The 60948-nt window shown below is 41.1% G+C and overlaps 1 protein-coding gene across 3 annotated transcripts; it reads left to right on the plus strand.

Annotated features, from left to right (window-relative positions):
• The first annotated feature begins 26142 nt into the window (after positions 1-26142).
• On the plus strand, positions 26143-53581 carry ZNF85 (zinc finger protein 85). 3 transcript variants are annotated; one of them, XM_008955514.5, is made up of 5 exons: positions 26143-26339; positions 36920-37046; positions 37846-37944; positions 49215-49304; positions 51632-53581. In XM_008955514.5, the coding sequence occupies exons 1-5, from the start codon at positions 26337-26339 to the stop codon at positions 53182-53184; spliced, it is 1872 nt and encodes a 623-aa protein (XP_008953762.4). In that variant the 5' UTR covers positions 26143-26336; the 3' UTR covers positions 53185-53581. The 3 variants fall into 3 exon arrangements, with proteins under 3 accessions (XP_008953762.4, XP_054960059.1, XP_054960058.1); XM_055104084.3 differs by lacking the exons at positions 49215-49304; positions 51632-53581 and adding an exon at positions 45730-46901 and having other exon boundaries at positions 26164-26339; XM_055104083.2 differs by lacking the exons at positions 26143-26339; positions 36920-37046; positions 37846-37944; positions 49215-49304 and adding an exon at positions 39201-39551.
• The last annotated feature ends 7367 nt before the right edge of the window (positions 53582-60948 follow it).

Here is a 60948-nt window from a genome sequence, read left to right on the forward strand (position 1 = left end):
ACTCCCACCCACTCAGTCGTCATGGTGGAACTTGTTCACTGTCACCCACACATTCATCATAGTGGGAACTTGTTCACTCTCACCAACCCACTCATCACAATGGCTACCCCTTCACTGTCAGCCACTCATTTACCACAGTGGGAACCTGTGAACTCTCACCTACTCCCTCATCACAGTGGAACCTGATCACTGTCACAGACTAACTCACAACAGGTGGAACCTGTTCTCTCTCACCCACTTATTTACCACATTGGGAACCTGTTCACTGTCAGCCAGTCATTCATCACAGTGGGAACATGTTCACTGTCACCCACTCACTCATCACAGTGGGAACCTATTCATTGTCACTCACTCATTTATCACAGGGGGAACCAGTTCACTGTCACTCACTGACTCATTACAGTGGGAAACTGTTCACTGTCACCCACTCACTTATCACAGTGGAAACCTGCTCACCATCAGCCACTCTTTCATAACATTGGGTACCTGTTCACTGTCACCCACTCATTCACCACAGTGGGAAGCATTTCAATGCCACCCAGTCGTTCACCGCAGTAGTAATCTGTTCACTGTCAGCCACTCAGTCATGAGAACCTGTTTACCGTCAGACACTCATTCTCAACAGTGGGTACAAGTTGACTGTCACCCTCTCATTCATCACAGTGAGAACCTATTTCCTGTCACCCATTCACCACAGTGGGAACCTGTTCACTGTCACCCACTCATTCACCACAGTGGGAACCTGTTCACTGTCAACCACTCACTCTTCAGAGTGGGAACCGGTTCACTGTCATTAACTCACTCATCACATTGAGAATCTGTCTACTGTGAGCCACTAATTCACTATGGTGAGAACCTGTTCACTCTCACCAACCCATTCAGCACTGTGAGAACCTGTTCACTGTCAGCAACTCATTCACAACAGTGGGAACCCGTTCAATGTCACCCAATCCATCATCACAGTAAGAACATGTTCATTATGAGACACTCATTCACTACTGTAGGTACAAGTTCACTGTCACCTTCTCATTCATCACAGTGAGAACCTATTCACTGTCACCCACTCATTCACCACAGTGGGAACCTGTTCACTGTGAGCCACTCACTCTTCACAGTGGCAATGGGTTCACTGTCATTAACTCACTCATCACATTGGGAACCTGCTACTGTGAGCCACCTATTCACTATGGTGGGAACCTGTTCACTCTCACCAACCCATTCATCACAGTGAAAACCTGTTCACTGTCAACAATTCATTCACAACAGTGGGAACTTATTCCTTGTCACCCAATCCATCATCACAGTAAGAACACGTTTATTCTGAGACACTTATTCACTACTGTGGGAACCTGTTCACTCTCACTCACTTGTTCACTGCAGTAGAAACCTATTCATGCTCACCCACTCACTCAACACTGTGGGAACCAGTTCACTCACCCACTCTTTCACCCCAGTGGGAACCTGTTCACTTTCACCCACTCATTCATCACAGTGAGTACTTATTCACTGTCACCCACCCTTATTACACGAGGAACATGTTCACTGTCACCCACACATTCAGCACAGTGGGAATCTGTTCACTGCCAGCCACTCATTCACCACAGTGGGAACATGTTCATTGTCAAACTTTTATTTACCACAGTAGAAACCTGTTCACTGTCATCAACCCATTCATCACAATGGGAACCTGTTCACTGTCACCCACTCATTCACCACAGTGAGAACCTCTTCTCTGTCATCCACACATTCATCACGCTGGGAACCTGTTCACTGTCACCCACTCATTCATTACAAAAGGAGCCTCTTCAGTTTCACCCACTCATTCTTCACAATGGGAACCTGTTCACCTTCACTGGCTTATTCACCATAGTGGGAACCTCTTCTCTGTCATTCACACATTCATCACAGTGGAAACCTGTTTATTGTCACCCACCCATTCATTACAAAAGAAACTTCTTCACTTTCACACACTCATTTTTCCCAATGGGAACCTGCTCACTGTCACTCACTCATTCACTACAGTGGGAACCTGTTCACTGTCAGCCACTCATTCATCACAGTGGTAACATATTCACTGTCAGTGAGTCATTCACCAAATTGGGAACCTGTTCACTGTCACCCACTCGTTCACTGCATTAGAAACCTGTTCACTGTCAGCCACTCATTTACCAACGTGTGAAACTGTTCACTGTCACCCACTCACTCACCACAGTGGGAATCAGTTTACTGTCACCCACTCATTCACCACAGTGGGAACCTGTTCATTGTCAGTCTCTCACTCATCTCAGTAGGAACCTGTTCACTGTCACCCACTCACTCATCACAGTGCGAACCTGTTTACTGTCAGCCACTCATGCACTACAGTGGGAACCTGTTCACTGTCACCCACTCAGTCATCACAGTGGGAACCTGTTCACTGTCTTTAACTCATTCATTACAGTGGGAAGCTGTTCACTGTCACTTACTCATTCACCACAGTAAGATTCTGTTCACTGTAACTCAGTCATCACAGTTGGAACCTGTTCACTGTCACAAACTCATTCATTCCTTTGGGAACCTGTTCACTGTCACCCACTCATTCACCAGAGTGGGAACCTATTCACTGTCACCGATACATTCATTACATGAGGAACCTGTTTACTGTCACCCACTCATTCATCATAGTGGGAAACTGTTCACTGTCAATCACTCACTCACCACAGTGGGAACCTGTTCACTATCACCCACTCATTAATCACAGTGGAAACCTGTTCACTGTCAGCCACTCATTCGTTACAGTGGTAACCTCTTCATTGTCAACCACTGGTTCACCGCAGTAGAAATCTGTTCACTGCCACACACTCATTCATCACAGTGGGAACCTGTTCACAGTCAGCCATTCTTTCTTCACACTCAGTACCTGATCCTTGTCACCCATGCATTCAATACAGGAGGAACCTGATTTCTATCACACATTCATTCAAGACAGTAGAAACCTGTTCACTTTCCACATTCATTCACTGCAGTAGAAAACGGTTCACTGTCAGCCACTCATTCATCACAGTGAGAATGTCTTCTCTGCCATCCACACATTCATCATAGTGGGAACCTGTTCACTGTAAGGCACTAATGTACTAAAAAAAGGAACCTCTTCACTTTTACCCACTCATTCTTCACAGTGGGAACCTGTTCACCTTCACCCGCTTATTCACCACAGTGGGAACCTGTTCACTGTCACCCACACATTCACCACAGTGGAAACCTCTTCTCTGTCATCCACACATACATCACAGTTGGAACCTGTTCACTATCACCCACTCATTCATTAAAAAAGGAACATCTTCACTTTCACCCACTCATTCTTCACAGTGGGAACCTGTTGACCTTCACCCGCTTAATCATCACAGTGGGAAACTCTTCACTGTCAGCCACTCATTCATCACAGTGGTAACTTATTCACTGTCAGCCAGTCATTCACCAAAGTGGGAATCTTTTCACTGTCACCCACTCGTTCACCAGAGTAAACACTTGTTCACTGACAGCCACTCGTTTGCCACAGTGTGAAACTGTTCACTGTCACCCACTCACTCACCAGAGCGGGAATCAGTTTACTGTCACTCAGTCATTCACCACAGTGGGAACCTCTTCGTTGTCAGCCTCTCACTCATCACAGTGGGAACCTGTTCACTGTCACCCACTCACTCATCACAGTGTGAACCTGTTTACTGTCAGCCACTCATTCACCACAGTGGGAACATGTTCACTGTCACCCACTCATTCATTAAAGTGAAAAGTTTTCACTATCTCTCACTCATTCACCACAGTGGGATCCTTTTCACTGTAACCCACTCAGTCATCACAGTTGTAACCTGTTCACTGTCACAGACTCATTCATTCCTTTGGGAATCTGTTCACTGTCACCCACTCAGTTATGACAGTGGGGACCTCTTCACTGTCACCCACACATTCATTAAAGGAGGAACCTGTTCACTGTCACCCACTCATTTATGACAGTTGGAACCTGTTCACTCTCACCCACACATTCATTACAGGAGGAACCTCTTTACTCTCATCCACTTATTCATCATAGTGGAGAACTGTTCACTGTCAGTCATTCACTCACCACAGTGGGAACCTGTTAACTGTCAACCACTCATTCACCACTGTAGAAACGTGTTCACTGTCACCAAACCACACATCACAGTGGGAATCTTTTAACTGTCAGCCACTCATTCATCACTGCAGGTACCTGATCACTGTCATCCACTCATTTATTACAGGAGAAACATGATCACTGTCTCCCTTTTGTTCACCACAGTAGAAACCTGTTCACTGTCACCCACTCATTCGCCACAGTAAGAACCTGTTCACTGTCAGCCACCCATTCATCACAGTGGGAACCTGTTCCCTCTCAGCCACTCATTAACCACAGTGGAAAGCAGTTAACTGTCTCACACTCGCTGACAGCAGTAGAAACCTGTAACCTGTCCTCCACACAGTCCCCACAGAGGGAACATGTTTAATGTCAGCATCTCACTCATCACAGTTGGAACCTGTTCACTGTCACGCACTCACATAACACAGTGGGAACCTGTTCACACTCACCCACTCATTCACCATAGTGGGAATCTGTTCACTGTCACCCACTCAATCATTACAGTGGGAACTTGTTCACTGTCACCCACTCACTCATCTGTGTGGGAACCTGTTCACTGTGTCCCACATTTATCACAGTGTTAACCTGTTCACAATCAGCCACTCATTCACCACACTGGGAAAAAGTTCACTGTCACCCACTCTTTCAGCACAGTAGAAATTTGTTCACTGTCATCCGCTCATTCATTACTGGAGAAACCTGATCACTGTCACCCTTTTTTTCACCACAGTAGAAACCCGCTCACTGTCACCCACTCATTCTCCACAGTAAGAACCTGTTCACTGTCAGCCACCCATTCATCACAGTGGGAACCTGTTCCTTCTCAGCCACTCATTAACCACAGTGGAAACCAGTTAGCTGTCTCACACTCATTGACAGCGGTAGAAACCTGTAACCTGTCCCCCATACAGTCCCCACAGAGGGAACATGTTTACTGTCAGCATCTCCCTCATCGCAGTGGGAACCTGTTCACTGTCATGCACTCACTCATCACAGTGGGAACCTGTTCACGCTTACCTACTCATTCACCACAGTGGGAATCTGTTCACTGTCACCCATTCAATCATTACAGAAGGAAGTTTTTCACTGTCACCCACTCACTCATCTGTGTGGGAACCTGTTTACTGTGTCCCACATTCATCACAATGGAACCTGTATACTGTCACCCACTCACTAATCACAGTGGGAAGTTTCACTGTCTCCCACTCACTCCATGCAGTAAGAACCTTTTCACTGTAACCCACTCATTCATCACACTGATAACCTGTTCACTGTCACCCACGCTTTCTTCATGGTGGGAAATTGTTCACGGTCACCCATTTACTCATCACAGTGGGAACCTCTTCTTTGTTACCCACTTATTCATCACAGTGGGAGCCAGTTCACTCTAACCCACTCACTCATCACAGTAAGAACCCCTTCACTGTCACACACATATTCAACACAGTGGGAATCTGCTCACTCTCACCAACTCACTTATCACAGTGGGTACCTGTTCACTGTCACCAAATCACTCACCACATTAGGAACCTGTTCTCTCTCACCCACTCATACAACACAGTGAAAACCTGTTCACTGTCATCCGCTCATTCATCACTATAGTGACCTGACTACTGTGATCTACTCACTCGTCACAGTGGGAACCTGTTCACTGTAACCCACTCATTCATCACAGTGGGAACCTGTTCACTGTCACCCACTCACACATCACAGTGGGAACCTGTTCACTGTCACCAATACATTCATCACACTGGGAACCTATTAATTGTCACATACTCATTCATCACAGCAAGAAACTTCCTTGTAATCCACTCACTCACCATAGTAAGAACATGTTAACTGTCAGTCACGCATTCACCACAGTGGGAACCTGTTCACTCTCACGCACTCGTTTACCACAGTGACAACCTGTTCACTGTCACCCATCCATTCATCACAGAGGAAACCTGTTCACTGTCACCCCTTCATTCATCACAATTGGAGCTTGTTAACTGTCACCACCCACTCATCAAAGTGGGAACCTGTTAACTATCAGCCACACATTCACCACATTGAGAACCTGTTCACTCTCACTCACACATTTGCCACAATGCTAACCTGTTCACTGTCAGCCACTCATTCATCACAGTAGGAAACCATTCACTCTCACCAACTCATTCACCACAGCAGAAATCTGTTCACTGTCACCCACTCATTCATCACAGTGGGTACCTGTTCACTATCACCAACTCACACAGCACAGTGGGAACCTGTTCTGTATCACCCACTTACTCATCACAGTGGGACCCTGTTTACTCTCACCAACTCATTCACCACAATGGGAACTGATCACTGTCACCCACTCATTTATCACAGTCGGAACCGGTTCACTGTCACCCACTCATTCATTACAGGAGAAACCTCTTCACTGTCATTCACTCATTCATCACAGTGGGTACCTTTTCACTCATTCACCACAATGGGAACTTTTTGACTGTCACACACTCATTCACCACTGTAGAAACCTGTTTACTGCCAACCATTTATTCAACACAGTAGGAAGCTGTTCCCTGTTAGCCACTCATTTATCACAATGGGAACCTGTTCACTGTAACCCTCTCAGTCACCACACTGGGAAGCTGTTCAATGTCACCCACTTGTTCACCGCAGTAGAAACGTGTTCACTGTCACCCAATCACCACAATGGGAACCTGTTTCCTGTCAGCCACTCATTCAACAGAGTTGGAACCAGCTCGCTGTCACCCTCTCATTCATCACACTGAGAACCTGTTCACTGTTACACACTCACCACAGTGGGAAGCAGTTCACTGTCACCCACTCATTCTCCCCAGTGGGAACATGTTTACTGTCAGCAACTCACTCATCACATTGGGAACCTGTTCACTGTCACCAACTACTCATCACAGTGGAAACCTTTTCACTGTGAGCACTCATTCACTACTGTGGGAATCTGTTCACTCTCATCCACCCATTCAGCATAGTGAGAACCTGTTCACTATCAGAGTCCCATTTGCAACAGTGGGAACACTTTTCACTGTCGACCACTTCGTAATCACTGTGGGAACATTTTCACTATGAGCCACTCATTCACTACTGTGGGAACCTGTTCGCTCTCACCCAAACATTCACCACAGTAGGAATCTGTTCATGCTCACCCACTCACTCATCACTGTAGGAACCTGTTCACTCTAACCCATTTATTCACCACAGTGGGAATCTGTTCACTGTCACCCACTCATTCATCACAGTAGAAACCTGTTGACTGTCGCCCACTCATTCATTACAAGAGGAACCAGTTCACTGTCACCCACTCTTTCAGTGCAGTATAAATTTGTTCACTGTCAGCCACCCAGTCACCACAGTGGGAACCTGTTTACTGTCAGCCTCTCCCTCATCACAGTGGGAACCTGTTCACTGTCACCAACACATTCATCACAGTGGGAACCTGTTCTCTGTCATCTACTCATTCACCACAGTGGGAACCTGTTCTCTGTCATCCACACATTCATCACAGTGTTAACCTGTTCATTGTCATGCACTCATTCATTTCAAAAGGAAATTCTTCAACTTCACCTTATTTTTCACAGTGGGAATTATTGATTGTCACCCGCTCATTCATCACAGTGGAAACCTGTTCAATGTTAGCCACTCATTCATCACAGTGGTAACCTCTTCACTGTTAGCCACTCATTCACCAGAGTGGGAACCTGTTAACTGTCACCCACATGTTCACCGAAAAAAACTCTCTTCACTGTCAGCCACTCATTCACCACAGTGGGAATCTGTTCACTGCCAACCACTCACTCACCACAGTGGGAATCAGTTCACTGTCACCCACTCATTCACCACAGTGGAAGCCTGTTCATTGTCAGCCACTCCTCCAACACAGTGAAAACCTGTTCACTGTCACCCACTCACTCATCACAGTGGGAACATGTTTACTCTCAGCCACTCATCCACCACGGTGAAAATCTGTTCACTGTCAGCCACTCATCCAACACAGTGGGAACCTGTTCACTGTCAACCTGTCAGTCATCACAGTGAGAACCTGTTCATTGTCACCCACTTATTCATTACAGTGGGAACCTGTTCACTGTCACCCACTGACTCAACACAGTGAGAACTTGTTCTCTCTCACCCACTCATTTACCACAGTGGGAACCTCATCACTGTCAACCACTCTTTTATCACAGTGGGAACCTATTCACTGTCATGCACACATTCATCATAGTGGGAACCTGTTCTCTGTCAATCATTCAACACAGTGGGAACCTGTTCACTGTCACCCACTCATTCACTGCAGTAGAAACCTGTTCACTGTCACCCACTCACTCATCACAGTGGGAACCTCTTAACTGTCAGCCACTCATTCATCACTGTGGATACCTGTTCACTATCACCCACTCATTAACTACAAAAGGAACCTGATCACTGTCACACACTTCTTCACCACAGGAGAAACCTGTTCACTGTCACTCACTGATTCACCACAGTGGTAACTTTTAACTGTCAGCCACTCACTCATCACAGTGGGAACCTGTTCCCTGTCAGCCACTCATTCACCATAGTGGATACCAGTTCACTTTCACCCACTCATTAACTGCAGTAAAAACCTGTAACCTGTAAGCCACACAATCACCACAGAGGGAACCTGTTTACTGTCAGCCACTGACTCACCACAATGGAACCTGTTCACTGTCAGCCACTCGCTCATCACAGTGTTAACCTGTTCACTGTCACCTACACACACCCCACAGTGGGAAACCCTTCACTGTCACCCACTCACTCATCACAGTGGGAAACTGTTTCATCTCACCAACTCATTCACCAAAGTGGGATTCTGTTCACTGTCCCCCACTCATTCATTACAGTTGGAACCTGTTCTTTACCACCCACACATTCATTACACGGGGTACCTGTTCACTGTCAGCCACTCATTTATCACAGTGGGAATATGTTCACTGTTGTCAACTCACTCATCACATTGGGAACCTGTTCACTGTGAGCCACTCATTCACTATGGTCGCAACCTGTTCACTCTCACCCACCCATTCAGCACAGTGAGAACCTGTTCACTGTCAGCAACTGACTCACAATAGTGGGAACCTCTCCACTGTCACCCAATCCGTCATCACACTAAGAACATGTTCACTGTCAGCCACTCATTCACTACCGTGGAAACCTGTTCACTCTCACCCACCCATTCACCACGGTAGGAACGTGTTCACACTCACCCACTCACTCATCACTGCAGGAACCTGTTCACTCTCACCCAATAATCCACCACAGTGGGAACCTGTTCATTCCTTCACCACAGTAGAAACCTGTTCATTGCCACCTACTAACTCATTACAGTGGTATCCTGTTCACAGTCAGCCACTCATTCGTCACAGTCAGTACTTGTTAACTGTTACCCACTCATTCATTGAAGGAGGACCCTGATTACTGCCACCCATTCATCCAACACAGTAGAAACCTAGTCACCGTCCCCACACATTCACCACAGTAGGAAACGGTTCACTGTCAGCAACTCATTCATCACAGTGTAAACCTGTTCACTGCCAGCCACTCACTCACCACAGTGAGAACCTGTTCACTGTCACCAACTCACTCATCACAGTGGGAACCTGTTCAATGTCACCCAATCACTCATCACAGTGGGAACTTGTTCACTGTTGCCCACTCACTCATCCCTATGGGAATCTGTTCACTGTCACCCACTCATTCACCACAGTGGGAATCTGTTCACTCTCACCAACTCACTCATCACAGTGGGTACCTATTCACTTTCAGCAAACTCACTCATCAAAGTGGAAACCTGTTCTCTCTCACCAACTCATTCACCACAGTGGCAACCTGTTCACTGTCACCCACTCATTCATCATAGTGGGAACCCGTTCACTGTCACGCTCTCGCTCATCACTGTGGGAACATGTTTACTGTCACCCACTCATTCATCAATATGATAAACTCTTCACTGTCACCAACTCACTCATGACAGTAAGAACCAGTTCACTGTCACCCACTCTCTAATCACAGTAGAAATCTGTTCACTGTCACCCACTCACTCATCACAGTGGGAAACTGTTCACTGTTTTCCACTCGTTCATCACAATGGAAACCTGTTCACTGTCACCCACTCACTCATCACAGTGGAAACCGGTTCATTGTCACCCACTTACTCATCACAGTAAGAACCTGTTCACTGTCACCCACTCATTCATCACAGTGAGAACCTGTTCACTGTCACCCACTCACTAATCACAGTGGGAACCTGTTCACCCTTACCCACTAATTCACCACATTGGGAACTTCTTCACTCTAACCCACACAGTCATCACAGTGGGAACCTGTTCACTGTCACCCACACGTTCAGCACAGCGGGAATATGATCACTCTCACCCACTCACTCATCACAGTGGGTACGCCTTCACTGTCAGCCACTCATTAATCTCAGTGGGAACCTGTGAACTCTCACCGACTCACTCATCACAGAGGGAACCTGATCACTTTCACAAACTAACTTACCACAGGGGAACCTGTCCTTTCTCACCCACTCATTCACCACATTGGGTACCTGTTCACAGTCAGCCACTCATTCATCACAATGGGAACATGTTCACTGTCACCCACTCACTCATCACAGTGGAAACCAGTTCACTGTCACCCACTGATTCATCACAGTGGGAACCTGTTCACTGTCACCCATTTTTCATCACACTGGGAACCTATACATTGTCTCCCAAACTCTCACCACAGTGGGAAACTTATCACTGTCATCCACTCACTCATCACAATGGGAACCTGTTCACTATCAGCCACTCCTTCATCACAGTGGGAACCTGTTCACTATCACCCACTTATTCATCACAGTTGGAAGCTGTACATTGTCAGCCACTCATTCACCACTGTGGGAACCTGTTCAACCTCAACCATTCATTCACCACATTGGAAACCTGTTCACTGTCAGCCACTCATTCATCACAGCGGGAACCTCCTCACTTTCACACACTCATTCATCACAGTTGGAACCTGTACACTGTCACCCACTCATTCACTACAGTGGGAGCCCCTTCACTGTCAATCACTCATTCATCACAGTGGGAACCTGTTCACTTTCACACACTCTAATCACAGCGAAACTATCACCCACTTATCCAACACATTGGGAACTTGTTCACTGTCACCCACTTACTCATCACAGTGGTAACTGGTTGACTGTCATGCACTCACTTATTACAGTGGGAACCTGTTCACTGTCGCCCACTCACTCATCCTTATGGGAACCTGTTCACTGTCAATCACTCATTCGTCACTGTGGGAAACTGTTCTCTCTCACCCACTCAGTCACCTCAGTGAGAACCTGTACACTCTCAGCCACTCATTCACCACAGTGGGAACATCTTCACTGTCACCCACTCATTCATTACAATGGGAACCTGTTCAACGTCACACACTCATTCATTGCCAGAGAAACATTTTCACTGTAACCCACTCATTTATCACAGAGGAAACCTGTTCACTTTCACTCACTCACTCACCACAATGAGAACCTGTTCACTTTCACCCACTCACTCATCACAGTGGGAACCTGCTCATTGTTACCCAGTCATTTATCACAATGGAAACCTGTTCACTCTCACCCAATCACTCATCACAGTGGGAACCTGTTCACTGTCACCAACTTATTCATCACAGTGGGAACTTGTTCACTCTCACCAACTCACTCATCAAAGTGGTTAGCCTTTCAATGTTAGCCACTTATTCACCACAGTGGGAATCTGTTCACCCTCACGAACTCACTCATCACTGTGGGAACGTGTTCACTGTCACCCAGTCACTCACCACAGTGGGAAGCTGTTCTCTCCCACCCACTCATTCACCACAGTGAGAACATGGTCACTGTCACCCACGCATTCATCACAGTTGGAACCTGTTCACTGTCACCCACTCAGTCACCACCGTGGGAACCCGTTCACTGTCACTTAGTCATTTACCACATTGGAAAACTGTTCAGTGTCACCCACTCATTCTTCACAGTGGGAACAAGTTGACTGTCGCCCACTCATTCATTAGAGTGAAAACTTGTTCACTGTCACCCACTCACTCACCACAGTGGGAACCTGTTCACTTTCATCCACTCATCACAGTGAAAGCCTGTTCTCTTTCACCCACTCATTCACCACATTGGATAACTGTTCACTGTCACCCACTCATGCATTACAGGAGGAACCTGTTTACTGTTACCCACTAATTCACCAGAGGGGGAAGCTGTTCACTCTCACCCATTCTCTCTTCACAGTGGGAACCTGTTCACTGTCACCCACATATTCATCACAGTGGGAACCTGTTCACTCTCACGAACTCGCTCATCACAGTGGGTACCCATTCACTGTCAGCCACTTATTCACCATAGTGGGAATCTGTTCACCCTCACCACCACACTCTTTACAGTGGGAACATGTTCACCGTCACCCACTCACTAACGAAACTGGAAACTTGTTCTTTCACACCTACTCATTCACGACAGTGAGAACCTGTTCACTGTCACCCATTCATTCATCACAGTGGGAACCTGTTCACTGTCACTCACTCAGTCACCACAGTAAGAACTTGTTCACTGTCACCCACTCATCATAACAGGAGTAACCTGTACACTGTCACACATTCATTCATTAGAGTGAGAATGTGCTCAATGTCACCCGCTTAATCACCACAGTGGGAACCTGTTCTCTGTCACCCACTCACCCATTACAATGAAATACTGTTCACTCTCACCCACTCATTCGCCACAGTGAAAAACTGTGCACTGTCACCCACGCATTCTTCACAGTGGAAGACTGTTGACTGTCACCCACTCATTCATTACAGGAGGAACTGTTTCACTGTCACCCACACACTCATCACAATGGGACCCTGTTCACTGTCAGCCACTCTTTCACCACAGTGGGAACCTGTTCACTGTCACACAATCGTTCAACACAGTAAACATGTATTCACTGTCACTCACTCATTTATCATACAAGGAACGTGTTCACTGTCACCCAATCATTCATCAAAGTGGGAAACTGTTCACTGTCAGGAACTCATTCACCACAATGGGAACCTGTTCACTGTCAGCCACTCACTCACCACAGTTGGAACCTGTTCACTTTCACTGACTCACTCATCAGAGAGAGAACCTGTTCACTGTCAACCACTCATTCGCCACTGTGAGAACCTGTTCACTCTCACCCACTCATTCATTACAATGAGAACCTGTTCACTGCCACCCACTTATTCACCACAGTGGGAGCCTGTTCACTGTCATATACACATTCGTCACAGTGTAAACCTATTCACCATAACCAACTCATTCATCACAGTGGAAACCTGTTCACTGTCAACCACTCACTCATTACTGTGGGTACCTGTTCTCTGTCATTCACTTTTTCACCATAGTGGGAACCAGTTCACCCTCACCCACTCATTAAACACAGTGGGAACCTGTTCACTGTCACCCACTCATTGATCACAATGGGAACCTGTTGATTGTCAACCTCTCATTCATTACAAGGGGAACCTGTTCACTGTCACCACTCATTCATCAAACTGCGAAACTGTTCACTGTCAGACACCCATTCATTACAGTGGGAAACTGTTCACTGTCACCCACTCGTTCACTGCAGTAGAAATCTGTTCATTGTCTGCAGCTTACTAAGCACAGTTGGAACTTGTTCACTCTCACTTATACATCACAGTGGGAACCTGTTCACTGTCACCAACTCTTTAATCACAGTGGGAACCTGTTCTTTGTCAGCCACTCATTCATCACAGTGGGAGCCTATTCACTGTCACCCCTCACTCACCAAAGTTGAAACCTGTTCACTGTCACCCACTCACTCATCAAAGTGGGAGCCTGTTCACTGTAAACCACTCATTCATCAAAGTGGGAACTTGTTCATTGTCAGCCACTTATTCACCACTGTGGGAACCTGTTCGCTCTCAACCACTCATTCACCATAGTGAGAACCTGTTCACTGTCAGCCTCTCACTCATCACAGCGGGAACCTCTTCACTGTCACACACTCACGAATCGCAGTGAAAACCTGTTCACTGTTACCCGCTCACCCATCACAGTGGGAACTTGTTCACTGTCACCCACTCCCTCATCAAAATGGGAACCAATTTACTGTCACCCGCTCAGTCAACACAGTGGGAACCTGTTCACTGTTACCCACTCCCTCATCACAGTGAGAACCTGTTGACTGTCACCCACACTTCCATTACATTGGGAACCTGTTCATGGTCAACACGCACTCATCACGGTGGGAAACTGTTCACTTTCACCCACTCATTCATTACAAGGGGAACCTGATTATTGTCAGCCACTTTTTCATCACAGTGGGAACCCGTTCCCTTTCACCCACTCATTCATTACAGGAGGAACCTGTTTACTGTCACACACTCATTCATCAAAATGGGAACCTGTTCACTTTCAACCACTCACTCATTATAGGCAGAACCTGTTTACTGTTACCCACTCGTTCATTGCAGTGTGAACCTGTTCACTGTCAGCAACTCATTCATTACAGTGGGAACCTGTTTACTGTCACCCACTCATTCATCACTATGAGAACCTGTTCACTGTAACCTACTCATTTACCGAAGTAAAAACCTGTTCACTTTCACCCACACATTCATCACTGTGAGAACCTGTTCACTGTCAACCACATATGAACCACAATGAGAACCTGTTCACTGTCACCCACTCCATCACCACAATGAGAACTTTTTTTACCGTCACTCACTCACTAATCAGAGTGGCAGCCTGTTAATTGTCACCCACTTTTTCATCACAGTGGGAACCTGTTCACTGCCACCCATTCATTCATCACAGTGGCAATCTCTTCCCTGTCACCCATTCATTCATCACAGTGGGAACCTGTTCACTGCCACCCATTCATTCATCACAGTGGCAATCTCTTCCCTGTCACCCATTCATTCATCACAGTGGGAACCTGTTCACTGTTACCCATTCATTCTCAACAATGGGAACTAGTTCACTGTCACCGACTCATTCATCACAGTGGGAACGTGTTCACTGTCAGCCACTCATTCATCACAGTGGGAACTTGTTCACTCTCACCCATTCATTCATCTCAGTGGGAACCTGTTCACTGTCACCCACTCATTCATTACAGGACTAACATTTTCAGTGTCGCTGACTCATTCATCACAGTGGGAACCTCTTCACCGTCAGCCACTCATTTACCACAGTGGGATGCTCTTCACTTTCACCCACTCATTCACCATACTAGAAACCAGTTCACAGTCACCTACTCACTCATCACAGTGGAATTCTGTTTACTGTCAGTTACTCATTTATCACAGTGGGTACTTATTCACTGTCCCCAACTCATTCATTACAGGAGGAACCTGATCACTGTCACCCACTCATTCACCACAGTAGATTCCTGTTCACTGTCACCCACTTATTCATCACAGTGGGAAGCTTTCCCTGTCAGCCACTCATTCAACACAGAGGGAAATATTTCTTTGTCTCTGACTCGTTCACCACAGTAGAAACCTGTTCAGTCAGCCACTCTGTCACCACAGTAGGAACCTATTTACTGTCAGCCACTCACTCACCACAGTGGGAACCTGTTCACTGTCACCCATCCATTCATCACAGTGGGAACCTGTTCATTGCCTCCTACTCACTTATCACAGGAGGAACCTGTTCACTGTCACCCACTCATTCATCGCAGTGGGAAACTGTTGACTGTCTCCCACTCATTCACCAAGGTGGGAATCTGTTCACTGTCAGATACTCATTCATTGCACTGGAAACCTGTTCACTGTCAGCCACTCACTCACCAAAGTGGAACCTATTCACTGTCACCCACTTATTTATCACAGTGGGAAAGTGATCACTGTCAGCCACATTCACCACAGTGGGATATTGTTGACTGTCAGCCCCTCACTCACCACAGTGGGAAACTTTTCACTTTCCCCCACTCACTCACCACAGTGGGAACCTGTTCACTGTCACCCACTCACTCATCACAGTGGGAACCTGTTCACTGTAACCTACTCATTCATCACAGTGGAACCCTGTTCACTGTCACCCACTCATTCATCACAGGAGAAACCTGTTCACTGTCACCCTCTCATTCATCACAGTGGGAAGTTGTTCCTCTCAGCCACTCATTCACCACAGTGGGAACCAATTCACTGTCACCCACTTGTTCACTGCAGCATAAAATTGCTCACTGTCAGCCACTCAGTCACCAGAATGGGAACCTGTTAACTGTCACTCACTCATTCATCACACTGGAAATCTATTCACTGTCACCCACTCAGTCATCACAGTGGGAACCTCTTCACTGTCACCCACTCATTCAACACAGTGGCAACCTTTTCACCGTCAGCCCCTCATTCATCACATTGGTAACCTGTTCACTGTCAGCCACTCATTAATCACAGTGGTAACTTGTTCACTGTCACCCACTCATTCATCACAGTGTGAAACTGTTCACTGTCTCCCACTCTTTCATCACAGTGGGAACCTGTTCACTGTCACCCACTCACTCACCACAGTGGGAACTTGTTCACTGTCACCCACTCCCTCATCGTAGTGGGAACCTGTTCACTGTCATCCTCTCATTTATCTCAGTGAGAAACTGATCACACTCAGCCACTCATTCACCACAGTGGGAACCTGTTGATTGTCACCCACCTACTCTCCACAATGGGAACCTGTTCACTGTCGCCCACTCATTTATCACAGTGGGAACCTGTTCACTCTCAGCCACTTATACACCACTTTGGAAACCTGTTCACTCTCACCCACTCATTTACCACAGCGGGAACCTGTTCACTGTCACCCACTCACTCATCACGGTGCTAAACTGTTGACTCTCACCCGCTCATTTACCCAGTGGGAACCTGTTCACTGTCACCCCCTCATTCATCACAGTGGGACCCTGTTCACTGTCACCCACTCATTAATCATAGTGGGAACCTGTTTACTCTCAGCCACTCATTCACCACAGTAAGAACGTGTTCATTGTCCCCCACTCGTTCACCACAGTAGAAACCTTTTCCCTTTCACCCAATCACTAATCACAGTGGCAACCTCTTCACTGTCACCTACTCATCCATTACCAGAGGAATATGATCACTGTCACCCCCTCGTTCAAAACAGTAGAATCTTGTTGACAGTCACACACTCATTCACCACAGTAGGAACGTGTTCACTGTCAGCACTCATTCATCACAATGGAAACCTTTTCCCTGTCAGCCACTCATTCACCACAGTGGGAACCAGTTCACTGTCACCCACTCGATCACTGCAGTAGAAACCTGTGCACTGTCAGTCACTCAGTCACCAGAGTGGGAATTTTTTCACTGTCGCTTACCCTTTCACCACAGTGGGAACCTGTTCTCTGTCAGCCACTAATTTATCACAGTGGGAACCTGTTCACTGTCACCAACACATTCATCACTGTGAGAATGTGTTCACTGTCACCCACTTATTCATTACAGTAGAACCCTGTTCAGTGTCACTCATCACAGTGCAAACCTGTTTACTGTCAGCCACTCATTCATTACAGGAGAAACCTGATGACTGTCATCCACAGGTTCACCATCTTAGAATTTTTTTCACTGTCACCCACTCATTCACCACAGTGGGAACTTTTTCACTTTGGCCGCTCATGCATCACAGTGGGAACCAGTTCACTGTCACCCACTCGTTCACCGCTATAGAAACCTGTTCACTGTCAGCCACCATCACCACAGTGGGAACCTGTTTACTGTCAGCCCCTCACTCATCACAGTGGGAAACTGTTCATTTTCACCCACTCATACACCACAGTCAGAACCTGTTCACTCGCACCCACTCACTCATCACAGAGGGAACCTTTTCACAATCAGCCACTCATTCATCACAGTGGGAACCTATTCACTGTCAGGCATTCATTCACCACAGTAGGAACCTGTTCAATTTTAGCCACTCATTCACTACAGTGGGAACCTGTTCACTGTCACCCACACAATCATCATATTGGGAACCTGTTCATTGCCTCCCACTCATTTATTACAGGATTAACCTGTTCACTGTCACACACTCATTCATCACAGTGGAATCTGTTCACTGTCTCCCACTCATTAATCACAGGGGGAACATGTTCACTGTCTGACACCCCTTCACCATAGTGGGAACCTGTTCACTGTCAGCCACTCACTCACCTCAGTGGAACCTGTTCACTCTCACCCACTCATTCACCACAGTGGGAACCTGTTCATTCTCACCCACTCATTCACCACAGTGAGAACCTGTTCACTGTCTGACACCCATTCACCACAGTGGGAACCTGTTCACTGTCAGTCACTCACTCATCACAGTGGGAACCTGTTCACTCTCACCCACTCACTCAACACAGTGGGAACCTGTTCACTCTCACCCACTCATTCACCACAGTGGGAACCTGTTCACTGTCACTCACACAGACATCACAGTGGGAACCTGTTCACTGTCACCCACTCATTCATTACAGAAGGAACCTATTCACTGTAACCCACTCCTTCATCACAGTGTGAACCTGTTCACTCTCACCCACTCATTCACCACAGTGGGAACCTGTTCACTGTCACTCACACAGACATCACAGTGGGAACCTGTTCACTGTCACCCACTCATTCATTACAGAAGGAACCTATTCACTGTAACCCACTCCTTCATCACAGTGTGAACCTGTTCAGCCATTGCGCCTGGCCAGAAAAGCTTTTAATCATCTACTGACTGGGAACAGGAAAACCTTTTATAATCTAGAACAAAGAGAATGAGTCTGCTTGCCACTTACACTGCATCAAGATTTTGGGATCTTAAACCTTGGGTTCATAATCTTTAAACTCACAAAGGGCCCTCTAAACTCTTGCAATCATACTGGAGATCTTAATTGGAGATTTTTAGGTAAAGCTAAGCAGAGAAGCTTCTCCTCAAAAGCAGATGGCAACCTTGACATTGATAGCTTTCTCCGGAAGATCAAAAACAAAGACATCTCTTCTATCATGACACTCCTAGTTCACTTTTTTAATGGCTCTACAAACAACAGAAATAAAAAAGGGATCTCTTGTGTGCACTTTTGGGGTATACTTATATATGTAAATAATTTCACAACTAACCTTATATATCGACAAACTTATGTCTGGATAGGTAAAAGATGAAGGGCCACTGTAGGTGAGAAATAAGAAATGTCTCGCATTCTTGCTAAATGTGACATGGGAAATTTGTTGTCTCATAATATAAGAAACAGAATATTTATCCACTGCTCTTGGAGCAATATTGACTTAAAGAGAAACTTATGCAGAATAAGTTAGAGCACATTGCCAGGAGGCCATTACTCTTCTGAGTGGTCATTATTCGTTAGGTCTTTCTTTCAAAGGCTTAGAGTAAATGAGGCTATGGTTGGAAATTTATCTTCCATAATAGGCTCAATAGCAGATTCTACTGTAAAGGCTATGGTTACCCAATAGACTTTAAAATTTTTTACTAAAGTTGTGCTAAATAAAAGAATTTATCTAGTTTACTTACTGGATAAACAGAGAAGTATCTGTGCAGTTGCTAGTATTTGTAGTTGCACATGGAGAAATACATTGAGTATTACAGAGATTCAGTTGTAGGGGATTAACGAACACACTGCTTGGTTGAAATGAGGAGACCACTTATCTAGCTAATCATTTGATCTATTTAATCATAGTTGGTTGGTTCAATGGGGACCTCGGTTAAAAAGCATACTTCAGGCTAAGCATGGTGGCTCATGCCTGTAATCCTAGCACTTTGGGAGGCCAAGGCAGGTGGATCACTTGAGGTCAGGAGTTTGAAACCAACCTGGCCAACATGTTGAAACCCTGTCTCTACTAAAAATACAAAAATTAGCCAGCTGTGGTGACACAAGTCTGTAATCCCAGCTACTTGGGAGGCTGAGGCAGGAGAATCCCTTGAATCCCAGAGGCAGAGGTTGCAGTGAGCCAAGATCACATCATTGCACTCCAGCCTGGGTGACAAGAGCAAGACTTCGTCTCAAAATAAATAAATAAATAAATAAATAAATAAATCCATACTTCAAACTCTTGATATTATTTTCCTGATAGTCAAAATAATAGTCTCCCTACTGCACTCTATTCTCTCAAAAATTATAAATCTTTGCATGCAGTCATCTCTAGAATGCCAAGTGATCTCTCTTTAACTGGAATGATGAAAACTTGAAGATGTATTTGACCATGAGAACACCATAACCTATGAATGATCTAATAAGAACGGAAACCTAAAATAATGAAAACTGAGAGTGACATTAAAACTCTGAGGTTTGGTTACACTCCGATCTATGTGAAAACTTAATCAAAAGGGGGGAATCTTTTTAAACAAAATTATTGGAGGCCATCATCCTGGACTGAGCTTGTTCACTGGGCCCAAACAGACCAAAATGAACCAAAACGGAGTCATTCATGCTAAATGTGACATAGTTAAACTGAAAATTTAAAGAAATAGGTAGATTCTAAAACTGACCAGGTCTTGTTTTTCTTTTGCAAACAGCAGATTTCAATACAAGGAGGTCCCATCCACTGTAATCCTTTTAAACAATAATAACCTGAAGTCCCTTTTTTCACTTTACAAAACCCACAGTTCTACTATTTTACAGTGGAAATTGAGACTAAATACATCTTTTTTCTTTTCTTTTTTTGAGACGGAGTCTCACTCTGTCACCCAGGCTGGAGTGCAGTGGCATGATCTCGGCTCACTGCAACCTCTGCCTCTCAGGTTCAAGCAATTCTCCTGCCTCAGCCTCCCGAGTAGCTGGGACTATGGGTGCCTGCCACCACGATGGGCTAATTTTCATATTTTTAGTAGAGATGGGGTTTCACCATATTGGCCAGGCTGGTCTTGAACTCCTGACATTGTGATCCGCCTGCCTTGGACTCCCAAAGTGCTGGGGTTACAGGCATGAGCCACCATGCCCATCCATAAGTAAATTTTTGATGGTGACAAAGTAATATCAGTGTCTAAAGTTTGGGGTTATTTCTCAAAATTGAGAAGCTAACCAAATGAGAAATATTGTTAAATTAATTATAGCCTAAAGCTAACCCCTTTTATGTTTAATTTTGGTCAATAGGTTTTTCTGTACATAGTTAACTAAAACCTAACTGGATATCTAAATAGATTGTTACCTATTCATGTACCAACCACTATGTTTGTGCCAATAAAAGAACATCAACTGTTCAAACCATATTCAAATAAGGCAAATCCCAAACTGTAATTAATCTGGCTATTTCTGTACCACTTCTATTTTCTGTATGTCACTTTGCTTTTCCTGTGCATAAATCTTTTTTACCATGTGGCTGTGCTGGATTCTCTCTGAGGCTACTCAGGACCCACAGACTACTTAATTTGCAAATTATTATTTGCTTAATTAAACTATGTTAAATTTAATTTCTCTGAAGTTATTTTTCTTTTAAAAGTTTTCAAATGTTTTCTTTCATATATATATTATATATACATGTACATATATACATATATATGTATATATACATATATACATGTATATACATGTATATATACATATATACGTATATACATGTGTATATATACATGTATATACATGTATATATACATGCATATATATACGTATATACATGCATATACATGTATATACATGTATATATACATGCATATATATACGTATATACATGCATATACATGTATATACATGTATATATACATGCATATATATACGTATATACATGCATATACATGTATATACATGTATATATACATGCATATACATGCATATACATGTATATACATGTATATATACATGCATATATATACGTATATACATGCATATACATGTATATACATGTATATATACATGCATATATATATACGTATATACATGTATATACATTTATATACATATATGCATGTATATATACGTGTGTGTGTATATATATATATATATATATATTTTTTTTTTTTTTTTTTGTGACAGTGTCTCACTCTGTTGCCCAGGCTGGAGTGCAGTGGTGCGATCTCGGCTCACTGCAACGTCCGCCTCCCGGGTTCAAGTGATTCTCATGCCTCAGCCTCCTGAGTAGCTGGGATTACAGGAGTGAGCCACCACGCTTGGCTACTTTTGTATTTTGAGTAGAGACGGGGTTTTACCATGTTGGTCAGGCTGGGCTCGAACTCCCAACATCACGTGATCTGCCCGCCTCAGCCTCCCAAAGTGCTGGAATTACAGGTGTGAGCCACCACGCCCGGCCTCAAATTTGTTCTATGATAAAAAATAAGTGATGTGTTGTAGGGCTTTGATTATCTAAAATAAGTTATGTTTTCCAAATTACTCTATATCAGCTATGTCAGCTATTTTTTCCAAATTATTCTATGTTCTTTCAAAATGCTTTTGCAATTTCTTTTTTGTTTTTTCATTTTGTTTGAGATAGAGTCTCACTCTATCAACCAGGCTGGAGTGCAGTCGTGTAATCAATCATGGCTTAATCCAGCTTCCACCTTCCGGTCTTAAACAATCCTCCTGCCCTAGACACCTGAGTATCATCATGCCTGGTTAATTTTTTAAATTTCTTTTATTGAGCCAGGATCTTATTATGTTGCCCAGGCTGCACTGGAACTCCTGAGCTTAAATGATTCTCCCATCTCAGCCTCCCAAGCCTCCCAAAGTATTGGAATTACGGATTTAAGGCCACCATGTGCTTCAGTAATTTCTCGAGATTATTTCCAATAATAAACAGTACTTTATGGGCACAAATCTACAAGCAATCTGGTTTTTATTTTAGAAGTGTCACTCTCCAGGGTTTTAAGAGTCTAGGGCAGCTACTTGAGTAGTGTGATCCATGGAGGTACATAGGCTTTGAAGTCAGACAGAGTTGATCCTGAGTCCCGGCCCAGCCACTTAGAAGCTGTGAGTGTTTGGACAATTTCTTGATGTGGAAGAGTTCTATAGACTACATATGCAGAAAAAGCAGAATGGACTGGGCATGGTGGCTCACGCCTGTAACCCCAGCACTTTGGGAAGCTGAATTGGGTGAATCACGACGTCAGGAGATCAAGACCATCCCGGCCAACATGGAGAAACCCCATCTCTACTAAAAATACAAAAATTAGCTGGGTGTGTTGGTGTGGGCCTATAATACCAGCTACTTGGGAGGCTGAGGCACAAGAATCACTTGAACGCAGGAGGCAGAGGTTGCAGTGAGCCAAGATCACACCACTGCACTCCAGCCTGGTGACAGAATGAGACTCCATCTCAAAAAAAAAAAAAAAAAAAAAAAAGCAGAAGGATACTGATTGCAAATATGGTAGCAATTTTTCATCCCTCCTGTATCCATGTACATTGACAGGTGCTTTTACAGCCATTCCCATGAAGATTCAGAATCTATTTTCCAAACGCTTGATCTGGCTGGCCTTCTTTGCTCATGGCAGTAGAAACCTGAGAACATGACAATGTGTTGGTTTGGAGCCTAGGCTCAAACAGTTTTGACTGCTTCTGCTTTTCTTTTCTTTTCTTTTCTTTTCTCTGTTTTTTTCTTTTTTTGAGAAGGAGTCTTTCTCTGTCATCCAGGCTGGAGTGCAGTGGCATGATCTTGGCTCACTGCAACCTCCACCTCCCAGATTCAGGCAATTCTCGTGACTCAGCCTTCTGAGTAGCTAGGACTACAGGTATGTGCTACCACACCCAGCTAATTTTTGTATTTTTAGTAGAGGCGAGGTCTCGCCATGTTGGCCAGACTCGTTTCAAACTTCTGACCTAACGTGATCCACCTGTCTTGGCCTACTAAAGTTCTGGAATTACAGGCATGAGCCAGCATGTCCGGCCTGCTTCTGTTTTTCTTTCAGAATGCTGCCATATTCATGAAAAAAAGCCCATATTAGGCCAGGCACGGTGGCTGATGCCTGTAATCCCAGCACTTTGGGAGGCCAAGATGGACAGATCAAGAGGTCAGGAGATCGAGAACATCCTGGCTAACACAGTGAAACCCCGTCTCTACTCAAAATACAAAAAAATTAACCGGGTGTGGTGGTGGGCACCTGTAGTCCCAGCTACTCAGGGCCTGAGGCATGAGAATCACTTGAACCCAGGAGGTGGAGCTTGCAGTGAGCAGAGATCGCACCACTGCACTCCAGCCTGGGCGACAGAACGAGACTCCGTCTCAAAAAAAGAAAAGAAAAAAGCCCATATTAGCCAACTGGAGTATAAGATACTATGAAGGGGAGAAGTAAGGTACCCCTGTTGACGGTCCCAGAAGCAGAAGCTCACCTCTACAAGCACAGCTGCTGCTTTCCTAGTCAATGAGCAGCTCATGATACATGTCTGAAGGAGCTCAGCTGAGAACAGAAGAATGGCCCCACTGAGCCCAGCCTAAATGGCTGAGCATTTCAATTATGAGCAAATCAGTTTTGGATGGTTCGTTATGCTGCCATAGCTAACTAATATGTGCACCCAGTGCAGATAGAATGCCAAGATTTAATAACAGGTTGATTACTAGTTACCTTCTAACATTGGGCACCATAAAAGTACTGATATTTTCCCCGATTTAAAGTTAGATGTCTTATAAGATAATGTTGAGAAATGCAGAAATATGGCCAGGAGTGGTGGCTTATGCCTATAATCCCAGCACTTTAGGAGGCCAAGGCGGTTGGATCACCTAAGGTCAGGAGTTCAAGACCAGCCTGACCAACATGGAGAAATCTCGTCTCTACTAAAAGTACAAAAAATTAGCCGGGCGTGGTAGTGCATGCCTGTAATCCCAGCTACTCGGGAGGCTGAGGTAGGAGAATTGCTTGAACCCAGGAGGCAGAGGTTGCAGTGAGCCAAGACCACACCATTGCGCTTTAGCCTGGGCAACAAGAGTGAAACTCCATCTCAAAAAAAAGAAATGCCAAAATACATGTGGACATGTATGCATGTGATTGTGCTTATATTCACTCAGTTTCCCACACCACAGAAGAAAACAGGTAACCACAGCCTGAACATTAGAGTCGAGGTCAAATAGCAAAATAAGTTTGCCTTTAATCTATTTTCTTCCTATGTAAACATTAAAGGTCAAGACTGTGAACAGATCTGAAGACATAGTTTTTTTTCTCCTGTGGCCCATCATCCTTTGTTCACTGTCTGATCTCTGAAAGAAAGATGGGCAACAGGTGGTAAGCAGTGGTTTATCTGTGATTTATTCCTGCTGCCATCAGCTTTTTCTATAGCCACTATTTGTTTCACCCTCGGAACTGAAAAGAGACGTTGATAAATAGAGGCTGTCCCCTCACCTGTGGCAGAAAAGGGGTGTTCAGGCCCTCCACCCCCACTGACATCACAGCTGTACTTCAATGTGGCAGCTATTGGCCATGTGTGGCTCCTGGGTGCCTGGAATGTGGCTGGTCTGAACTGCGATGTGCTAGAAAGGTAAAATACAGAATTAGTTTCAAAGATTTTGTTTCAAATGTATTTATATTTCATTAATAATTACATATTGCTCACATATTAAAATGAAAATATTTTGAATATATTGGGTTAAATAAATTGCTACAATCAATTCCACTTGTTTCTTCTTTCTTTTTAAAGTTTGGCTACTAGAAAATTTAAAATTCACCTGTGACTCACATTTTATTTCAGAGGATTGCCTGTTCAAAGGACCAGAATACAGGAAGGTCATAAAATCTAAAATTTTAGAACAATTGTTGTTATACTTTGTTCATTTGTGAATAGCCATATAATATATTATTTTTGAATGCATATAAATTGATACACAAGGTAAGGGCAAATACTCTCTGGTGTGAGCCTGGCTCAGCTCAGGAAGGAAGCCCTGTCTGAAAAGGCTGCAGCCTAGGCTGTCACTCGCTCTTCTTTCAGCCCAGCATCTGATCACATCTTCTGTCACTCAGGGCCTGAAAAGAAGGTGCCTTAAATATCATCCAATCAGAGACGCTGGGCTGGGAACCGTCCAATCAGGAACGCAGCTGGAGCGGATAGGGCGGCTTCCAGGATGTGGCGGGGCCTTTGTCTCTCGCTGCAGCCTGAGCGCTAGGTCTTGTTTTCCCTGCCCTGTGTTTTCTGCTCGTGGACGCCCAGCCTCTGTGGCCCTGTGGCCTGCAGGTATTGGGAGATCCACAGCTAAGACGCCGGGACCCCCGGGAAGCCTAGAAATGGTGAGAGTGCCGGGTCCGCCATCCCGAGGGGGAAAGGGGTTGGTTGAAACCGGTGGGAAGCGGCTGTGGCGGGACTCAGGCCTCCCTGTAGTCAGCTCCACCATCTGCGCTCCAGTTCTTTTTGCCCAGCTCGGCCCCAGTTCCTCCAGCCATAAGATGGCGGCTGCGCTGACAGCCGGCCCGGGCGTCCTGTCTCTTCCCTGCGCAGTGACTGTGCCCTGGACTGGAGCCCTCTCTGGGCAGCTCTGCATTCGCAGCACCGCGTCTCTCCCAGATTGAGCAGGGACCACGGGAGGGTTGTCAGGGGAGAATCCTGACTCGGGGTGCGGGTTCATGAAAGGAAAGAGCTTTGGGCTGTGGGGTTCCCAGTTCCTCTTTTTTTCTGTTAAAAATGTATGGGGGGACGGGCGTGGTGGCTCACGCCTGTAATTTCAGCAGTTTGGGAAGCCGAGGCGGGCGGATCATCTGAGGTCAGGAGTTCAAGACCATCCTGGCCAACATGGTGAAACCCCGTCTCAATTTTTAAAAATACAAAAATTAGCCGGGCGTCGTGGCGCGCGCCTGCAATCCCAGCTACTCAGGAGTTTGAGGCAGGAGAATCGCTTGAACCCGGGAGGCGGAGGTTGCAGTGAGCCTAGATCGCGCCACTGCACTCCAGCCTGGGCAATAAGAGTGAAACTCCGTCTCAAAAAAAAAAAGTATAGGAGTCACCGCAAAAATATTAAAGAACTTAAAAAGTGGTTCAAGTATTGTAGAGCACTCAGCTATGGTTTGTAGTTTGTGGTCCATGGGAGGAGCTTGAATAAAAGACTTTTATAAGGTGCATGATAAAAAAATCAAATTAGTAATTGGTTAGGTACAGTTATATAGTCTCTTAATTTGTACGATCGTGTTGGCAATTTTCTGGTTATGTGACCAGAATTTAATTGGCAGTTTATAGTTGGTTAAGCCTGAATTTTGTTTTCCCCGATGTGGTAATTTACTAAAAAATGAAATTTTAGTTAGATTTTTTTAAAAAGGAGGACCCCAGGGACTAGAGCCACCTCAGTCTAATTGCCTGCCACTGAATTATTTTCACAGTCCACAGGGGACTTCTTTTCCCCTGCATTTTTCACATATGTCCCAAGCAGGGTCTCAAGTCTACTTCTTACTCCCTGTTCTTCCAGATTAACTCTGATTTACAGTAAAATACTAAATTTCCAGTGTCATTGACATTCCCAAATGCCACCTTCCCCTCTCTGATACACATTATCAATTATTTGTCCTTTATTGTACATTTTATATTTCAATTAATAATTCTTCGACAAAACATTGGATGGCACTATTTAAAAAATTGTCTTCTGTTTGTAAATATTTCCCATGAGAAGAAAGTGAATAATAATCCCTGACACCATATTGTAAAAAAATCTCTGTGTCTCTTTTCCTTTTATCTTCCCTAGGCACAGAGTTCTTATCAGAATATTGGTGGGTCAAGGTTTCCGTTTGGAGACTTTATGGGGTGATGGGTCATCAGCCACTCTTCAGTTTTTTCCTGGTCCTGGGTTTTCAGTACTGTATGGGGATAAACCAGGATGCCCACCATTGTGGCTATGTTGGCTAGAGTGTCTAGTGAATATCAGCTCCTGGGTCATTTTCTCTCATAGGACAACCTGAGGTATGAAGTGTATCCTATCAAGGGAGCAGGTAGATACCCAGGGTCTGAGTGCAGTCTCCTGGTGTACTCTTCCTTTGAAAAGCTAACTCCTTGAGACATTAAAATTGACTTCACCCAGCTGGGCGCGGTGGCTCACACCTGTAATCCCAGCACTTTGTGAGGCCGAGGCGGGTGGATCAGGAGGTCAGGAATTTGAGACCAGCATGGCCAATATGGTGAAACCCCATCTCTACTAAAAATACAAAAATTAGCCAGGCATGGTGGCACACACCTGTAATCCCAGCTACTAGGGAGGCTGAGGCAGAAGAATTGCTTGAACCCGGGAGGCGGAGGTTGCAGTGAGCCAAGGTCATGCCACTGCACTCTAGCCTGGGTGAAAGAGCGAGACTGTATCCAAAAAAAAAAAAAAAAGATTGACTTCACCCAACCCAGCTTCTATTTCTTGGAGACACATTGAGAGAAAAATGCAGAAATAATTTTTACCCCCTGGATTCTCTAAGATTTGTGAAAGAAAAAATAGTATCCCAAAAGACAAAAAAAAGGTCACCCCAGTGAGATGGTGCAAGAACTTGCAAAGTAAAATGCACTTGGGGCAGTCACTGGGGCATAGTGTAGTGTCTCTTGAGAGGTTGGTCATTGAGAACTTTAGTGAGCAGGAGCGGGTGGGAGAATCTTTCAAGTGATTGAATGGCCTGACTTGACACATAGGTCAGACACATCTCTTTTCTAATCAGTACTGTCCCTCTGTGGGTTTGTCACCTTGAAAAGATTTGTTCACTTATTTTGACTTCAGCTTCTTTTAATTGTAAATTGCATTTGATTAGTAAAGTTTAAAAGGCACAAAAATATTTGCACAGGGTGTAAAAGAAGTGGGTTTTAGAAAAAAATTAAAATCTAATCATATATTCCATTTGTTAAAAATTCTTATTTACTTTTTCCTTTGTCAGAGTGAGTTTAAAAATTTTCTCAGGTGTGCTTATGGCTGGGTGATTTTAAACAGAATTCCAAGGCTTAGCTTTTAGAATGTTATCAAGGAAAAAATTAGGAAAAATCTCTCTTCCATTTTGGCTGTAGAAAATAAATAGATTTCCACAAGAAAATGTGGTATATAATTGGTGAGTTACATAGATTCATGAAAACACAAATTTCTCTTTTTGCAGGGTAAAGTTGTGACACTGAATATTTCTGTCCCATATCCTGTTATCTTGATTTTTAAGTTTCATGCTAAATTTTATGAGATGAAACTTGGTACCTCCTAGAAGTATTCCCATGACTAATTGTTTACTACATGATTTTTTATAGAAATAATAAAATAATACATTTATTGTCTGAAAGGAATAAATGCTTTTGCTTTTCTAATTGAGGTATAAAATGTAAGCACCAAAAATTTTCTTTTTTTATATGAACACTGTGTTTGAGTGATTTCATTGGAGTTTTCAGTTTCAAAAACCAAGGGAATAAATCTGACGTGGAAATTAAAGCTTGAACCCAGTGACTCCAACCTAAGGCTAATATTGAGCCTACAAAAAAAAAAAGATTATTAAAGGCCCAGTTAGTTCTTTCTGGGGAGCCTCCCCTACAGATGTCCCAGCCTGCTCACCCCAGCCATGGAAGAAGTCTTTCCATCCTGAGAGAAGCTCCAAAGCCCTGGAAAGCTGGGGCCCCACAGGCAGATGCAGTTAAGGTTAAGATGAAAGGAAACTGGGAGGGTCTCACTGATGATAAAGTTTTTTATTGTTTTGAGGCACTGTCTAGACTTTGTAAAATAAAACAAAGTTAGATTTGTGTAAAAAAAAAATTGAATTCCAAAGGAATATTGCAACAGGAGGAAGTACCAACTATATCATCTTTATGGCTTGCAAAGTTTAGGCAGACAAAGGCTTTGTTTCCTAGGGAGGAGCATAAAAGATTAGAAAAAAGGTGGGAGGGGAGTGGCAAATGGAGTGTGAAAAAAATCAGATTTTAGATCAGATAATGTTTTACCCTGAAGTCAGCATGTTCATAGGAGGGACATAAAATGGGGTTGTATGTTGACTCACACTCAGGGTAGCTCAAAGTTCAGGAGCCTGTGGGAAAAAAAAGAAACTTAAGTTTGATTAAGAAGTATTTTATTTCTGTGCATGGTGGCTCACGCCTGTAATCCCAGCACTTTGGGAGGCTGAGATGGGCATTTCACCTGAGGTCAGGAGTTTGAGACCAGCCTGACCAACACAGAGAAACCCCATCTCTACTAAAAATACAAAATTAGCCAGGCATGGTGGTGCATGCCTGTAATCCCAGCTACTCAGGAGGCGGAGGCAGGAGAATCCCTTGAATCCAGGAGGTGGAGGTTGTGGTGAGCTGTTATCACGCCATTGCACTCTAGCCTGGGCAACAAGATCAAAACTGTCTCAAAAAAAAAAAGTATTTTATTTAGACCAGTGAAGACAAATTCAGCTCATTTTTTAATGAGAAAAGGAAGAAAATGTGTAGAGTATGTATCTGGCTATGTGATAGGTAAGAAAAGGGAGTGTCTTCTAAGTCATAATAAGAAGGGTGTTTTTGGCCGGGCATGGTGGCTCACACCTGTAATCCCAACACTGGGAGGCTGAGGCGTGAGGATCACGAGGTCAGGAGTTCAAGACCAGCCTGGCCAAGATGGTGAAACCCTGTCTCTACTAAAAATACAAAAATTAGCTGGGCGTGGTGGTGTGTGCCTGTAGTCCCAGCTACTTGGGAGGCTGAGGCAGAAGAATCGCTTGAACTGGCAGGCGGAGGTTGCAGTGAGCCGAGATCATGCCACTACACTCCACCCTGGCGACAGAGCAAGACTCCATCTGAGGGGAAAAAAAAGTGTTTCTTTTCATAAACTGTTGCTGGAGCACACAAAGGATGACTTTTATTAATCACAGCTATTTTCCAGGATTATGTATGTGTTTCATTTTTCCCCACCTCTTTTTTTGTCCTATACATTTCTTTCATTTGACTTCTTCTGGGTTGTATCTTTTATAATAAACTACAGAGTTTGCTGGGTTCTGTGAGTAGCTCTATCAAATTATTGAACTAGAGGGAGGTTATGGGAATCCCCAAATTTTAAACAGTAGCTCAGAAGCATAGGTGGGCCTATGGGGTTTGTGACTGGCATCTGTAATGAGGGCAGTGTTGTGGGACTGAACCCTGAATCAGGGTCTGTGCTGACTCTGGGTGGTGTCAGAATTCAAATTTCAGATAATGAGTAGGTGCTGGAGAATTGCTTAGTGTTCAGCAAACTCTACAGATTTGATACCAGAAAAAAGATATCACAGAGGCCTGGCCTCGAATGGAACTCTGGGTGTCTGGGAAGGGGAGGCTCTGCTCTCCTGTACACAGGCTGTCACACTGCCCATTGTCTTGTGATTCCAGGTCTCCTCCCAGGGTGACTGTGGACTGAAAACTTAGAGGAAAGGACCTCTGATGACAGACCCCCTTTTCTTGCAGCTGCCACCACAGGAGTCCCACCCACTCACACACGCTAGACATTGACGTGTCCACATCCCTCTCAAGACTAGTCATCATCCTCAGGAATTTCACCACAGCATTGTGGATCCTAGTATTTCTTGCCAAAATCCCACAAGAGTGTCTACAAGTCTCCTGGCATATCCCAACCCCCAGACACTGAATCTGCAGCAGCAAACTGTTTTCTCCACCAACCTATGGTTCTGGACCACCTGTTCATAATCTCATCTGCCTGCACAGGCACAAATAAATCAGAGTACAGCCCCACCGGGACGGCTGTCTGTAGCAAAAACCTACAGTCCTTCCACCTACATTGCACTTTACCCCACCCATGAAATTTTTTTCTTTTAACTTTTGATTTGGTTCAGGGGTACATGTGCAGGTTTCTTATATAGGTAAAATTGTGTCACGGGGGTTTGGTGTAGATTATTTTTTCACAGAGGTACTAAGCATAGCACCAAACAAATATTTATTCAAATTCTCTTTGTCATCTCACCCTCCACCCTTACTAGGCCTCAGTGTCTGTTGTTTCTTTGTGTACGTGTTCTTATTTAGCTCTTACTTTTTTTTTTTTTTTGAGATAGAGTCTTGCTCTGTCACCCAGGCTGGAGTACAGTGACAGGATTCACCAGACAAAAACTGATCTCTTCTTTTTTTTTTTTTTTTTTTTGTTTGAGACACAGTCTTGCTCTGTCACCCAGGCTGGAGTGCAATGGCATGATCTCAGCTCACTGCAACCTCTGCCTCCCAGGTTCAAGCAATTCTTCTGCCTCAGCCTCCCAAGTAGCTGAGACTACAGGTGCACACCACCACACCTGGCTAATTTTTATATTTTTAGTAGAGACAGGGCTTCACCATCTTGGCCAGGCTGGTCTCAAACTCCTGACCTTGTGATCCCACCTCAGCCTCCAAAAGTGCTGGGATTACAGGCATGAGCCACTGCACCCAGCCTATTTCTATTTATTTAACCTTGCTAAGAATACATATGTATCTTATAATAAAATTACCCTAGAAAACCTTAAAATATTTCTTTAAATTTCTTAGTATATGTTATAAAATTGAGGGGGCAGTGGCTTGGCTTAAAAAGATTAAGATTACACAAACTCTGGGATTTAAGTTTCTCTTAGGTAAGCTTAGGAAAAACAGAACTGGAAATACCCTAGTGGCATAGAGAACAGAGTTCTACATAGGGTCCTCTCCCTGCCCCAGTTCTGTTTAGATTTAACCTATTTGGAGGCCTTGTTTAGGTCTGGCCCCACCCTGGAGTCTTGCCTCACACAATTTGTTAGAAGAAATCAAAGTTTTGGGCCAGGCGTGGTGGCTTACGCCTATAATCCCAGCACTTTGGGAGGCCAAAGCAGGCAGATCATAAGGTCAGGAGTTCGAGACCAGCCTGACCAACATGGTGAAACCCCATCCCTACTTAAAAAATACAAAAATTACCCTGGTATGCTGGCATGCACCCGTAATCCCAGTTACTTGGGAGGCTGAGGCAGGAGAATCTCTTGAGCCCAGGAGGCAGAGGTTACAGTGAGCTGAGATCATGCCATTGCACTCCAGCCTGGGTGACAGAGCGAGACTCCATCTCAAAAAAAAAAAAAAAAAAAAAGAAATCAGAGTTTTTGTCTGGTGAATCCTTCTGCCTTTCTAGAGTTCATGCTCACAATTTCCTTAAACCCCAAAACAGATAAATGGTAAAAATAAAGTATGTATTTTAGGGTCTTAATTTTTAAATTTTGTATTAAAGCGAGTGCTTGCAGAAACATTCTATTTAACAACTTGTTTTCTATTTTTGCAAATCCAGTAGTTGCTCTGCAAGTCACATAAAATTAAATACAAACACAGTAAAAACTTCTCTAAAATACATTAAACTTTCCTTTCTGTATTCCTCTCATCTGTCTATATTTAGCTTTTCTTCTATGCAATTAAAAAAAATCAATGACAGAGAAACAAGAAGAAATGGAAAGGCAGGGCTCTTTATTTAAATCCTAAGAATTATTAAACACTTAATAACATCTTTCAGGGTGTTATGATGATGAAATCACATAATGTGTTATGGCCAACACAGTGCTTTTTAACATCCTTTTGAGAACATAGTTCCTGCTTAATATATCTTGCATTAGTACATGTGTACATGTTGTTGCCAAATGCAGGCTTATTCAGACATTGCTGCCTTCTGTTTCCTCTGTAAACTTTAATGAGCCAGCAAAGAATATGATACTTTAGGATGGAGATGGATTTTATTTATTTATTTAGAGACAGAGTTTCGCTCTTGCTGCCCAGACTGGAGTGCAATGGCATGATCTTGGCCCACCACAACCTCTGCCTCCCAGGTTCAAATGATTCTCCTGCCTCAGCCTCCCTAGTAGCTGGGATTACAGACATGCACCACCACACCCAGCTAATTTTTTTGTATTTTTAGTAGAGACTGCGTTTCTCCATGTTGGTCAGGCTGGTCTCAAACTCCCGACCTCTGGTGATCCACCTGCCTCGGCCTCCCAAAGTGCTGAAATTACATGCATGAGCCGCTGCGCCTGGCAGAGATGGGTTGTCTTTATTTGTACCAGAAGTATTTGGTTGTGACAAGAGTGCTGAGTGTAAGGGAACCTGTGCTGTGCCTGCTTTCTCTAATGCCAATAATGAGCCCAAGGGAAGCAACATCAGCACTGACAGGGTTGTTACCTATTCATGGACTCTTTTCAAACCTGCAGAATCATATTACATAGAATGGAGCCAAAATTACCAAGTGATTTATAAGCTCATTAAAACTTGAGAGGCAATGCTTAGCTAAGTGGTTATCAGCCCAGGCTTCTCAGTAGGATTCCATGGCCAATTTGCAGAAATCTCTTTACTTGTGCCCTTTCCACAGATTCTGTTTATTGTTCTAGGGGGAAGCAGTCATGTTGTAGTAATGAAGTGCCTCATGTGACTCTTAAGTTGAGGCCAGAATCAAGTATGAGGTGTTCCAGATACATTCATGAGTTAAGTTCCACCTTTGCACTAAAGGGTGGCCGCAGGACTGTTTCTGTTTGGGTTTGGTAGGGACAGAGCAATGTGGCCATATTTTCTTTTTCTTTTTCTTTCTTTTTTTTTTTTTTTTTTGAGGTGCAGTTTCACTGGAGTGCAGTGGTGCAATCTCGGTTCACTGCAACCTCTGCCTGCTGGGTTCAAGCGATTCTCTTGCTTCAGCCTCCCGAGTAGTTGGGACTACAGGCACATGCCACCACGCCTGGCTAATTTTTTCTATTTTTAGTAGAGATGCTGTTTCATCGTGTTAGCCAGGATGGTCTCAATCTTCTGACCTCATGATCTGCCTGCCTCGGCCTCCCAAAGTACTGGGATTATAGGCGTGAGCCACCAAGCCCGGCCATGGCCCATATTTTCATTATTGTAGCAGAAATTGCTGGTGTCTGTGACAGGGGAGGGCACCTGAGAACAGGAAAAGTGAAACGTATTTTGATACCCATGGAGCAGCTCATTGTTCCTGAATCTCTTCCATTATAAAGGACATAAATGAGTGAGCTTTTTCTGCAGGTCTTGATCCTTCTGCCTGTGGGTCTGGTGGTAGCAGATGAGCAGGTGATGTTGACATCTTTAAAGACATATTCTCAACATGCAGCTGTAATTTGTTCAAAGAATCTCATCTGGAAAGGATTCCCAGAAAAGGAGGAGAAAGAGGAAAAAAATGGCTTCTTTTTTTAAAGCAAAACATGTCTCAGATCAAGAGCTGTGTCCACTTTGCCTCCTAGAATGCCATGCAAATCATTACTTCTCTATTGTATTACTCCTCCCTGAAGAGTTTAACTACTTGTAAAAATTCTTATGATAGTCAAGGGTGTCTGAAAAGTATTTTTTTTCTATATACCAGAGCCCTTTCTACATTCTTTACATTGTGGCTTCTTATATGCCATGCAGAATTCCTACCACAAATTTATAATCTGCACTATTAAAAATGTTCCCTTTGTGGCTCTTGAACATGAAAAGGTGTGGATACTCAAGATTTCTATTGGGGGAAAGCTGGAGTCATTTGTAAAGATGGAAAACATGTAATGTTGAGGTTCCATCTGTATTCTCCATTACCTCTGTGCAAAACAGGATCAAGGAAATGCTTAGTTAAACAAGATGACATTTATTACCCAGAAAGTCCTAAAAAAAAATTATCAGGAGATACCTGCTCTCTAGGGTGCTAAAGAAAGATGACTTAAAATTACTATTACAAATTATAGACAGGGAAGATATCTGTATCCTGAACTTTGCATAAAACTGATTTTTTAATGTTAAAATTCAGACTATAGTTTTGGAGGAGCAGTATCACAGCCGTGATGCTGTGTCATTTCATGTGCATCAACACATCATAAAAATATGTCCTAGGATGGGCGCGGTGGCTCAGCCTGTAATCCCAGCACTTTGGGAGGCTAAGGCAGGCAGATCACAAGGTCAGGAGATCTAGACCATCCTGGGAATGGTGAAACCCCGTCTCTACTAAAAATACAAAAAAAAAAAAAATTAGCCGGGCATGGTGGTGGGCACCTGTGGCCCCCTACTTGGGAGGCTGAGGCAGGAGAATGCCGTGAACCCAGGAGGCGGAGCTTGCAGTGAGCTGAGATTGCACCACTGCACTCCAGCCTGGGCAGCAGAGCGAGACTCCGTCTCAAAAAAAAAAAAAAAAAAAAAATTTGTCCTAGTGCAGTTCATGTTAATGATTTCACTTGGTTAAAGAGCTCTCTGACAGATTTTGTCACTATAGAGATAATTATTTTTTCTTCATTATTATCTTAATGCAGCTAATGTGCATAAACCATCACAGTTAATCCAGCAGCTGCCCTTTTTTCTTAGTTTTTTTTTGCATACATCTGTCTTTGGAAAGTCAAAGCTCTTATCTTTGTTTACAGGCCGGAAAAATTAGGAAAAACACAGGTTCTTCCCCTTACTGGATGTTTGACAAAATATTCTTCTTGGCCAAAAACATTAACCTTACTGGTGAGCTTGTTAGAAATTCAGACAATCAGACTTTATTCCAGATCATCTGAAAAAATAATCTGCATTAACAAGTTCTCCAGTTTATTGTACACATTAAAATTTAAAAAGTACCTTCTAACTCAACCTGTCTTTTCCATCTGAAAAATATACACAACTCATTCTGTAGAATGTGTATATGGCATCCAAAAATACACATTTTTATGCCCTTAATTTTATACTATATCATCCAGAAAAGTATCATGTATACACTGGTATTGTGGATCTTATGCCACTCTCTTTTCTTAGAGTTAAAAAATATATTAGAGAATATTTCTGTGTTAAAAAAATTATTTTATTTTATAATTTTAGTCACTCCTGTAAGTCAGAAACAGTTACCTGTACTCTCTCATTTCACCTTGAGTAAAATTAAAAATGCTTTTCATAACCAGTTGGTAATTATATGTGTGTGTGTGTGTGTGTGTGTATCTTTCAGGGACCATTGACATTTAGGGATGTGGCCATAGAATTCTCTCTGGAGGAGTGGCAATGCCTGGACACTGCACAGCGGAATTTATATAGAAATGTGATGTTAGAGAACTACAGAAACCTGGTCTTCCTGGGTGAGGATAACTTCAATACACAATTTCTAATATGCCCTAAAGGTTTTATTTCTTTTATTTGTGGAATGCTTTTCTGGTAAAGTGTGCTTTGCATAAATTAGTTTCAGATCCCTGTTTTCAAGAAAATCTTGGGGATTAATACATGTAGAAAAGAATTTCTGCAAGATGTTTCATTTTGACCTTAACTTTCCAAATTTCTGAGCTGATCTGTATCCTTCACTGTAGATTAGTAAATTCCACAAATTTAATGGCATAAAATATTTTTGCCCACACCTTAAAATGTAATTGCCAACACCAATTTTTGATTCAATAGTACTGGATAGTAAAATTAAGAAACTGGGCCAGGCTTGGTGGCTCATGCCTGTAATCCCAGCACTTTGGGAGGCTGAGGCGGACGGATCACGAGGTCAGGAGATCGAGACCATCCTGGCTAACACGGTGAAACCCCGTCTCTACTAAAAATACAAAAAATTAGCTGGGTGTGGTGGCGGGCACCTGTAGTCCCAGCTACTAAGGAGGCTGAGGTAGGAGAATGGCATGAACTCAGGAGGCGGAGCTTGCAGTGAGCTGAGATCACGCCATTGCACTCCAGCCTGGGTGACAGAATGAGAGTGAGACTCCATCTCCAAAAAAAAAAAAAAAAAAAAAAAGAACCTACAAATCAAAAATATTTTTTAAATATTTGAAAATGTCTGTTATAAATTAGTATTTTGGGATTAATTTACTAGCTAAGCACATTACTAGATTGGTCATTAGAGAATATGAGCAAGATTTATATTATTTATTTTTAATAAAACAGGTATTGCTGTTTCTAAGCCAGACCTGATCACTTGTCTGGAGCAAGGGAAAGAGGCCTGGAGTATGAAGAGACATGAGATCATGGTGGCCAAACCCACAGGTAGGTGAAAGTGAAAATGAATACAACAGATGACACATGAGAGGTCCAAAGGCCAAAGAGAAAGCCAGTCCTTAAAATGTGATTTAGGAAGCTGTGTTCCAAAGAAAATAGTTTCTCAGAAGCCTGAGGTTTCTTTCTTTCTTTTTCGCTCTCACATGGGGGCATCTTCTGTCTTATACTTTTAAATTTTCTGAGGATTCTACTTTTCCTTCTGTGATCTTCAAGTTTGCAGTTAGAGCCAAAGTCCTCTTCGTGGCATATAAGAGACTGCACAGTCTGGCTGCTTTTTCATTGTTTTGGGGGACACACAAATATCTGCATAATTTTGAAAAAGTCTATGTTAAGCAATATTTTTAATTGTATTTTTGCATCATGTTTGAAATATGTGAGTAGTGGTTTCTGTTCCATTGGGGGTTTTTTTGTTCGTTTTTCTGCACATTCCATCCTGTTTGTATTACTACATTCTTGAAATATAGTTTGAAATTATAAAGTATGATGCCCCTATGCTTTGTTCTTTTACCTCAAGATTGCTTTGGCTATTAGTTTCATGTATGTTTTAGAATTGTATTGAAATCATTACTGTAAAAGATGCCACTAGAATTTTTTTTTTTTTTTTCGCTCTTGTTACCCAGGCTGGAGTGCAATGGTGTGATCTCAGCTCACCGCAACCTCTGCCTCAGGGTTTCTCAATGTTGGTCAGGCTGGTCTCAAACTCCCAACCTCAGGTGATCCATGTGCCTTGGCCTCCCAAAGTGCTAGGATTACAGACATGAGCCACCATGCCTGGCCACCACTAGAATTTTGATAGGGAGTTTGTTGAATCTATAGGTTACTTTGTATAATATGACACTTTAACAATATTTATCCTTTCAATGCATAGACATAAAATATTTTAAAATTTATTTGTGTCTTCTCTAGTTTCTTTCTATGATATCTTATATCTTCCAGTGTAAAAATGTTTTACCTCTTTTGTTAAATTTGTTCTCAGAAATTTATTATTTTGATGCTATTATAAATAAGATTGTTTTCTTTATCAGATAGTTTGTTTTATGTATATGGAACCCTAATTTATACTTGTATGTTAATTTTATATTTTGCTAATTTACTGAGTGTATTTATTAGTTTAGACAGGTTTTAATGTACTATTCATGGTTTTCTATATATAAGATTATATGATCTACAACCAGCAACTTTTACTTATTTGTCTTCAATTTCAATGGCTTTAAAACAATTTTTTTACTAATTCTTCTGCCACATACTTCCAGTGCTATATTAAAATAGAAACATTGACAATGGTATTGGGAATGGGTGCTTGGTGTCACAAAAATCCTTTGAGAGACAAAGGATCTCTCAGCAAGGCTAGTTTACTTTCTGCAGAAAGAGTACACTCGCCAGCAGTTTTGCCAAGAGAATACACTAAACAAAGGAGGCAGGGTCATTTATAACCTGATGGGTCCACCCTACTGCTGTGTCCGGTTTCCATTGGCTACAACAGGACCTCACATTCTGTATTTGTCCCAGTTGGCTAGCAACTTAGAACTTTCTAAAAGAGGCAAAGGCAGAGGAGAACAAAGGAAGGAGGGAGCAACTTGTGGATGCTGAGAAAGGTAAAAACACCTCCAGATAAGGAATAGGAACAGGCTATGACCTAATGCTTGCTTGGACCAGTATAAGCATGCCAGGGCAAATATTTAGGCTAAAATGTGGGAGCTAAGAACACAAAGTACATTGATTTCTTTATCACGGCTAGCAGATATCTAAGAATGTCAGCACAGGTGTTTGAATACATTTTGCTTCTAAGAGAAGTTACTATTTATTCCTAATTACACAAGGAGGAAAGTCCCTTTGAAAAGGAACCTCTATTTCACATTTTACAATGAGCACAATATAGTTTTGCATTGGTGTATATGAATTTGAATGAGCAAACAGCTCTTCAAGTTTTTGGGGTTTTTTTGTTTGTTTTGTTTTTTGGGTTTTTGTTTTTTGTTTTTGAGACGGAGTCTCACTCTGTCATCAGGCTGGAGTGCAGTGGCACGATCTCGGCTCACTGCAACCTCCGCCTCCTGCGTTCAAGTATTCCCCTGCCTCAGCCTCCCAAGTAGCTGTGACTAAAGTCGTGCACCACAACGTCTGGCCAATTTTTTGTATTTTAGTAGAGACGAAGTTTCACCATATTGGCCAGGCGAGTCTCAAACCCCTGACCTCGTGATCCACCCACCTCAGCCTCCCAAAGTGCTTGGATTATAGGCATGAGCCTCAGCGCCCAGCCCTCTTCAAGTTTTTATAAACCAGTTTCAGAAGGTAAAGATCTTCTGTTGGGCCCCCAGGGTGACGGGATGCCCTCTGCGTTTATAGTGCAGAGGAATTGTAGCTTGATCAGAAGGCTGCTGGGTCTGCACTAGGGTCCGCCTTTAGTTGGTTTGTTATAAGAGGCTTGGGTAGCTGTAACTCCCATTTTATTTTTGGACAAACTGAATATCCTTCAGGACTTCTATATATAAGGCAGACACTAGGGCAGGTTTCTGCAGTCGAGTCTGCTAATGGCAGGGCTTATATCAGGATGTGGATGAGTATGGCTTTCACTGAATACCAGAGAGCATTTCTCTGGGACACTGTGTGGGTTTCTGTGTAGGCAGAACTGGCCATAAACTGTGGCTTAGGGAGCTGGAACTGAGTCATTAAACTGCTTTGGGGACCACAGTAAAGGCCAAGGTCTGCAGGCCTGTCTGCATGTCTATAAATTGATGTCTTCCTCCAGGACTCTGGAAGGGCAGGGCCTCTTTCATACTGTGGCTGGGAGGAGTTTGGGATGACCAAGCTGGGTGGGCCATTTCTTTGGTCTATAGTCAAGAACAGAGTTTCTGTAGATTGCCACCTGAATGAGGGCCTGCCTTCCGAAACGGATACTCCTCAGTCTCGGGCTTTAGCAGTTTCACAAGTCCCTCCCTGGATCTCAAAGCTCTTAGAGGCACTTATTTTGGAGATGGGGTCTTGCTTCAGAACCCAGACTAGTCTTGTTTTTTTGTTTTTGAGACGGAGTCTCACTCTGTCACACAGGCTTTAGTGCAGTGGCATGATCTTGGCTCATTCCCATCTCCTCCTGGGTTTAAGTGATTATCGTGCCTCAGCCTCCTAAGTAGCTAAAATTACAGGCACACACCACCACACAGGGCTAATTTTTGTATTTTTAATAGAGACATGGTTTTACCATGTTGGATAAGCTGATCTTGAACTTCTGACGTTAACCTTCCCACCTCAACCTTCCAAAGTGCTGGAATTACAGGCATGAGCCACCGCATTTGTCCTAGGATGCTCTTGAAATCCTGGCCTGAAGCAATTCTCCAACCTCAGTGTACCATGTAGCTGTCATTATAGGGGTGAGCCATGATGCCTGGCTCTCTCATAAGGGCATTTTTGTCAGGATTGGCTGAAAAAATTTTCTTGCTGTTGCGGCATAAGAAAGTAGGGCACCTTTTATTTTTCCATCTTGCTGATGTTACTCTCTATGTACATTTTTCTTTCTATTTTCCATTTCAAACTTGTCTGTAATTTTAGATTCAGACATTTAGAACAATATGCTAGAATTTACATGTTATGCCTGAAGTAAATTATACAATTAGTAGGCACTCCATATTTACTAAAATAGTTACTTATAAATTTAAGTTTGCTGCAGGCAAAACGGAATTATAGGATATTCACCCACTTTCTTCAGCCTAAATCTAAATAATAGCATAATTTATTCCCAAATATTTGTTTTATATATCAGAGGCTCTAACCATATTCTGCTATATATGTGTGTGTGTGTGTGTGTATATATGTGTGTGTGTGTGTATTTTATTTAGCAGTTTAAGGCTATTTGCTTCTAAATTTGGATTGCAGCAGTTTCATTTTGTGTAAAAATGCATATATTTAAAACAAAATTTATCTCGTTTCTTTTAAATGATTATAAAAAGTTTCTCATTACAATATTCTATTTATGCTTATACTGTATTTTCTCTGAAATTTTACTGCCATACAGTGCCTGCCGATGATTCAAAGTACCTGCTTTCCATGAGTACACTGTCAAATATTGTTGTCTAGACACATTCTTTCTTAATGGTACATCAATATTGCAAACCAGAGTTTAGGAGTAAACATTTATTACTGTCTTGCAGTTCCATATTAGTGTGTTTTAGTGTAGGCTTGTTTTTTGTTTTGTTTTTTGAGACAGTCTTGCTCTGTCACCCAGGCTGGAGTGCAGTGGCATGATCTCAGCTCACTGCAACCTCTGCCTCCCGGTTCAAGTGATTCTTCTGCCTCAGCCTCCAAGTAGCTGGGACTACAGGCACACCAGCACGCCTGGCTAATTTTTGTATATTTAGTAGAGATGGGGTTTCACTATATTGGCCAGGCTGGTCTCGGACTCCTGACCTAGTGACCCGCCCACCTCGGCCTCCCAAAGTGCTGAGATTACAGCCCTGAGCCACCACTCCCAGGTAGTGTAGGTTTCTTAACATCAGTTTATTGTGTTTTTTGCTTTTACTTATGCATTATAATTTTAGATAACTTGCAATTCTGTATGTACACGTTAGGTCAATGTGAGGTTTAATTAAGATACAAATCAGCCATATGTCTATAACAATCTGATTATATATGTGTGTGTGCTTATCTATAAATATGACCCCCAGTCTGGAGTGCAATGGCACAATCTCAGCTCACCGCAACCTCTGCCTTCTGGGTTCAAGCGATTCTCTTGCCTCAGCCTCCCGAGTTGCTGGGATTACAGGCATGCACCACCACACCCAGGTAATTTTGTATTTTTAGTAGAGACGGGGTTTCTCCATGTTGGTAAGGCTTGTCTCGAACTCCCGACCTCAGGTGATCCGCCCACCTCAGCCTCCCAAAGTGCTGGGATTACAGATGTGAGCCACTGTGCCTGACCTCTTAGCTGATTTTCAATGGTTGTTTCATCTTGTTTAAGTGAGTAGTTATGGAGATACTCTTATTTTTACCATGTGTTTAATAATGAATATCTATTTCCTTTATGTGAAAAAAAAAACCACTTTGTGATATGAAGGTAATTCCTGAAAGGATTTATAATTCTATATTGTTTTCAGTTTTTTTCTTTAGAAAATTGTTTTTAAAACACATAAAGTTTGTCATCTTAAATCTATTGAAGTGTACATTTTAGGGCCAGGCATGGTTGTGGCTCACATCTGTAATCCCAGAGATTTGGAGAGGCCAAGACAAAGAGGATCACTTGAACCCAAAAGTTTGAGACCACCCTGGGCAACATATGGAGACTCCTTCTCTACAAAAAATTTCTTTAAAATGGCCTGGCATTTTGGTGTGCACTTGTGGTCCAAGATCTTTGGAAGATTGAAGAAAGAGGATTACTTGAGCCTGGGAATTTCAGACTATAGTCAACCATAATTTTGCCACTGCACTCTAGTTTAGGTGACGAAGTGAGACCCTGTCTCCAAAAAAAAAATAGCTTTATATTTCAGGAATGTTAAGTATATTCACATTGTTACGCAAAAGACTTCTAGAAATTTTACGTCTTGTAAAACCAAAACTCAATACCCATTAAGTAACAGCAACCCATTTTACCCTCTCTGGTGCTCTTGACAAACACCCTTCCACTTTCTGTTTTTATGAGTGTGACCACTTAAGATATCTCATATAACTGGAATAATATAGTATCTATAATTTTATTACTAGCTTATTTTAAAGGGACATAATATTCTCAAAGGTTATCTTAAATTGTTACAAGATAATCTGTTTTAAGTCTGAAAAAATATTTCATTATATGTATATGTTACATTTTTTGATGTGTTTATAAATCAAGGGACATCTGGGTTGCTTCAGTTTTTTGGCTTATGTGAATACTGGTACAATAAACATGGATGCTCAAATATGTCTCCTAGGTTCTGTGTTGCATAGTTCGGATATACATTCATGAATGTGATTGCTGTACTTAATGATAATTCCAGTTTTAATTATCTGAGGAACATTTATAACATTTTAAAATAATGACTGCATCCTTGTTTTCCACCAATTAGTATGAGTTTTATTTTCATTGCATCAGCAACAAATTTGGTGGGTTTTTTTATATTTTATAGTGGCCATTCTAATGGGTTTTTTGTTTTTGTTTTTCATTGTTATTTATCTAATTTTGTTTTTCATTGTTATTTTTATGCATTTCTCTACAAATTAGTAATTTTGTGTTTCCTTTCTTCCCTCCCCCCACCCTTCCTGCCCCAGGTGGAGTCTTGCTCCAGGCTGGTGTGCAGTAGCATGAACTGAGCTCACTGCAGCCTCTGCCTCTGGGGTTCAAGCAATTCTCCTTAGCCTCCTGAGTAGCTGGGATTACAGGCACATGCCGTCACACCCGGCTAATTTTTATATTTTTAGTAGAGACGGGGTTTCACCGTGTTGGTTATGCTGGTCTCGAACTCCTGACCTCAAGTGATCCACCCGTCTCAGCCTCTCAAAGTGCTGGGATTACAGGCATGAGCCACCGTGCCTGGCCACATTTCCTTTCAAATGCTTTTTCCCATTTGTGTATTCTTTTTGAGAAAAATTTAGTTCAATTATTTGTTCATTTCTAAATAAAATTATTCAACTTTATTGTTAAGTTTTACAAGTTGTTTATACATTCTCAATGTTAACTTCTATGATATGTGATTTGCAAATATTTTTAGCTATTTCCTAGGAGGCATTGTCACTCTATTGAATGTTTTCTTTGATGCGCAGAAACTTTGAAGTGTAATGCAGTTAAATTTTACCGTTCTTTTCTTTGTTGCTCATGCGTTTAATGTCGTATCTAGGAAAATAGTGCCAAGACAAATGTCATGTCTTTCCCCCTTCATTTTTATATCTGGGTATTTTATTTAAAAATATTTTTCATATGTGGTTCAAGGATATAATCCATCTTCATCTTATCCATGTTGATATCCAGTTTTCAACATTATGTCTTGAAGAGGTTATCTTTTTTTCTATTGTGTGCTCATGGCAACTTTACAAGATCATTTGATCATATACAGATTTCTGTGCTCTCTACTCTGTTCTTTCATCTGTTTATCTGTTTTTGTGTCAGTACCACATTGCTTTTGTTATTGTAGCTTTTATATTATTATTATTATTATTAATTTTTTTTTTTTCCTGAGACAGAGTCTCTCACTGTTTCCCAGGCTGGAGTGCAATGGCATAATCTCGGCTCACTGCAACCTCTGCCTTTCAGGTTCAGGTGATTCTCTTGCCTCAGCCTCCTGAGTAGCTGGGATTACAGGCACCCACCTCCACACCTGGCTAATTTTTTGTATTCTTGGTAGAGATGGGGTTTCAGTATGTTGGCCAGACTGGTCTTGAACTCCTGACCTCATGATCCACCTGCCTTGGCCTCCCAAAGTGCTGGGATTACAGACGTGAGCCACCTTGCCGGCCTATTATGTTTTTAAATCAGGAAGTATAATGCCTCTGTTCTTTTTCATGGGTGTTTGGCTATAGTTTATAATCAAATTTTAAACAATATTTCTGTGAAAATATGTGGCATTGGGATTTCTAGTTAGATTATATTGAATTTGTTTGCCACTGTAGTTTGTATTGACATCTTTGAAAAATTAATTTTTTTGAAACTTGAGCAAGAATATGTTGAAGGATGTGTTTTATTTTTACGTAATTTTGGATTTTCCAGTTTTGCTTTTAATTCCTAGTTGCATTCAGTTTTGGTCAGAAAACACACAGTGTATAATTTTTGTCTGCTTAAATTTATTTGTTGTTGTTGTCATTGTTATTTTGACGCAGAATCTTACTCTGTCACCCAGTCTGGAATGCAGTAGCATGATTTTGGCCCACTGCAGCCTCAACCTTCTGGGGTCAAGTGATTGTTCCACCTCAGCCTCCCGAGTAGCTTGGACTACAGACATGCAGTACTATGCCTGGCTAATTTTTTGATTATTTGTAGAGACAGAGTCTCACTTTGTTGCCCAGTCTAGTCTCAAACTTCTGGCTCCAAATGATCCTCCTACCTTGGTCTCCCAAAGTGTTGGGATTATAGGTATGAGCCTCTTCACCCAGCCAGTATTCTTAAATTTAATAAGATTTGTTATGTGTCCTAACAGAATACACAAGGTGCAAATAAGAATGTTGTGTATTCTCTTGCTTTTGACTGAAAAGTTTTGTACATGTCTGTTAATCCTAGTTGGTCTGTGATGTGGTTTAGATGTTTGTGTTCTTCAAATCTCATGCTGCAATGTAATCCTCACTGTTGGATGTGGAACCTGGTGGGAGATGTTTAGATCATGGGGCAAATTTCTCATGAATGGCTTTGTACTATCCTCTTGGTAATCAAAAAGTTTACACTCTGTTAATTCAGATGAGAGCTGCCTCATTAAAAGAACCTGGCCCCTTCACCTCACATTTGGTTCTGTCTTTTACTATGTGATATGTCCAGTTACTGTTGGCCTTCCACCACTGTGGAAGCTTACTGAAACCTTCCACCAGAGGCAGATGCCGGCACACACTTCTTGTACAGTCTGCCCAACCATGAACCAAACAAGCCTTTTTTATTTATAAATTATCCACTCTCAGGTATTCCTCTATGTGCAAAATAATATATTCTGTAACGTTGTCTAAGTTTTCTGTTTTCTTATTGATCTTTTCTCTGAATTTTCTATTTATTATTAAAAATGGGGTCTTGATGTCTACAATTATTATGTTGCTATGTATTTCTTGTTTCACTTTTGTCAATATTTGCTTTATGTATTTTGGAGCCCTAATGTTGTATATACATATACACGTAAATAAATAGGCATAATAGTTTTAGATTCCTGGTAAATTGACCCATTTTACTATTGTATAATATCAGTCTTTGTCTCATGCTAGTACTTGACTTAAAGCATATAACGTCTAATATAATTATGAGTGTCTTACTCAATTGTGGTTATATTTGCATGTAATAAAAAGTTTTTCCATTCTGTTACTTTCAGCTTATTTGACTCTATATTTTCCAGTTTGTTATTGGTATTAAATATTATTTTATGTTGTGTATCCATTAACAGATTTATATTTTGTTTTTCATATTCTACAGAGGAAATTTAAGAGTTTTATGCACCATTATTTTGATAATAAATAATTTTATGTGTTGATATATTTAATAGAGTTTTTTATTTATATATGTTTTTATGATGCTGTTCAGCATCATTTTATTTTTTAACATAATGGACTCATTTAGCCTTTCTTTTTTATTTTGTATGCAGTGTCTCACTATGTTGCTCAGGCTGATCTTCTACTCCTAGTCTCAAGTAATCTGACTGCCTTGGCCTCTTAAAACTGTAGGATTTACAGGCATGAGCCACTGCCTGGCAACCATGTAGCAGTTTTTGTAGGACTGTGCTAGGGGTGATGAATACCCTCACCTTTTATTTTGAAAAGTCTTTATTTTTATCTTGTTTTTGAAATAAAGTAATTATAATTAGTAGTATAATTATTATATATTTTTATATACTTATATATTATATTAATATATAATTATAAACATATTTTCAAGTAGTATTGGTTAAGAATTTTTTATTACATCATAATTTGGAAAGTTCTCAGCTTTTTTAAATCTTCAAGTAACCTCTGTATTACTTTTTTGCTATATTATTCTATGATTTTTTTCATGAATATATTGTTCTACTTGATGGTGTCCAATAAGTTTTACATTTCATGTTTTAATTTTGTTTTGCAGTTTTATATTTTTGTGTTTTATATTTAAGGGTATTCCAGCTCACATTAGATAATTGTGTTTGGATGTTTTAGTTTATATTATAATTGTGTATGAAAATATTTAACTGCAATTTATGACAGTGTGAAGCAAAATCAAATATGAATCAGCCATATGTCTATTGCTCATGTGTTTATGTTTGCTTGCCTGTATAAATATTATTTCTATTTTCCTATAACTTGTGTATTTGTTGTGTAGTTTGGTTGTGAATGGTTGTTTAATCCTGTGTAGGTGAGTAGTCATAAAAATTCTTCTACTTTTATCATCTTATTTGTGAATCTATATTATTTCTGTGTGGGAGAAACACTTTTGAATTTTAAGATAATATAAAAACTATCATTACTCTGTATCTTTTTAGGTATTTCTGTTTATTTTTACTTATCAAAAACATAAAATTTATAAAATATTTGTAAATATTCAATTTAGTGATCTTAATTATATTGACATTGTTTTGCAACATATCACCAAAATGTTTTTATCTTGCAAAGCTGAATCTGAATACACATTAAACAACTACCAATTTTTCCCATTTTGTAGCACTTTCCAAACACCACTCTGTTTTCCTTGTCTAAGGTTGTAACTGCTTTAAATATCTTATACAATCTCTGTCTTTCTGTGGCTGGCTCATTTTATTTGGCATAATGTCATCAAAACTTATCTTTACAGTTGTCAGAATATTTCCTGCTTTTTGAAAACTGAGGGATATTCCAGTATTTTGTTTTTTGTTTTTTTGAGGTGAAGTTTCATGCTGTCGCCCAGGCTGGAGTACAGAGTGCAACGGCGCGATCTCGGCTCACTGCAGCCTCCGCCTCCTGGGTTCAAGCAATTCTCCTGCCTCAGCCTCTCAAGTAGCTGAGATTATAGGCATGCGCCACCATGCCCGGCTCATTTTTGTATTTTTAGTGGAGGTGGGGTTTCACCATGTTGGACACGCTGGTCTCGAACTCCTGACCTCATGTGATCCACCCGCCGTGGCCTCCCAAAGTGCTGGGATTACAGGTTTGAGCCACCGCACCCAGCCTATTCCAGTAATTTTATATTTCAAATTAAATCTGCTGGATGGTTTAATGACAGAAATTTGCATTGCTTTCACCCATTGGCTTTCAGTAACAATGCTGCAATAATTATGGGTAAGTAAATGACTCTTTATATGACATATACATTACGTATGTACTGCATTCTCTTATTAGTCTATGTTTTCAGCTTTATACTTATACCAGGTTGTTTTAATTTTGTAGCTTTGTACTGTGTTTGAAATCAGGAAGTGTAATGCCTCAAACATTGTTTTTTTTTTGAAGATTGTTGGGTACTTTATTGTCTTTTGAGATTCCATATACTTCTAAGGTGGCTGTTTCTATTTCTTCAAAAATGCAGTGAGAAGTTTTAAAAACATTGCCTTAAATCTGTAGATTACATTGAGCAGTATGAACATCTTTACAGCATTAATTATACCCTGATTCCATTTTTATCATAGAGTAATTTATAAAATTTTAGTTCTAAAAAATTTGTTAAGACCTAACAGGTTGTCTATCAAAAAGAATGTCGTATGAGCTATTGAGAAAGGTGTATATCCTGATGTTACTGAGGAGTGTTCTCTATGCCTCTGTTAGAAGTAATTGTTTTATATTGCCTTAAAGTTACCTGTTCCCTTCTAATATTCTGTCTTTTTTTATTATTATAGAAAGTAGGTATTGAAATATCCTACTATAAAAATTCTATTGCACTCTATGTGTTTCATCGATTCTGTCAATATTTGTTTTATATATTTGGAACCTTAATGTGAGATATACACATGCACACACACACACACCCCACAAATGTATATAGAAATTTTTCAGAGGTTCTCAGTGAGTGAATCTATTATTGTTTAATGTCCTTCTTTGTCTCTTTGGAGTTTTGACTTTAAAGTACATTTTATAAAATATGACAGTTTTAACTTAAGATGTGTTGTGTAATATTACTTAGACCTCTTCTGCTCTCATTTGGTTAAAATTTGCATGGAATGTCTACTTCCATCTTGCCACTTTCAGTCTTTCTTTATCATTAGATTGCAACTGACTCTTGTAGAAAGGCAAGTTGAATCCTGGTTTTTAATTTTTTTTAATAAATCCCTTTATTGAAAGTATGTCTTTTAATTAAAAAGTTAATTTTATATATATTTAATTTTCTGAAACAGAAAGACTTACAAATGTTATTTTATTGTTTTAGTTGATTCTTGTATCTTTGTTCCCAATTTTCTCTCTCTTCCTTTGTGTCATTTTTATTTTTGTGCTAATATGCTTTCACTTTTTAAAATTTTCTTTTATATCTCTATACAGATTTTTTTGTGGTACCTTGGGGTTTACATAAAATCTCTAAAAGATGCAACAGTATATTTAATTATGGTAAAAAATGAACTTTAGTTGTATACAAAAAATCTTTCTCATTATATCTGCCCTCAACTTTCTTACTGATGTTGCTAATTATATCTTTATGTTGCAAGTACATTAATGAGTGTTTATAATAATTAGTGTTTTTATTTTTCAACTTTTAGAGAATAACTAAAAATGTTTTCTGCACCATTATGATAATGCTAAGGAATTCTAATTTTGGATATGTGCATATCTTTCCCAGAAAGTTATGCATTTTTATATAATAATATGTTGTTTTCTTACATTATGTTATTTTCAGCATCTTTGATATATAGGGCATATGCAGTGCCAATACACTTTTTTTTTTTTTTTTTTACTAATTTCAGGACTATTACAATATCACATAGTTCCCTTCTGGCTTGCAAAATTTTCATGACAAATTTACTAGTGATCTCATAAGACTATGCTTATAAATGACACATCACTTTTATCTTGCATCTTTGAGGATTTTCTACTTTGTGACTTGAAATTGCACTCATGCATGTGTTTGTTATATCTTTGTGTATATTCTATTTGTTGAGCTTCATTTTTACATCATTTTTTCTTATATTAAATTTTTTTGTATTTTTCACCTCCACAATTTCTGTTTTTTGATATTTTTAATATTTTTGTTGTTATCCTCATTCTTCTAATTTTCAATAGTTGTCTGTGTTTCTATTTTCCTCACTGAATATTATTCAAGTTTTTCAAACTAATTTGTATATCTTTAATGATAGCTTTCTGAAATTTTTATGTTTCTGATGGGGCTGTGTTGCCCCAATATTTTTATACGTTGTAATCTTTCATTGAAATTTAGACATTAAAAACAAACCACCTGTAACAATCTTTATAATATAGCTTTGTCTTGGCATATCTGAAACCAATTGTCTTGGATAGAGATTCTGAGAGTTTCTCTAACATGTTCTTAGGATGTGTCTTGTCTGAAATGTTTTAGGTTTTTTTTAGTTAAAGGAGTTTGTTCATGTTTCTTCTTAATAGTCAGTAATCATTTGCTACAACTATTTCCTGCCTATAGTATTGCAGTCTCTTTGCTGCTGTAGCATTTACCTTTGATCTCAGCAGACTCAAACTGCCATTCCAATGTATACCATTTATTTCAAGACAGAAACCAGTGTCTGGAAAAGTCCCTAGAAATGAGAAATAAAAATGTTTTTTGCCGCTATTTTTCTTGTCTTTTATAAAAGAAACCAAGAGTTGCCAATTTACTTCTAAAGCCACTGTGTTACATTGGGCAACCGAAAGAGCTGTGTTGTAAATGTAACAAACTTTTTTTTTTTCCTATGTGGCTCTTTGCATTATGCTCACCTGGGTCACTGCACACACTTAACTCATTTATAAATTTTCCACAAATGTATTTTGGTCAGTATGTTTTTGTTACATTTAAATGTCTGTGAAGGATTTAGGGCCTATGGTATTTTGCTGTGCCATCTTACTTAATGTAGTTTGTTTAATGTTATATGTTACATTTGTAAACTATCTTCATCTAAGTCTAGCAAGTGGAGTAATTTGTCATTTTTGTTTCTTTCAGTTATGTGTTCTCATTTTGCCCAAGACCTTTGGCCGGAGCAGAATATAAAAGATTCTTTCCAAAAAGTGACACTGAAAAGATATGGAAAATGTAGACATGAGAATTTACCTTTAAGAAAAGGCTGTGAAAGTATGGATGAGTGTAAGATGCACAAAGGAGGTTATAATGGACTTAACCAATGTCTCACAGCTACCCAGAGCAAAATATTTCAATGTGATAAATATGTAAAAGTAGCTCATAAATTTTCAAATTCAAACAGACATGAGATAAGACATACTAAAAAGAAACCTTTCAAATGTAGAAAATGTGGCAAATCATTTCGCATGATTTCATGCCTAACTGAACATAGCAGAATTCATACTAGAGTAAATTTCTACAAATGTGAAGAATGTGGAAAAGCCTTTAACTGGTCCTCAACCCTTACTAAACATAAGAGAATTCATACGGGAGAGAAACCTTACAAATGTGAAGAATGTGGTAAAGCCTTTAACCAGTCCTCAAACCTTATTAAACATAAGAAAATTCATACTGGAGAGAAACCCTACAAATGTGAAGAATGTGGCAAAACTTTTAACCGATCCTCAACTCTTACTACCCATAAGATAATTCATACTGGAGAGAAACCCTACAAATGTAAAGAATGTGGTAAAGCTTTTAACCGATCTTCAACCCTTACTACCCATAGAAAAATTCATACTGGAGAGAAACCTTACAAATGTGAAGAATGTGGCAAAGCCTTTAAGCAGTCCTCAAACCTTACTACACATAAGATAATTCATACTGGAGAGAAACCCTACAAATGTAAAAAATGTGGAAAAGCCTTTAACCAGTCTGCACACCTTACTACACATGAGGTAATTCATACTGGAGAGAAACCCTACAAATGTGAAAAATGTGGAAAAGCCTTTAATCATTTCTCACACCTTACTACACATAAGATAATTCATACTGGAGAGAAACCTTACAAATGTAAAGAATGTGGTAAAGCTTTTAAACACTCTTCAACCCTTACTAAACATAAGATAATTCATACTGGAGAGAAGCCTTACAAATGTAAAGAATGTGGAAAAGCTTTTAACCAATCCTCAAAACTTACTGAACATAAGAAAATTCATACTGGAGAGAAACCCTATGAATGTGAAAAATGTGGCAAAGCTTTTAACCAGTCCTCAAATCTTACTAGACATAAGAAAAGTCATACTGAAGAGAAACCTTACAAATGTGAAGAATGTGGCAAAGGTTTTAAATGGCCCTCAACCCTTACTATCCATAAGATAATTCATACTGGAGAGAAACCATACAAATGTGAAGAATGTGGCAAAGCTTTTAACCAATCCTCGAAACTTACCAAACATAAGAAAATTCATACTGGAGAGAAACCCTACACATGTGAAGAATGTGGCAAAGCCTTTAACCAGTCCTCAAACCTTACTAAACATAAGAGAATTCATACTGGAGAAAAACCTTACAAATGTGAAGAATGTGACAAAGCTTTTAAATGGTCCTCAGTCCTTACTAAACATAAGATAATTCATACTGGAGAAAAATTATAAATATGAAAATTATGGCAAAGCTTTTAACCAATTTACAAGTCTTACTAAACACAAGAAAATTTATACTGGAGAGAAACTACTAACCTGAAAGATGTGACAATAATTTTGACAACACCTCAGACTTGTAATCATACTGGTGAGAAATTCTAAAAATGTGAAGAATATGGCAAAGTCTTTAAATGGTTGTCACACTTTATTTTAGGTAAGATAATTCATATTGGAACAAACTACAAGTGCGAACAATGTGGCAAAACTTTATGCTCACACCTTATTGCACAGAAAAGAATTTTTAGTTGAGAAAAAGTATACAAATATAAAGAATGTGGAAAAGCCGTTAATATCTGCTCACATCTTACTCAGCATCAGAAAGTACTTAATAAAAGCATTATAAATGGAATTACTGTCAAAAGAGCATTCAGAAAATATAAGCCTTTAATGTGAAAAAGAGTAACCATTTTGAAGACAAACATTGCAAATTTAAAGAGGGTTGTAGTACCTTTATTTGTATCACAAATCTTATTGTACAGATTTTGTACTAGAGGAAACCCCTGAAGCAGTTGCTTAAACTTTGTTTAAAATCAGAGATTTTTTTTTTTTTCTTTTTGAGACGGAGTTTTGCTCTTGTTACCGAGGCTGGAGTGCAATGGCGCAATCTCGGCTCGCCACAACCTCTGCCTTCCGGGTTCAAGCGATTCTCTTGCTTCAGCCTCCTGAGTAACTGGGATTACAGGCATGTGCCACCACGCCTGGATAATTTTGTATTTTTGGAAGAGACAGAGTTTCTCCATGTTGTTCAGGCTGGTCTCAAACTGCTGACCTCAGGTGATCCACCTGCCTCAGCCTGCCAAAGTGCTGGGATTACAGGCGTGAGCCACCACACCTGGCCAACATCAGAGAATTTATATTTGAGAAAAACCCTGCAAATGTAACAAATTTTGAAAAACTTTTTCAAAAACTACAGCTTAAAAAGCAGCAGAGGATTCATACTAAAATATATTTTTGCAGATGCAGTAGATATAAAAATATATTTAATCCAAAGTTAAGTTTATGTAAATATCAGAGGATTCACAGTAGAAATATCTAAGGTGCTGGCACTTCAGACACCACACTAAATCAGAGTGCTGAGTATAGAAAATAATCCAAAACTAAATTTGGTGGATAAATTATTTGTATATAACTTTAAAAGAAGTAGGACTTCTTTTGCAGAGTTTTAATTACATTCAAAGTATACTTTTTTCCTTAAAAAAGTTAGGTTTTTTTGAAAAGCAAATAATCATGTCATTCAACTTTCAAATTACTTCATGCTCTTTCTTCTTCATTGCTATTATATTCACATGTGAAAGCATGTGATCAGTGGTTGCTACATCAAAGATAGGAGATTTTTTTTTCTTAGGTGGTCATTATTTATGACCTTTTCTATTAAAGAATAAGAACATTAGGCTGGGCGCAGGGCTCATACGTATAATCCCAGCACTTTGGGAAGCTGAGACAGGCAGATCATGAGGTCAGGAGTTCGAGACCAGCCTGGCCAATATGGTGAAACCCCATCTACTAAAAACTACAAAAATTAGCTGTCCACTGTGGCACGCACCTGTAACCCCAGCTACTCGGGAAGCTGAGGCAGGAGAATCACTTGAACCCAAAAGGCAGAGGTTGCAGTGAGCCGAGGTCACGCCACTCCACACTAGCCTGGGCAACAGAGCAGGACTCCATCTCAAAAAAAAAAAAAAGAAGTACACTATTCTTTTTTTTTTCTTTTATTTATTTTTTATTTATTTATTTTTATTGATCATTCTTGGGTGTTTCTCACAGAGGGGGATTTGGCAGGGTCATAGGACAATAGTGGAGGGAAGGTCAGCAGATAAACAAGTGAACAAAGGTCTCTGGTTTTCCCAGGCAGAGGACCCTGCGGCCTTCTGCAGTGTTTGTGTCCCTGGGTACTTGAGATTAGGGAGTGGTGATGACTCTTAACAAGTCTGCTGCCTTCAAGCATCTGTTTAACAAAGCACATCTTGCACCTCCCTTAATCCATTTAACCCTGAGTGGACACAGCACATGTTTCAGAGAGCACAGGGTTGGGGGAAAGGTCATAGATCAACAGCATCCCAAGGCAGAAGAATTTTTCTTAGTACAGAACAAAATGAAGTCTCCCATGTCTACTTTCTACACAGACACAGCAACAATCTGATTTCTCTATCTTTTCCCCACCTTTCCCCCTTTTCTATTCGACAAAACCACCATTGTCATCATGGCCCGTTCTCAATGAGCTGTTGGGTACACCTCCCAGACGGGGTGGTGGCCGGGCAGAGGGGCTCCTCACTTCCCAGAAGGGGCGGCCGGGCAGAGGCGCCCCCCACCTCCCGGACGGGGTGGTGGCCGGGCGGAGGTGGGCCCCCACCTCCCTCCTGGACGGGGCGGCTGGCTGGGTGGGGGCTGACCCCCCACCTCCCTCCCAGACGGGGCGGCTGGCCGGGCAGGGGCTGACCCCCCACCTCCCTCCGGATGGGGCGGCTGGCCGGGCGGGGGCTGACTCCCCACCTCCCTCCTGGATGGGGTGGCTGCCGGGCGGAGATGCTCCTCACTTCCCAGACAGGGCAGCTGCCGGGTGGAGGGGCTCCTCACTTCTCAGACGGGGCGGCTGGGCAGAGATGCTCCTCACCTCCCAGATGGGGTCACGGCCGGGCAGAGGTGCTCCTCACATCCCAGATGGGGCAGCGGGGCAGAGGCGCTCCCCACATCTCAGACGATGGGCGGCCGGGCAGAGACGCTCCTCACTTCCTAGACAGGATGGCGGCCGGGAAGAGGCGCTCCTCACTTCCCAGACTGGGCAGCCGGGCAGAGGGACTCCTCACATCCCAGACGATGGGCGGCCAGGCAGAGACGCTCCTCACTTCCCAGACGGGGTGGCGGCTGGGCAGAGGCTGCAATCTCGGCACTTTGGGAGGACAAGGCAGGTGGCTGGGAGGTGGAGGTTGTAGCTAGCCGAGATCACACCACTGCACTCCAGCCTGGGCAACATTGAGCACTGAGTGAACGAGACTCCGTCTGCAATCCTGGCACCTTGGGAGGCTGAGGCTGGCGGATCACTCGCGGTTAGGAGCTGGAGACCAGCCTGGCTAACACAGCGAAATCCCGTCTCCACCAAAAAAGTACGAAAACCAGTCAGGCATGGCGGCGCGCACCCACAATAGCAGGCACTCTGCAGGCTGAGGCAGGAGAATCAGGCAGGGAGGTTGCAGTGAGCCGAGATGGCAGCAGTACAGTCCAGCTTTGGCTCGGCATCAGAGGGAGACCATGGAAAGAGAGGGAGAGGGAGACCGTGGGGAGAGGGAGAGGGAGAAGGAGAGAGAGAGGGAGAGGGAGACCGTGGGGAGAGGGAGAGGGAGAAGTACACTATTCTTACGTATGCCCCAGCCTGGGTGACAGGGCAAGACTCCATCTCAAAAACAAAAAAGCAGCGCACCAGCATGGCATATGTATACATATGTAACTAACCTGCACAATGTGCACATGTACCCTAAAACTTAAAGTATAATTAAAAAAAAAGAAAAAAGAAATAAATAACCATTGTACCACCAAAAGAAAAAGACAAAAAACAAAAAAATAAGAACATTAAAACATAAGATGCATGATGAAAATCTAAGTGGTGGGGCTCTTTGCGGTTAACATAATATTGAGTGATATATGAGGTGGTTATTTAGAGTAATATTCTTCTGCATTATAGTAAATGAAAAACATTTTTAATTTTAGTTAAAATTAGTAATATATTATTTTACTAATTATATTTCTATGTAATAAAATGCAGTACATTTTTAAATTTTCAGATTACATGTAAACTTAGTTTTATAATTAAACTTTTTTAAACATATTATGATCATTGCGCATTCAATGATGCTTTATGATGCCACTAAGTTTTTAACCTATCTACCTTTCTCAAGAATGTAGTTAAAAGATGGTTACAGTGTGCAAGTTGGTAACATAATGAACTAACATCTCTTTTGCCAGTGGCTTTAAACTGCAAATAGGTTAAAGAATATTGTTCTTGTAGGTTAAATTTTTATTCTTTTTTTCTTATATGAACTTATTTTTTAAAATTTTTGTGAGTACATAGTATGTGTATATATTTATGCCATATATAGAATATTTTGATACAGGCATATAATATGTAACAATCACATCAGGGTAAGTGAAGTATCCATCACCTCCAGCATTACCCTTTGTATTACAAACCTATTCTACACATTTAGTTCTTTTGAAATGTGCAATTGTTATTGGTTACAGTAACCAATTTGCATGGAATGTCTACTTCCATCTGGCCACTTTGGCAAGTGGCAAGATTTTGGTCATGATTTTGTTTTATGATCATAATAAGAATTGTATAGAAGTATTAATAAAATCCATACATTTCTGAATTCTGAATAAACATTTAAAAATTTGTTAATATTTTTCTTTAAACGTGGTCTTACTGCCTGCAAACACATACAGACTCTTAATTTTTATTTACATAGAGGTAAATATACACATATATTACTCTAAAGATAAACATTAAGGGTAAGAAAATTATAAAGTATGTGTGTTTTTGTGAATATGAATTTGTACCTATATTCAGAAGAAAAGAGCAATATTGGAACAAAACAAATCATCTTAATAAGGTAACTAATTGGCTGTGTGCAGTGGCTCACGCCTGTAATCCCATCACTTTGGGAGGCTGAGGCGGGTGGATCACTTGAGGTCAGGAGTTCGAGACCAGCCTGACCAATATGGTGAAACCCCATCTCTACTAAAAATACAAAAATTACCTGGGTGTGGTGGTGTGCACCTCTAGTCCAAGTTACTCAGGAGGCTGAGACAAGAGAATTGCTTGAACCCAGGATGTGGAGGTTGCAGTGAACTGAGATTATGCCACTGCACTCCAGCCTGGGTGAAAGAGTAAGACTCATCTCAAAAAAATAGTAAGGTAACTAGTTTACTAGAAAACTGAATACCTCAAAAATGCTGAAAACAAATGTATACTGTCTGCTTTGTGTTAAATTTATTACTGTAATATCTTATGGTTTATGGTTCAGAATATTCCCATGCAAATATTTTGTTTTGACTTGCCTGGTACTCATGCTGGACCTATAATTTTCTTTTTTTAATAATTTTTTAAATAGTTTCTGAGGCATTATGTGAGCTTGTCAGGGATTATAATGCTTTTATAAAATTTAGTAGTGCACACAAAATAATATTTAGATGTAATTCCAAAATTAGCCTATCAAGTTATATTTTATTTTCTTAGAACATTTCATTTGTTCTTTTAATTGGAGAACTCTTTAAACCTGCTTTAGTTGTTGTTCTTTTCACTTTTTATAATTGAAATAACTATATTTATTTATTGAGCCAATTTTTTTTTCAGGTAAATACTAAGGATGCTTTATAAGTCATGAGGATGTTTTTATATATAAATATAGCAAACAAACATGAGAGTGCTTGCTGTGTAACAGATGCTGCATAACAAGCTATAAATATTCCTGCTGAAGTCAGAGATGGAAAATATCAATGGTGAAAAAATAATATTGATTTTTCATGTTAAGAAGACATTTTTTCCAGGCTACAAAGCTAACTCTTGCTGAATTTGAAGAGAAATTCTTCTTCCTTTATTTTCTAAGTATCTTTTGTTTTATTATGTGTATTCCAGCTATGTATGCATCACAGCCCTTCTCCTTCTTTTTCTGTATTATATCTATGGTTTTCTCATTGTTGTCTTTATGCCATGTCATTTTACATGGTACTTTGTAGGTTTTGATGAGAAAGTTGGTATTTTTTAATGTACTAAAAAATTAGTTTTAACTGGAGAGTTTGTTTGTCAATACAACTTTCAGATCAGTTAAGATAAAAGGCATTCAGTATACACAGGTGAGAGGAATAAGTCAGTTAGTTTTCTTTTTTTCTGCTTGTAAAAGAAAAAAAATCTTACACAAAGTGTGGCAAATATTTGCTAAAATATATATCTCAGAAATTAAATTTTTAAGAGAGCTAATGGTGAGTGAAATTTTTTAAATTTAATTTTCTATGATATAGCACAACTTAACGTTCCCGTGCAGAATCTTCTATTTTTAAGTGTGAATGTTAAAGTTTGTAAAATAATAAAAAGACCTCTGTGGATTTAAAATTTGGAATAATATTTCTTTTTTATATTGATATTACAATTTGAAAAAATCTCTCAGTCTTATATAATTTTTTTAGTGGGTGAAGTTCAGTCTAGAGTTTCTATTCTTTGTCACATAACTGTAGCCAACTTATTGATCATTTTCTCTGTAAAACTTGGAGATCATGACAGCTTTTGGATTGAAACATATCCTATTAGTTTGCTCACAAACTTGTTTACTGTGTTCGAAGAGTGGCCAGTCATGAGACCAAAGCAACAACTACCCTTTTAGTGTCTTTTATGCAGTTATTATCTGTAATAAATAAATATTTATTCTGTAAAACATGAATTTTGAAGTGTGTATACATTGTCAAATGTTTAATTCTAGGTAATTAATGCTTTACCTCACATAGTTAACATTTTTTGTGGTGAGAGCACGTGACATAGTCTTAGCACTTTTCAAAAATACAAATACATTATTAGGAACTATAGCCACCATGCTGTAGAAAAAATCTTTTGAAATTATTTCTCCTATTCAAGTATAATTAGGTATTTTTTGACTGACGTCTTTCCAAACCCCCCTTCTAAATACCTTGGTATCTGGTGGTCACCATTTTACTTTCTACTTCGATGAGATTACGTTTGTTTAGGATCCGTGTGTAAGTAAAATTATGAAATAATCTTTCTAGGCCGGGCGCGGTGGCTTACATCTCTAATCCCAGCTCTTTGGGAGGCCGAGGCGGGCAGATCACAAAGTCAGGAGTTTGAGACCAGCCTGGCCACTGTGATGAAACCCCATCTACTAAAAATACAAAAAGTAGCTGGGCATGGTGGCGGGCGCCTGTAGTCCCAGCTGAGGCAGGAGAATCACTTAAACCTGGGAGGTGGAGGTTGCAATAAGCTGAGATTGCACCACTGCACTCCAGCCTGGGCGATAGAGCAAGACTCTGTCACAAAAATAATAATAATCTTGATGTGCCTGGCTTATTTCAGGTAATGTAATCCATCTGACTGAAAATAATAGAATTTTCTTTTTTGAAGGTGAGTAGTATTCCATTGTTTAAATATATCATACTTTTTTTTTTTTCTTTTTTAGCCAGAGTCTTTGTAGCCCAGGCTGGAGTGCAGGAGTGCAATCTCGGCTCACTGCAACCTCCCCCTAACTAACTTTTATATTTTTAGTAGAGATGAGTTTTCACCATATTGGCCAAGTTGGTCTTGAACTCCTGACCTCAAGTGATCCACCGCCTCGGCCTCCCAAAGTGCTGAGATTACAGGCATGAGCCACTGCCCCCGGCCTACTATATTGTCTTTATTTACTCATTTGATGTTAAACTGTTGATTCTATATTTTGACAATTGTAAAGAGTGTTGCAAACAACATAGAAGTGCAAATATTTTTTTATTCTGATTTTATTTGTTTTGGATATATATCCAATATTACAATTGCTGTATTATATGATAGTTTTAAATTTTTTGAGACTTCTCTATTTTTTATTTATTTATTTTTGTTTGTTTGTTTTGAGATGGAGTTTCACTCTTGTTGCCAGGCTGGAGTGCAATGGCGTGATCTCGGCTTACCGCAACCTCTGCCTCCCAGGTTCAAGCAATTCTCCTCCCTTAGCCTCCTGAGTAGCT

The sequence above is a fragment of the Pan paniscus genome, chromosome 20 (assembly GCF_029289425.2).
Source record: "Pan paniscus chromosome 20, NHGRI_mPanPan1-v2.0_pri, whole genome shotgun sequence".
Classification (NCBI taxonomy): Eukaryota; Metazoa; Chordata; class Mammalia; order Primates; family Hominidae; genus Pan; species Pan paniscus.

Excerpts from the sequence above, each read along its gene's own strand:
- ZNF85 (XM_008955514.5), top strand. Across the intron at positions 37,047-37,845 it reads CAGAAACCTGGTCTTCCTGG|GTATTGCTGTTTCTAAGCCA; the intron begins GTGAGGATAACT and ends TTAATAAAACAG. Across the intron at positions 49,305-51,631 it reads TCTCTATGCCTCTGTTAGAA|TTATGTGTTCTCATTTTGCC; the intron begins GTAATTGTTTTA and ends TGTTTCTTTCAG.